Source organism: Notothenia rossii (genome assembly GCF_949606895.1).
Source record: "Notothenia rossii genome assembly, chromosome: 7".
NCBI lineage: Eukaryota > Metazoa > Chordata > Actinopteri > Perciformes > Nototheniidae > Notothenia > Notothenia rossii.
In genome coordinates this window covers 57,360,434-57,432,522 of record NC_136905.1, presented here as the reverse complement: position 1 = coordinate 57,432,522, position 72,089 = coordinate 57,360,434, and the positions used below count along the sequence as shown (strand labels likewise).

The window sequence follows — 72,089 nt, the reverse complement described above, 5'->3', positions numbered from 1 at the left end:
GGAACCGACCGCCAAGCACCGGAAGCTGGACCCGGGGAGGAGGCCCTCCGATGGCGGGTCAAAGTTGATGATACCGCAGCTGGCTGGACACTAACCGTAGAAGAACACCTGGGCGGGACCAGGCATGTCCCTCTTTGCAGACAAGCATATGTGCTCCCAGGAGCAGAGTCAAACCCGCAGTTTGGAAGAACCGACCGCCAGAGCACCGGCACGAAGCCGGGCCGGCGGAGGCCTTCCGATGGCGGGTCACGTTTGCCATTCGATCAATGTCTTTGCAGACAAGCATATATGTGGTTGTTACGCAGGATCAAATAGGTAGTTTGATGAAGTAGGGTCCTGTGCCCGGAGCAAGGCCAATTGCTGAATGCCGCAGCCGACTAAGGCCGCTATGCCACAGTGGAGGATGAGAGAAACAGGTGTTTGTTTTGCATTCCGCGGCAAAGAGGGGAGGTGGAACTTCCACCCCGCTACGGAACCTGTGGTGGGACCCCTGAGTCAGACGGTTCGTCTTGGAAACGCTTCATATCGGTCGGCCTGGGAGGTAAGAGACACGCAGGGTAACGGACACGCAGGGTTACCCCCACGCAGCCCACGCAACACGGAGGAGGCAGGGGAGTCTGGTACCCGGAGGCGCATGGCCGCAACACCGCACTGGAGTCAGGGTTTCGAGTTTTTCGAGCCAGGTCCCAGTGAACGCAAGACTCCAGCAGGAGCCTCCAGCAGACCCCCCCGACGTTTCCCTCGTCCCTCCCGGCCATCAGAGTCGAACCCGCAGTTCGGAGGAACCGACCGCCAGAGCACCGGCACGAGGCCGGGCCGGCGGAGGCCCTCCGATGGCGGGTCGCGTTTGCCATTCGATCAGTGAGAAATCAGAAGAGGAAGGGGGAAGAAAAAAGACTAACTTGTCTTTTTGGAGAACCATCAAAAATGGGTGAAAATGAAAAAATGTATCCGAGAATAGTGCCCCATAAGGCGGGTAAAGTCCCCTGTCAACTCCCCTCACCTTCCTCCACACTCTGAAAAAGTCAGAGTTATTTTTTGGAGAACCATCAAAAAGGGCTAAAAGTGTTGAAATGTATCCGAGAATAGTGCCCCATAAGGCGGGTAAAGTCCCCTGTCAACTCCCCTCACCTTCCTCCACACTCTGAAAAAGTCAGAGTTATTTTTTGGAGAACCATCAAAAAGGGCTAAAAGTGTTGAAATGTATCCGAGAATAGTGCCCCATAAGGCGGGTAAAGTCCCCTGTCAACTCCCCTCACCTTCCTCCACACTCTGAAAAAGTCAGTTATTTTTTGGAGAACCATCAAAAAGGGCTAAAAGTGTTGAAATGTATCCGAGAATAGTGCCCCATAAGGCGGGTAAAGTCCCCTGTCAACTCCCCTCACCTTCCTCCACACTCTGAAAAAGTCAGAGTTATTTTTTGGAGAACCATCAAAAATGGGTGAAAATGAAAAAATGTATCCGAGAATAGTGCCCCATAAGGCGGGTAAAGTCCCCTGTCAACTCCCCTCACCTTCCTCCACACTCTGAAAAAGTCAGAGTTATTTTTTGGAGAACCATCAAAAAGGGCTAAAAGTGTTGAAATGTATCCGAGAATAGTGCCCCATAAGGCGGGTAAAGTCCCCTGTCAACTCCCCTCACCTTCCTCCACACTCTGAAAAAGTCAGTTATTTTTTGGAGAACCATCAAAAAGGGCTAAAAGTGTTGAAATGTATCCGAGAATAGTGCCCCATAAGGCGGGTAAAGTCCCCTGTCAACTCCCCTCACCTTCCTCCACACTCTGAAAAAGTCAGAGTTATTTTTTGGAGAACCATCAAAAAGGGCTAAAAGTGTTGAAATCTATCCGAGAATAGTGCCCCATAAGGCGGATTGAGTCCCCTGTCAACTCCCCTTACCTTCCTCCACACTCTGAAAAAGTCAGAGTTATTTTTTGGAGAACCATCAAAAAGGGCTAAAAGTGTTGAAATGTATCCGAGAATAGTGCCCCATAAGGCGGATAAAGTCCCCTGTCAACTCCCCTCACCTTCCTCCAGAGCCCAGTTCAAAAACTTTAAGTTTGGTAAGAACCATGCTGGGGGGTCTCCAGGCAACAAAATGTATCCGAGCCAAAGTGCACATACAGCGGATGAATTCCTCCATGAAGTTACACAGCCGTTTTTTTTCTGAGTCCTCTCAAAAACCGGGTTTCCGATTTCGTGCAGAAGGTAGCTTGTAAAACATGAACGGTTTTTTACAACGGAGGAGAGGAAGTCTGGATTCCCCTCTCCGTTGTACCTTGCAACGGGGGAGGGGAAAAGTGTTCGGGGCTTCGTCCCGAAGCGCCGAACACTTTTCCCCTTCTCCAATTTTTCAGATCCCCTCTCCCATGTAATTTTAAAAGTTCATTTTTTGATTATTTTAACATATAATTGACCGTTTTCTTTCATTTTTTTTTCATTCCACGGGTGGGGGCCTATGGCAGGCTGCCTATGAGCTCCCAAATTTGGCCCGGATCATCCGGGATTTGTGGGATAAGCTCCATAAACTGACAAAGTCATCCAAACATGTCGCTTTTATAGCCCAAAGATATATCATGCAAATACATTAAAATAGTAAAAGGTACGATTGTGCTCGGCATTAACCGGAATTTGATTTATATAGCCCCAAAAAAATGATTAAAAATCGTTTTCGTGGGGAAAAGTGTTAAAACGCCTGATTAAAGCATTTGCGGGACACCAGCGAGCTCCAGACTAGTTTCATTGTGTCGGGGACCCTGGAGAACGATAAGACCCATCATTTAAATACAAAAAACACCATTAAAAGTCACTTTTAGGGGCAAAAAACAGCCTCTGTCCACTTCGTTAACAAACTGATGGGAAAATGGACAAAAGTGTGATTAAAGCATTTGCGGGACCCCAGCGAGCTCCAGACTAGTTTCATTGTCTTGGGGACCCTCCACAATGATAATACCCATCATTTAAATGCAAAACCCACCATTAAAAGTCACTTTTAGGGGCAAAAAACAGCCTCTGTCCACTTCGTTAACAAAGTGATGGGGAAAAGGACAAAATCGTGATTAAAGCATTTTGCGGGACCCCAGCGAGCTCCAGACTATGTGCATTGCGTCGGGGACCCTGGAGAAAGATAAAACACATCATTTAAATACAAAAACACCATTAAAAGTCACTTTTAGGGGCAAAAAACAGCCTCTGTCCACTTCGTTAACAAAGTGATGGGGAAAAGGACAAAATCGTGATTAAAGCATTTTGCGGGACCCCAGCGAGCTCCAGACTAGTTTCATTGTGTCGGGGACCCTGGATAATGATAAAACACATCATTTAAATGCCAAAAACACCATTAAAAGTCACTTTTAGGGGCAAAAAACAGCCTCTGTCCACTTCGTTAACAAAGTGATGGGGAAAAGGACAAAATCGTGATTAAAGCATTTTGCGGGACCCCAGCGAGCTCCAGACTATGTGCATTGTGTCGGGGACCCTGGAGAAAGATAAAACCCATCATTTAAATGCCAAAAACACCATTAAAAGTCACTTTTAGGGGCAAAAAACAGCCTCTGTCCACTTCGTTAACAAAGTGATGGGGAAAAGGACAAAATCGTGATTAAAGCATTTGGCGGGACCCCAGCGAGCTCCAGACTATGTGCATTGTGTCGGGGACCCTGGAGAAAGATAAAACCCATCATTTAAATGCCAAAAACACCATTAAAAGTCACTTTTAGGGGCAAAAAACAGCCTCTGTCCACTTCGTTAACAAAGTGATGGGGAAAAGGACAAAATCGTGATTAAAGCATTTTGCGGGACCCCAGCGAGCTCCAGACTATGTGCATTGTGTCGGGGACCCTGGAGAATGATAAAACACATCATTTAAATACAAAAAACACCATTAAAAGTCACTTTTAGGGGCAAAAAACAGCCTCTGTCCACTTCGTTAACAAAGTGATGGGGAAAAGGACAAAATCGTGATTAAAGCATTTTGCGGGACCCCAGCGAGCTCCAGACTATGTGCATTGTGTCGGGGACCCTGGAGAAAGATAAAACCCATCATTTAAATGCCAAAAACACCATTAAAAGTCACTTTTAGGGGCAAAAAACAGCCTCTGTCCACTTCGTTAACAAACTGATGGGGAAATGGACAGAAGGGGGAACACGGCCCAGCCGCTGCTCCGCTGCTCCAGACTATGTGCATTGTGTCGGGGAGCCAGGTCAAACCCCTCCATGCACACCGCCAGAACCAGAACCTCACGACCCTGGTGACCTTAAAGGTGTTTGTCTTTGTTTGTTTTTGTACTCCACATAGACAGGCAGGTGTTCAGCACCGCGGGCCCGCTGCTGCTGCTGCTGCTGCTGGAAGGTGGAACACTTTGAGTCTTTTTATTTTCTCTTTTCTCCCTGCTCCTGCACACACCTTTTGTTCCCCTCCTCTGCCTTACACATCCTCCCACGCTCGAGCACTCCTCACTCGGACTAAACCCCTCCATGCACACCGCCAGAACCAGAACCTCACGACCCTGGTGACCTTAAAGGTGTTTGTCTTTGTTTGTTTTTGTACTCCACATAGACAGGCAGGTGTTCAGCACCGCGGGCCCGCTGCTGCTGCTGCTGCTGCTGGAAGGTGGAACACTTTGAGTCTTTTTATTTTCTCTTTTCTCCCTGCTCCTGCACACACCTTTTGTTCCCCTCCTCTGCCTTACACATCCTCCCACGCTCGAGCACTCCTCACTCGGACTAAACCCCTCCATGCACACCGCCAGAACCAGAACCTCACGACCCTGGTGACCTTAAAGGTGTTTGTCTTTGTTTGTTTTTGTACTCCACATAGACAGGCAGGTGTTCAGCACCGCGGGCCCGCTGCTGCTGCTGCTGCTGCTGGAAGGTGGAACACTTTGAGTCTTTTTATTTTCTCTTTTCTCCCTGCTCCTGCACACACCTTTTGTTCCCCTCCTCTGCCTTACACATCCTCCCACGCTCGAGCACTCCTCACTCGGACTAAACCCCTCCATGCACACCGCCAGAACCAGAACCTCACGACCCTGGTGACCTTAAAGGTGTTTGTCTTTGTTTGTTTTTGTATTCCACATAGACAGGCTGGGGTTCAGCACCACGCACAGAGCCTACCCGCTACCTCCAGGGCGCATCACCACATTTTACAAGCCAGGAAAGGTGCATGGATCCTGGGTAAACATTGATTAAGTGTTTTTAAATGTGTGGAACAGTGTTTTGTCACTTTCAAAACTCTCCTGTCATTGACCGGAGAATTTGGGTCGATGTTGTATTCAATCTGGCCATTAATATTCCAGTGAGACGAAGTACGTACATTGACCGGAGTGATCCCATGTTAATGTTGTCCAAATACCGGAACATTCCCTAACCAATCACAGGTTGGCAGGGGCATGACGTGAGCCTCATCTGATTGGTCAATCCCTCCATTTTTTTTCACCAAGGGAAGCAAATTTCGGCTGGCCTCCTCTCGCAACAGAGAGTGCAATCTACTGTTTCACCATAACATCTAGAGGGGCGCTGTTTCACTATTTGTAAAATACTCAATGAGAATGGGGGAGAGACGGGCCGGCAGCAACACACCACAATGCATTTCCGAAACTAAACAAAGTGTTTTTATTTATTTATTAAAATTATAACTATAATCCGAAAAAACAGGGGAAGCCTGGCTTCCCTTGGCCTCCAGGAGAAAACGCCACTGGTCATTTTACCCACTGCTTTTCAGCCTAGAGCTTCTGATGGCATGTGGCAACAGATTGATCAAGCCAAAACTGCGTGCTGGACAGGAACTGGCTGCAAATCTCATACATAAAGTGTATAAATCGAAAGCCCTATACATCAGACCATCAAAGTCAACTTTGGTATGTGATATCACATTTGAATTAACCTGCAGAACATTGTAAAAATAATAACCCATAATCGGCGTATAAACATGCCTGAAGATTAAATGTTGTCAGTTACCTCTGACATTTGAAATGTATGTTCTTCTTGAACTTTAATTTCAGCTTTGTAGTCATGAAAATGTTTACTAGCTATGTGTTTATTTATTTGTGTACTTCTATAGACTAATGCAGAGTTAGAATGCCTGTTTTAAATGTTATATCCAAGCACAGAAATTGACTTAATTGGCAGCTGCCTAGTTGGACTAACAGAGCTAATAATAGAAGGGGATACTGGTACTCGTCGGGAGATGTCACTTTTAAAGCATGGACAGTAAAAGTAATTGTTAGCAATATAATCATTAATCCAAGTGTTTCCAGATACTCTTCAGTGTACAGTTGAAATGTAGTATATCTGAAAATTATTTTTATGTCTTTCCAAGGATGAGGTTAGAAGCTATAGCAGTGAGGACAACATTTGTACGGAAAACACTGGTTCAGCAAGGCAGCTGCGCTCCTCATTTCGACCACGAGATAGACAATCAAATGCATCTTCAGAAAGTTTCAACAGTCCAATGACTGCCTCCCCACCAAACTGTACTTCTGCAGTTCAACCTTTTGCCTCATCACTTGGGTGTGGAACGTCATTCACTCAAACTCCTGCCTTGACCTACCAAAGCAGTATCTCACCCTACCACAGCAGCACATCAGCGAGCAGTTATTCTACTCAACTGCCAGTATGCTCGCTGGAAAGCTACCCTTTCAGCAGTCAGCCTTCTACATCATAATTTGGAGGAACAACTTCTGTTGATCCAGCTCCGGGCAGCACTCCAGCAAGCCATTGTCCTGTGTTACCCTCTACCTCAACACACCACCAATCAGCAATCTATGCTAGCTACCTTACAATAATGTCTGCATTGTCTGACGAGTCTTCTGATGAGGAATTGAACCAGGCTATACTAGCAAGCCTGCAGAGTGAAAGGTTAGTACAAAAAAGATCTCGGAGGGCTTGCAAAAACACTGGTCGGTGTACAAAAAGCACATGTCAACACTGTTTTTTCAAATTACTCACTGTCGGAGGGTAGACACAGTTCCGCACTGTAGGTTTAACCATGTGGTATTAAATAATGATAAATTACATCAAGATTTATGACATAATTTATGACATTATGTGCGGATATTTGAATCCCCTGTGCGTTAGAGCTCTATTGTTGTCCAAAAACTATTAAAAACACAGTAAGTCACACCGCTCCACTGAGTAGCAAATTCCTTCATCCCTGGTGAGAGCGACTACTTTAGTTTGTTTAGAAATGGCTCCTCAAGACTAATAACAGCAATAAGATTGTTACTCTCAAGAGGAGAGGTTACTTGAATGGCAGATGCCACTGAGCATTCTCAGGAACGCAGTTTAGTTTGCAAGCTTATGCTAGATATCACCACCTATTGACTTTCTACTATACTAGTATACTTTGTACGTGACAATTATGAACTCAAGTACATTACACACATAATGCCACTTGCTCAAAACTAGTGTGTGTGCCCTAACTTTTATTTATCTTGCTAGTTCCAGGATGGCTACGGGATGTTTGGTGCCGGTGAGAGATATTTTGCAAAAAAATAAATAAATAAAATAAATCATCAGAAGAAATGCAAGTTCAACATCAACCGATCCACAGTCCTGGATGGAGCCATCAGGGGTTTTAAACGAGGGACATACGATCCATGTCACACTATTTCTGTCAAGTTTTCTGATGATATGGGAGTACCTGAAGAGGCTGTGGACTTGGGTGGACCAAGAAGAGAGTTTCTAAGACTTCTAATGGAAGCTTTGCCCAAATCTCCGATGTTTGAGGGAGAAGAAGGCAAACTGAACTTGGCCTTTGACAGTACTGGTATGTATTGATTGTAATCTCACATGATAAACTCCAGATAACCACTTATTACATGTATGTCACTGTTTTATATGATCTTACAGGCATTTTTCAAGTCTTTATACGCATGCATTGTCAAATATATAATAATTATAATTTCTTCTAGCCATGAGAGAGGACCGGTACTTTATTGCAGGCAGGGCCATTGCAGTAAGCCTTGTACATGGCGGTTCTCCCACAGGCTTTCTGTCCCCAACTCTCTTCTCTTGCCTTGTTGATGGCCCAGAATTGGCTAAGCCAGTGTTGGAAGATGTTGCGGATATTGAGCTGCACGAAAAAATTAATTAATTTTCCTCAGTTTTAGACTATGTTGTGCTGTAAGTGTGTCTGTTTCTACACTAGTAGCTAGTGCAGAGGGGAATATGTTCAAATGTTGGCGCTTTCAAATGTTGTTTTTTTGTATGTATTGGAAGGTCACGGAGGGTAAATCATTGGAAGATCTGCTAGCAACAACAGAACCACTTGAGGAGTATTTGGCCAATGCTGGCTGCCTGAGGCCGCTGCGGAGGTTGGAAGACAAGAATCTGCTTGTAGATGACATCCTGATGTTCCAAGTGATACACAGAGTGCGTGGTCCTTTTGAGAGGTACATTTTTATCCTCAGTTTTTTGCCTCTCCAATAAGGAATTGAAACCCATGAAGATTGCATTGGGTTCAGGGTTTTCTGTCGGCCATTTCTGTTGAAGTGTATGCGGTAATTTCCCGACTAAACCGCACCGTATATAAGCCACATGACAGTATTATGTTACATCATCGTGTCACATAGGCTAAAACTAAATGCCAGGTGGTTGTGGTGCGAGCGCTTCTAGCCATTTAAAAGTTGTTGTACAAAGTAGTTGTGGGCTTGGGTTGTGTGTTAGAACAAAAATAATGTAAACCCTACCCGCACGCGTACATACATACATGTATTTTTCTCCTGTTTGAACAGCATCTAAGCAAGTCATTTTTCCTTGCCATGACGTTTAAAAAGGACTACATGTGAAGATGTAAAAGCTTCTTTAGTTCAAACTTAAGTCGCCAATCAAAACACTTTAAAAAGCAAGTGTGATTTTTACTCAGATTTCGGGATGGACTGAGAACACTTGGTGTGCTGGACAAAATCCAAGCTCACCCGGAGAGTTTTCGCCCCCTTCTATGCTGGTCTCCTACAAACCTCACAGCTGACCTGCTTGACAGCCTCTTCACCATCTGCCTATCTACAGTTGGCAGCAATAGAAGGAGTGCTGAAGAAGTTGTTGTTCCTTTCTGGAGAGACTACCTAACAGATGCAGAAGGTTAATGTATAATTGTTTAAAGCCTTTCTTGTATGAACTGAAATATCTCCTCACTTGTAATTAACAATGCACAGCATCTTGACATTGTATCAGTTAAGTGCAGTGTTTTTTTTGTTTGTTTGTGTTCTTTCTAATTTCCGATGTATTGACTTTTCTCTAGATCAAGAGGGAACACAGAAGCTGAGGACAATTCTTGCCTTTGCCACTGGAGCCAATACTGTTCCACCAATTGGCTTTGATCCACCACCTTCAATTGAATTTCTTCACCAAAATTATGACTCAGGAACCACTTCTAAACTTCCCATTGCAAACACCTGCATCAACTGTTTGAAGTTGCCACTGCACAGCTCTTACATAGACTTCCAGGAAAATATGGACTTTGCACTGGGAAATACCCAGGGTTTCGGCATAGCTTAATTCATGGGCAGGCCTCCATCTCAGTATTCTGTTTAAAGGTCAAGTTCACACTCAAATAAATACATTTTAGTTAAAAAAATCCCAAACAGTTTTTGACACGTTTTTATTGTGGATATCATTCCACAGTGTTTTGCTGGGAACATCTTTTAAAGTACAGTTCAGATTTTGAGAAAGTTCAATAAAGGCACATTCAACTTTATTGAGTAAACTTCAATTGGCTTTGAAACTTGGCTCTGTATTTTTAGCCAGGAATAGGTTGCCAGTCATTTTGCAATCAAAGTTTTAAAAAGAAAAAGGTTTTATAAAGATGTACAATTGTTAGGTTACTGTTTAGGTTCATGGTTGCAGTTTTCTTCCAATTAATGGATCCTTGCTGTGTATAGGATGTTAAGACCTTTATGTGCATTAGTGAGCTCAAACCTCCATGTTTAACATTTCCAGCCATATGTCTTACTTTAAATGTTCAAAGAAATTGTTACCAAAAGTAGTGAAACACGTGTGAATTGAAACCACATTTTATTAAAGCTTTTGGCTCTGGAGAACTTAATAAATTGACTGAAGTATTAATTATTTTAACATTTGATGTCCTTTGTCAAATACAATGATACAGCATCAGTGGAATATGTGAGAAGTCAGTAGGAGCACAAGAAGCAACACAAAATCAGCACACCATAGAACAGAAGAGGACAAAAGCTGAACTTTTTTTCCCATTACTCCACTGAAATAAACACTTTTTCTTTTTAAGCAGTGTATGTTAAAACTCACGATATGTTTAAGTGTCTGTGAAATAGATTGTCGGTGTGTTTTGCTTTGCTTTACACTACTAAAGGCCGTACATATCCTGTGTGGACCTTTTCTATTGATGTGAATGTGCTCTTAAATAGGCCTATCTGTCGAGGGGGGTTTTGTTTCTTTTTGGTACGCCATTTGGTTCTATGATTTTAGGTATGCCTCTCTTCAAGAAAATACACAATGTTGCAAAACAAATATATACCATGATTCCCATCATCTTCAAATGGATCAAAAGTCTGCTGAAGTGTACCCATTGTTGGGTCACTGATGGTAAGGTTAATAGATGGAAGAACATTGTTAGTCTGTAACTCTGGGAGTGGTCTGTTGTCATCAACACCAAAGCCACTGTCTATATCATAAATACCATTCATACTTGGGTTATGCGTTCCTGCATTGTTGACTATGCCTCTTTGCCACAGCTGAAGAGGAGTTTGCCCCCGTTCTGTTGAAAGACCATGGTTATTCCACTGGTTCTGAAACTCAGTGGCAGCCCTTTGAACCCGTGGCAAATAAATATAGTGAAGACAAAATATATGGAGCTCATTAAGTGAATCTAATACACCGTGCTCCTCCATAAAGTTGAAAAGATTAACAAAATGAAATGAGACTACTCGATTTACCTCTGCCCATAATCTCTCAATTCTTTGGTTGTGCACTGACCTGCCAGTAATTACACTATGTCTGTTTAATCCTCTTCTGTAAAGCATGAAACGGGCAACACCTGTGTTTTCCAGTCCATGATCACATCTCACCCTGGACGGTAGTCCAAAGTTCTGTACACCGTCAATGAATAGTGACAACACACTAGAGGCTCTGTTGTTGTCAAGACAACCAAGGTATATGATGGTTCGACTGAAACCATCAACACAGCCGTGGAACACCATTCTCCATCTCACAAGCTTGTGGTTTCCATCTATGTGCCTAAAAGAAATTAAAATCAGAGTAAATCATGAGTGGGAAAACTATAACTAGGCCAAGGTTAGATATGCATAAATAATTTAAAACTAAGAGAAACAATTCTTAATAATGACCTCTTGTGCTTTTGATGCTTAGTCCATTTTGCTGTACACTCAAAGCTGTGAATGCAGGACTTATACTTGTAATCAAGGGTTTACTTTTTACATTTACTTTCACTCAAATAAAGGATATAAGTACTAAGGATTGTAAGAAACTGACAACTGAGTTTTTGCTACTTGATTCAACCAAAGTTGTTCTATTGGGAATTTACTCACCATAATTTATTGGGGGTTGGAACACTGTAAATTTGTCGACGTATTGCATGGCGTCTTCTGAACGACCGTCCAATGGGGTCAACTTCTTGCAGACTCCGTCTAACACGCCACCTTTGAATGCGCAACCCACGTGACCTCAAGCTCCCATGCACATATCGTTCACCTGCATTTGTGGTGCGCTGAAGAATTTCACCAACAACTCTGTTCAAGTTGTCATTGGATAGTGTTGCATATGTCAGTGGCTGAACGCCAAGCTGCTGTCTATGCCTGTAGAGAGTCCGATAGCTTACCCCTAAGCATGTTGCAATGCTTTGCCAGTTCATTCCAAGGGATACCAAATGAGATATTTGCTCTCCTGAAATGCTGTATCGAGGTCTGCCTTGATGTCTTTTCATGACAGGTGGAGGCAACAGTGCTAAACTATTCTCAGACCTGGTTCTTTGTCTGGTTTCATAAGCTGTCAGCAAAAAATGAAGACATCCATGCAAGGACTCTGATGTATTGAATACCTCTCTTGAATCTTCAGCAAATCTTGAGATTGACAGAAATCCAGATAAGGTTTCAATGTGGTCACGAAGTTCTCCATACATCCTCTCATGAACAAAATAATCTGTACCTTCTCTTTGTATTCGTTCAATACATTCCAAGACATTATTAAAATAATGTCTAATTTGATTTTCATTGCTACTTACTCCCAAAATGAAAAACTGTACTTGCAAAGAAAACAGGATGACTTTGAATAGCATCATTGTATTGTATAGCTATTTAAAATCAGGTTAGGATAAGCTGAGCAAGTCACACATGTGTATTTTCTGGTTTGAGAGTGACTTCCTGTGTCAGTAGGTAATGGATACCAAAACGGATGAGACCAAATACATGCGATTGTCAAGAATGTGTGTAAGTGACAATATATGTATTTGAGAATACGATATATGTTTATACATGTGAGAATAGAAATATATATATATATATGTACAAGTTAGAACTTTTTTATGTGAGAGTAATATATGTGTGGAGGACGTGTATGGAGGTTATTCCCTATCTTTATTCAAGAGCGTGGTCTTTACATTTGAGAGCATCATTTATTGATTTCACATTCAGATGTATTTATTTCCCTCAAACCCTGTCCTCAAATAGTCAACAACCCTGTCAAAATCCCTCAACCAATAGGAGGCCAGGTGTCCTTGCGGTTGCGTTCGCTTTACTTATTAGAGCGTTCCGTAAGGGCGGTTACTCTTTGGTTTATAAACTCCCGCCCTCCACGGCTTTATTGCATGTACTTCACTTGTTTCATTTACAACTTTTGGGGTAAAAAAGCACAGTTAAGTTATATATATATATTAGGGCCGGGACTTTAACGCGTTAATTAAGATTAATTAATGACACAAAAATTAACACATTTTAATCTTACTTATTTTTGCACCGCGGAACGTTTCTCACTAGATGAGTTTCAGGGGTACCGATTATACTGGAGCACCAACTAACGTTCATGACTTCAAACAACAACAAACCACAGTGAACAATAGTCAAACATGAACGAACAAGCTGATGAGACCGCCTTGGTTGGCCCCGTGGATGGGACATTTTGTTTTAAAAAACGGACGGATGGAAGCATCGATAAGAGCACGGTTGTTTGCAAATTATGCAAAAATGAATTTGCATATCACCGCAGCACATCAAGCCTCAAGTATCACCTCAATGCAGAACCTATAGCAGCTAGCGTGGAAGCTAGCGTGGACATTAGCCCGACTCGGAGTACAAGGACCCACACCCAATTCGCGTTGATCAAACTGTGGCCTATGCAACAGAGAGATTTTATTTTTCATCAGGATATTGGAAGAATAGGAGGGATTGAGGTCAATCACTGGCACTTTTTTATTTTATTTTAAATGGTACAGTACACTTTATGTTGAACTATTTATTATGTTGTTGGTGCAACTGGCACTTTATGTTGAACTGTTTATTGTTTTGGCCAAGGTCAGGGCCGTGGGAAGTAGGGGTGCTGAGGGTGCTGCAGCACCCCCTGGTGGAGGACAGGGGATCTGCACTTCCACAAGATTAAATACAAATATAATACAAAAAAAAGAATTTTCAGCCTTGATGTAACAACATTCATAATTAAGTAAAGATAACACCCTTTTCACCCCTGTTACATTTTCCATTTGCCCTGTACGATGGGCGCTGTAAGTGATGAAAGTGGGGGATGTTGGCTTATCAGGCGCCCGCAGCTCACAGCCAGCGTGAGAGAGAGAGAGATAGATAGAGAGAGGGGGTGCACCGGTACCGCCGGGGAATGTTGTTAGCATCTGCTGCGCTAACGGATATAAGAAGCCGTTTCTACAATAATGTTGAGGGAGAGCTCTCCTGTCAGACTGAGAGGCTCAGTGAGGTAAAGGACTCTGAGTGTTTAGATAGTTCACTTTAGTCTAAGTTGTCTCAGTGGGTCTCAAATGTTTTGATCACAATTTATGTAAACAAATATTTACAAGGCACTCCTTTATAATTATTAGAATAAATAAAAACAAGTTTGAAATCATTCCAATGTATACTATAGGACAGTAAACCAAAAATATTGTTTAAAACTGGAGAGATTTAAAAATATGCATAAATAAATAAATAAATGTTAACTGATAAAAGAAGATATAAATGAACCACAAAAATAAAACATTTACTTGTTATTGGTGTGGAGGAAACTTCTGTGTAGCAATGCAATGGGAGTCACCGACCCATGAAGGAGACACAGGACGAGCAGGAGTTCTGATGTCAAACACTGATATTGAATACAAGCATCGGCCGGAGAAATTCACATCACAAGTCACATAGTCAAAGGTTCTGACTGCACGGGTGGGTTGCCATGTCAATTCTGATCAGCCTCCCATCTTGGTACACCATTTAACTAGCTTACAGAGAGTCAAATCAACATATTGGGGATGCGCATTGATACCTGGAGACTGTCTCTGACCCCTGTTGTGCTTTGAAGCCAGCGTTCTCAGAGTCGTATAACTCCCTACTTCCTCCAGATCAAGTCATAAAACTTATAGTATCAACATGCGGCTACATTATCACGTTCCTTATGGGAGATAAGGATCAGGGCTGATCGTAAATGTCAACACACAGGAAAGGGTTAAATTCTTGGAGTGAAGACAGAATTATTCCCTCACAATTGGCTATGGTAGGTTATCGGTTATGTTCACATACTTATTTGATTATTAAAATGCAAACCGATCTTTTTCATATGGGTGTTTTAGAGTTGTACCCCCTAGATCAGTATCTAGTAATTGGGCGCTCAAAGTGCACCAGATTGAAGCATTTTAATTTAAAATGTTGAAAAATATCTTCCCGGGGGGGCACCCCTGGACCCCCCTAGAGGATGTGAAGTCCATCCCCCAATTAAAATATGTTCATGCAATACTGAATACATTTGAAGCCTTTTTATATAAGCAGTCCACCATATCAATATCTTTCTCTGTTTGTAGTGTATTGGTCTTTTGTAGAGCTTTTTCATTGCCAGCTAAAATCTTGCCTAGGGCAGCAAATTGGTCAAAACCGGCCATGGTGTCATCCCCACAGCACCCCCCGTTTCAAACATGTTCCCACGGCTATGGCCAAGGTTATTGAGAGAGTTGGACTGAAATGTATTAGATTTTTTAAATCAACTGTTGGTAAATCAACAAAGTCTGTTATGGCCTCTGAAGCAACAGAGAGATGTTTTCTAATAGTCAGGGTTTCCAATGTTCTGAATGTACTTGAAAGTATTGTGTTATACTTAAAAAATAAAGTGTTATAGTTTACAGAAGGTCTACCTACCTATAGGCTACCTGAATCTCTGAAATGTACTATATTCCTAAATATGCTATTGCTACACTTTATGGCAAAAATTGCACTTTTCTGTTGGTCTTGGTTAAGTGCCACCTTGAAAAAAATAAACAATGTTTTGTTGCTTAAGCTTATGTATTCAGTCATTATTCAATGGTATACTAAAATCCATGTGAAAAAAATTGCTTCTCACTGTTCTCAGGTCAAATATTTATATGTGATTAAAAATGCGATTAATTGCGATTAATTAATTACAAAGCCTCTAATTAATTAGATTAATTTTTTTAATCGAGTCCCGGCCCTAATATATATACCAGCACAATCCGTGTATATATCGACTACGGATCATTTGTTTTTCGGAAGTAAAGTAAACGGAAGAGCGTCTGGGAGGCGTTTTTGCTTTTTACCTTACTAAATGGTCTCGTCCAAAGCACTCCATTTATCCATTTATTTTATTGTATATCCTTGAGGCTGGGGAAGATATATCAGCATGTAGTTCAACATACAAATGTTCTAATGTACAACTTTACAAGTAAGTATAAGTATGGACAAGTAAATACAATAAGTTTAATTGGAGGATGTGGATTTATTTTCTCTCACCTTGTAATTACACAATCAAACAATCTATAATTTAGCTCTGGCCTTCACTCACAAAAAAACATTTGGATGAATTGAACACATTTTTCGAAGCTCTATTGACTGACATGCAATGACTGGGACTGATGGAAGAATCTGCGAGGAATGAACTAGGAGCAGAGAAATAATCATATTTTAAATAGCAGCTTCATAAGAGGCCAACAAGAGTGACAGGGTGTGTCAGTGTGCTGAAGGATAGACCAGCTATCCAGGCCAGTCTGTATAGATTTTCCAAGGGGTACAAATGCTGCTGCTGGAGTAGGCCTACTGACTGGAAGTATTGCTGATATCATGTCTACCATCCTCTTAAAATAATCTGTCCTCCAATATCAGTCTCATGAAGAAAGGTGTTTTAACGCTTATTCAAAATAGCAGAGATTAGAAAAACTTGTTCTCAGGAGGGGACATTGACAGAGGATTACTCAAAAAGTACACAGTACTTCATAGTATTTGTGGGAGTAAAAAAATCAGTTTTTCCCTCATCAAACTTAGCAGAAGTGGCTTGATTTTGTTCTCAGGAGCTCGGGGACTTTGACAGAGGATTTCAACAACAACGAAAAACACACTAGAAGTAGGCTACTTCATTGTGGTAGTAGGTGTAAGACTACTGAGTCCAGCAGTATCAATATCATTAAGAACTAATGGTAAAAGTGTCTTTGTATCACTCATCAAAGATAGCAGAAAACATGCATTATGTAGGCTACTAGAGGACTTTGACAGAGTATTTCTCACAAAGTACACAGTAAAAGTACTTCAATGTATTGTTAGTAGCAGTCAAACTAGTACCGAGTCCAACAGTGTCAGTTTTATTAAGAACTTGTGGTAAAAAATATTTGTAAAAAGAAAATGAAGAGCTACTGATTTGAAAAAACGAGAGACGGCTCTCTTTATAGTTTAAATCTCCTAACAATGTTGTCCATTTATTCTTCTCCCCTCGAGTCCAACAGTGTCAGTTTTATTAAGAACTTTCAGTCAAAAATATTTGTAAAATATGAAGAGCAGCTGATTTGAAAAGACAAACGCGAGAGACGGCTGAGTGACCGCAGTGCAGAATCGCTGTATAGTTTAAATCTCCTAACAATGTTGTCCATTTTAGACACAGGCTTATTATACATCCATTCTCTGGGCTCAATATGGGTCTTGGCCGTTTTCGTTGTGATCGCTAAATTCACCTTGTTTCCCCTTGTTTATAATATTATCAACGTTCCAAGCAAACGAGTGATTTTGTTTTGAAATCACTTCAGCGAGTTTCGCGCCCCCCCTCGCTACAATGACCATTAGACCATTTACTAAGGTAAAAAACAAAAAGCAAAAACGCCTCGCAGACACTCTTCCGTTTACTTGTTTAATAAAGATGTGTGTGTGTGTGTGTGTGTGTGTGTGTGTGTGTGTGTGTGTGTGTGTGTGTGTGTGTGTGTGTGTGTGTGTGTGTGTGTGTGTGTGTGTGTGTGTGTGTGTGTGTGTGTGTGTGTGTGTGTGTGTGTGTGTGTGTGTGTGTGTGTGTGTGTGTATGAGAGTGTGTGTGTGTGTGTGTCTCTCTGTGTGTGTGTGTGTGTGTGTGTGTGTGTGTGTGTGTGTGTGTGTGTGTGTGTGTGTGTGTGTGTGTGTGTGTGTGTGTGTGTGTGTGTGTTTGCGTGTGTGTGTGTGTGTGTGTGTGTGTGTGTGTGTGTGTGTGTGTGTGTGTGTGTGTGTGTGTCTCTATGTGTGTATATGTACGTGTGTGTGTCTGTGTGTGTGTGTGTGTGTGTGTGTGTGTGTATACATGTGTGTCTCTCTGTGTGTGTGTGGGTGGGTGGGTGTGTGTGTGTGTGTGTGTGTGTGTGTGTGTATACATGTGTGTCTCTCTGTGTGTGTGTGTGTGTGTGTGTGTGTGTGTGTGTGTGTGTGTGTGTGTGTGTGTGTGTGTGTGTGTGTGTGTGTGTGTGTGTGTGTGTGTGTGTGTGTGTGTGTGTGTGTGTGTGTGTGTGTACATTTTATTTTTTGTCATTTCCATTCAGTCGCAGAGACATGAATTTGGTGATTTGGCTCAACACAACACAAGTGTGTTAACTTAAGTTTGAGTCAATCACTTTCAAGTTACTTCCTGTATGATGAACATTCCCTTTCCGGTTTTATTTTCTAATTTGCCCTTCTCAGCCACCATACTATGGACTCATTTGGGCCTCTTGACTTCAATATGACTGAAATGTTGCAATATTGCAAATGTTTATTTTGAAAATATTTCTAATCACCCAGCGACACACCAAACTAATATTTTTTAAACTTACCTGCATAGCCAGGTGTCTTTCATTACTGGTGTACTTTGACTGCAGACACTCACTGCTGGAGAAAAGAAATGTCTAAAAAAAAGAAAAGAGAGAGGAACAAATACAAAAGATAAGCTTACATAATACAATCACATCTAGTTTCAACAACTCTGATATGAGCTGGCATGCAAGCCTCTAGTTTTAGGAGTTAAACTGGCATTGATGGCCAATAAGCCAAAACCAGTGGGTTGATTTTACATAAGATACGCTAAATTGTAGGGATGGGTATCGTTAGCGGTACTACTACTTTTATCGATACGGTCTTTTAACGGTACTTTTATCGGTTCTTTTGGAGAAAAAATTAAGGTAAACTAACTAAACAAATTGTGAGCAAAACTAACATTGCTTTTTATTTAAATTAAATGTCTAATATTTCACATCAAAGGAAACAACAATGTTTGAACAAATGGTATTAAATAATCTGATGACAGAATTGTAAACAGAATAACAGAAACGTTAACAAATAAATAACTCTCAGTTACCTACTCATTAACCCAGGTTTGTATAATTGAGTTAACTCTGTGTGTTGCTGCTAGCATACATAACACCTGACGTGGAAACGTTACTCGTGGATGGGGCTACAGAGCTACTGGAAAGACAGTCGAACCGGTGCATTTCTCCGTCTGAATGTGGTGCACTTTTGCAAGATGTTTAGACAAATTGCTCGTGTTACCGCCCTGACATGCTAAACTCTTATTGCACTTTTGGTAACGAGCATTGTCCACACTCGGAGCGCGTTCTCTCCGCCATCTCCTCCGTGTGTGTGTGTGTGTGTGTTGCTGCATGTAGCAGCCGCGTGTGTGTAATGACGGGGGAGAGATCTCTCGTCTGGATTTGAAAGATCAAAAATACAAAAAATAATCATAGACACAGTCTTCTTGTGTATTAGAAACGGAGTTGGCAACACTAAAACTGCAATATAATGTTTGTGTAGCAATAATACATACGACATATTTTTACATGTCTTCCTACCGATAAAAAGACCGATAATGTCGGAGCTTAACGGTACCACAGTCTTTAATAATTCAGCCCTATCCCTACTAAATTGTGATATATTATTTGTTATGTGGATAGAACATTACACATTAGCTATGGGGTTTTGGTCATATCACATCAGGTCACTGTTAGTATTAAATACTGGATGCACCAGGCAGCGTGGCACACAATCTAAAGCTATATAGTAGCTGACACAGTATTTTAGTATCATAATGTAGCGCGAACACCGTCTCCCCCCAATAAAAAAACAGTTTTTAAATAAGTGAGTCCGCCAATGCCATAGATTTATCTGAAACGGAGAATTACCCCCTAGTCGACGGGTTTGAATTTCTGAATAACCCACTAAAAACTAACCCACACCTTGACATCCGATTTATCCCACGTGCTGAGTTAGCTAGCATGCTAACGAGCTAACCGGCTAAGTACGTTTTTAATATCTGCATGTTTAGACAAATTGCTCGTGTTACCGCCCTGACATGCTAAACTCTTATTGCACTTTTGGTAACGAGCATTGTCCACATCGTGACGGGTCAAGTGTAACCACACCTCGGAGCGCGTTCTCTCCGCCATCTCCTCCGTGTGTGTGTGTGTGTGTGTGTGTGTGTGTGTGTGTGTGTGTGTGTGTGTGTATGTGTGTGTATGTGTGTGTGTGTGTGTGTGTGTGTGTGTGTGTGTGTGTGTGTGTGTGTGTGTGTGTGTGTGTGTGTGTGTGTGTGTGTGTGTGTGTGTGTGTGTGTGTGTGTGTGTGTGTGTGTGTGTGTGTGTGTGTGTGTGTGTGTGTGTGTGTGTGTGTTTTCTTGTCCCTCAGAGAAGCTCATCTTACTGGTTGTTGCGTATCAGAATGAAATGACCATCCTGCCAAACTATATATATTTGAAGCTTTGGCTTTGCAGCCAGGTGTTTTTATTTGCTTCAAGGAGTGTATGTATCGCTGTGTATGTCTGTTTGCTAAAGAGACATTATCAAAGGACTTTGAAGTTCCAAACAATTCAAAACATCGAGGTCAAGCTGGGTCAAAATCATCTGTTTACCTCTAAGACACATTAAACAGCACAAATGAAAAACAAAACGCCATAAGAGCACACTTACTCCTGTCTCATTCTCACATACAATCACTCACACACATACAAGGTATAAGGAGGTTTAATATGTACGAGTGTGTATGAGTTTGGGAATGAGGGAGTGGGAGAAAAAGAGAGAGACAAAAATAGAGATTTGAGGCGAAAACTGCGACTTGCTGTAAACCAAATCTACTGTATATTGTTGTCTCTGAACACACACACTGTACATCCAGACACACACATTTGAATTTTGTTGCTAATCTTTGACATATCCAAGACTTATACAAAAAAGAGCCAGTCCCCAGATATGTATTTTTTGGAAAATAACTAATTTTCTCTGTTTTCATCATGAAAAGAAACAGCGGTTTTATGTATTCAAAATGGCATTTAAAGAATTAAAATCCTGAAAATGATTACATTTTTGGTATTTTCTATTAGGGCAGAAGTTGCTTTAAAGATTGAACCCAAAAAAGTTTTGAAAAAAACCTTTTAATATAATATTTTTATCAAAGTCTTTTGCAGTGGACATTTTTGTCTCGAATGACTAATTTGCGTAGTCCAATCGAATGATACCGGAGGGTTAAAGGAAATACAACTAATGTGTTGTGTTATATTAGCTGTACAATTTACCACATATGGTGTTCTTAGATTCCATACCTCCTGTGTTTTATGAGCGACTTATCAAGTCTTAGCAAACGGCATAAAACATGATTACAGTTTTTCTCGATTGCTAACACACTAAAATTATACATAAAGCACAATTATTTTAACTGACACTCAAAGAGAAAAACATCGGCTCAAATCTCTAAACACGTTTTCAGCTTTTCACACAATTTGCAAAACAACATGGCACTTTTTACAAAACCACTGCACACGTTTTTCCACGTAAGACACAGGAATCTGACATAAAGTCACGCAGGTTTAAAACACTGATATTCAAAATGCCTCTCACATGGACCAATGATCAAGAAACACGTTCAACCTCACCAAACACCTGATAGCATAATTGTTGGCTCATCAATCAGGATGTTAGCACTATAAAAAGACCACAGGTGAGTACTTTCTTACAGCAACAATGGAAGCCAACATGGAAGCAAGAGCAAGAGGAAGAGGAAGAGCTGGGCTGAGAGTGAGAGGAGGAGGAAGAGGTGGGGTGGGAGTGAGAGGAGGAAGAATTAGAGGTTGAGGTAGAGCTGGAGGGAGAGGATGTGGACAAAGAAGAGTACTCTCTAATTAAATGAAATGTTATCAACCATGGTTTGACGATGAGAGAGGCTGGACAGAGGGTTCAGCCTAATCCAAGCCGATTTACTGTTGCCTCTGTAATCCGGACCCTTAGACTTGAAAACAGGTTACTTACCAGTTTTTAGCTCTGCATAATTCATGATATATCATTGCTTATATCTGTTGTGCATAGCCGTGGGAACATGTTTCAAATGGGGGGTGCTGTGGGGATGACACCAGGGCCAGTTTTGACCAATTTGCTGCCCTAGGCAAGATTTTAGCTGGCAATGAAAAACCTCTACAAAAGACCAATACACTACAAAAAGAGAAACATATTGACATGGTGGACAGCTTATATAAAAGACTTCAAATGTATTTAGTATTGCATGAACATGTTTTAATTGAGGGGTGGACTTCACATCCTCTTGGGGGGTCAGGGGGTGCCCCCCCGGGAAGATTTCTTTTAACATTTTAAAGTAAAATGCTTCAATCTGGTGCACTTTGAGCGCCCAATTACTAGAGACTGATCTAGGGGATACAACTCTAAACACCCATATGAAAAAGATCGGTTTGCATTTTAATAATCAAATAATATATGTGAACATAACCAATAACCTACCATAGCCAATAACAAATAAATGTAGGCTATCTTGTTTTATTTTTGTGGTTCATTTATATCTCATTTTACCAGTTAACATTTATTTATTTATGCATATTTTTAAATCTCTCCAGTTTTAAACAATATTTTGGGTTTACTGTCCTATATTATACATTGCAATGATTTCAAACCTGTTTTTATTTATCCTAATAATTATAAAGGAGTGCCTTCAAAATATTTGTTTAAATAAATTGTGATCAAAACGTTTGAGACCCACTGAGATAACTTAGACTAAAGTGAACTATCTAAACATTCAGAGAGTCCTTCACCTCACTGAGCCTCTCAGTCTGACAGGAGAGAACTCTCCCTCCATATTATTGTAGAAACATCTTCTTATATTCGTTAGCCATTAACAACAATCCCGGCCGGTACCGGTGCACCCCCCCTCTCTCTCTCTCTCTCTCTCTCTCTCTCTCTCTCTCTCTCTCTCTCTCTCTCTCTCTCTCTCTCTCTCTCTCTCTCTCTCTCACGCTGGCTGTGAGCTGCGGGCGCCTGCTAAGCCAAAATCCCCCACTTTCATCACTTACAGCGCCCATCGTACAGAGCAAATGGAAAATGTAACCGGGGTGAAAAGGGTGTTATCTTTACTTAATTATGAATGTTGTCACATTGATTTTTTTTTAATTATATTTGATTTAATCTTGTGGAAGTGCAGATCCCCTGTCCTCCACAAGGGGGTGCTGCAGCACCCTCAGCACCCCTACTTCCCACGGCCCTGCTGTTGTGTGAAACGTATTTACTTCATTACTGTAACTGAATTGTTAGCATGTTGTATACTATAACTGTACAGAAATCCTGCACAATTTACTATGGTAGACTTACTTTTATGCAACACAGACACTGACCAACCACTATATCTTTGTTGTTTATCTGAAGGACTGAGAAAAAAAGAGGTGCAGGTGGAAGGCTAAGGATTTTGTATGAGGCACAGGAAGCAGCAGTTACAAACTTGGTTTTGGCAAACAATGCATCACACTTAGAGAGATCCGAAGCATAGTAACTATGTGCTGAGATGCATGTTGCACAATGTTATTTTTGAATAAAATGTGATTTTTTTCAACAACTCATTTGTATTTCTTCACTTACTGTATTTCTGTATACTCAAGCAATCTTTCTCTGCCGAAACCTCTATGTACAGAGCATAGCAGCCAGGCCTGGAATTTCGTCATTTTAGGGGCAAGGCCACTTGGCCTTTTGAGTTGTCAATTTTTTAAGGGCATAACGGCCAAAAGCCAGGGCACCAAGGCCATAAATTAAAACAATGATTTAACATACAATATGAAGTGACTACGATTGTATATGCATTTACAATACTTTTATATATATTTATTAAGCATTCAATGGACACCAAATTGCAATTAAACAAATTCTTTATTAAAACTACAAAGGATTCTTATAGCACAGACATGTTTGGCTCACTGTGAGACTGTGGTAGTGGGCCTACGTCAAGGTGCGTCCTTATTCTGAGTCACTTGAAGATGGAGATGATGACGAGTCAGGGAGATTTGGACTTTGGGGGTTCCTTTGACCATAGGGATGAATATTGGGTCTCCTTTTGTTGATGCCAGCTGCCCACCATCTTGCCACAGCTTCATCACTTTGATATTCAGCAGGAGCACAACCCTGGGATTTGATGAGGAGTAGATCTTCAATTGTTGAAGTGTGCAGGCTTAAACGCCAATCGCCCTGCATTCTCTTCATTACTGAGAACTGCCGTTCAACTTGAGAGGTAGAGACAGGAAAAACTAGGACTATTTGTATTAGGTGCAGCAGATTGGGGTACATTCTTCCCTTCTCCAACAAGAATCTGGACCATAATGGGAGGAAAGTTTCCCTACTATGTTGACGCACAATGTTGTGTTTGGCTCTGAACCATTCTTTGTCTAGCTCAGGCACATTGCAGCCATTTTTGGTCAGGAGGGGCTCGAAGTTTTTACACAAATGATGGATTTCCTCCCCCCCAAACTCCTCTAAGAAATGTGGTTCTGTTGGGAAATTGATGGGATCTAATATTTCGGCAGCCAGGAGTACAGGGTCGGTGGAGAAAGTAGAGAATCTCTCACCAATGGCCGCAATGATGTTGTCAACTATGTTTTTCCTTGACAGAAGGAAGGCTTCGGCAGAAACATTGGACTTTCTTATGTTAATATCATTGTATGCAAATTCCTCACTGGTGGTTGTGAAGGACTCAAGCACTGGACGGAGATAGGGGCCTGGCTTCTCTGTTTGTTTGCGTAGCGCAGCCTGTGCAGCCAGGATCCTGCTACGCACACACGACAAGGGCAGTTGATCGCCTTGGAAATTCAGTGAGAGTTCAGCCAGGTCAGATAGAAGATCCTGATACAGTGCCATGTGAAGAATAAACTTTGGTGAGGTCAACTGCCTTAACACTGCCCTGATCTTTTCTTTGTCTGGTGATGCCTCATCCTGTCTTTCCTGGAGGTGGGTAACAATGCTTCTGTCGTTTTTTGTCGCAAGACAGGAAACAGCCCTCCTCCTGTGATCTATCCACCTGGTCCCCACGGAGCGAGCTGGTTTAATGACGTGCTCCTCCAGTTCCTCTCCAATGGCCTTCAAATCCCTCCATTTTTTGGGAGAACGACGGTAGAGAGAGTAAATCTTCATGAGCAGGTCATCAATCTTGTTCAAAGAAAAACAGAAAATACAGAATTAAATAGGCATTATTAAGGCATTAATCAGACATTGTATTACAAATTCTATTTTCATATTTTATAGAATAATTACTCCTCCTACCTGTTCAAAGTATGTGCCCTTGAAGGCATCCTTCAGACATAGCTCTAGTCTGTGGGCAATGCAATGTACTTTAAGCATCCACGGCACATGTCCCTGTAGTTTGGTGAGGACACCATTTGTCTTCCCAAAATTGACTGCTGCACCATCAGCTGCTGTTGCTGTCAAGCAGCCACTCAGATCAATGTTGTTGTCTGCACACTTTTCCATAATGGCCTCAAATATTCCATCTGCATTACATGCTGTTGGCTCTGCAATACTTTAAAAAATATGGAACACAAAAAAGAAATTAAGAATTAGGTCTTCTTACTATTAAATAAGTGAAAATGTAATTACAATCACCTGAACCTATGTAAAATCATTACATTCTTTCCCTCAATTGTCCTGCCCTTTTCTAATTAATTGTAAAGCAAAAAAACAAACAAACATATTTTGACATCTATATAGTAGACTATTTGTCTCTCTTATTCTTACCCAAGTAATCTGATTGTCGGGGAGCCGTGTTCAATAAGCTTTATGCTTATGACTTCCTTATCTGATGTTCCTTTGTCTGTGCTGCCATCAAACAGTAAGGAGCAGTAGAAAGGCTCACATTTTTTCAGAGCTTGAAGTTGGTCTCTGATGCGGCCAGCAATGTGCTCAATGAATATGTGGCAGGACTTTGAATTATGGTAGGTGAACCCGAGCTCCACCCCATGCTTGCGCTCCACTGACACAAGAGTCTTGTACAGACTAAACAGCTGCTCAGTATATGCTACAGTGTATGCAATGTCAAATAACTTGCACATCTTTGTTTCTGTTTTGTTGTTGAGCTTCTGGAGCTGTGTAACTGTTTTCGAAGTAGTTGGAGCCTGATTTGATTGCTGCCATGCTGTGATGTGAGCTTTTGACTCATAATTTGTTTTGGCTGTACATTTTTTAACATTTGTGCTGCCAGTTATGTATGTGTCTGTGTTATGGATATATGTGTGTTGTGCAGTGCGGTTTTTATAGTGCTCCCTGCAGATGCAGCACCACAACTTAGTAACATAGCCTTCCTTGTCCTTCTCAAAGTGCAGCCAGTCATACCCCCAAGACTCTACAGTGGTGGCAGTAGTTTTTCTCTTCTTGCTGTTTCCATCTACCTCTTGGTCATGGCCTTGTCCCGGTCCCTCCATGTCTTCTCCTTTTTCTCTCCTTTCCTCTCCCTTGTTCCTGTAATCGGTCTCATCTTCTCCTGCCTTTTCTTGTCCTCTCTCTTCCCTGGTTTCTAGCCCATTGTCTCCTCCAGCCTTCTCTAAATCTGTCTAATTTCTTTCTCCTCCTCTACCATTTCGTTGTCTTGGTACTTCAGAATCTCCTCCTGTTACTTCTGTTTCCCTATCATTATCAAGGCCTTCATCATCTCCTCCTCTCTCATCAATGTTCACTGGACTTTGTCTCTCCACTCTTGTCTGCTCTTCTTCATGTCCAACTCTCTGTTGTTTTTTTTCTGGCTCTCTGTCCACTGACTGATCTGCCTTACTGCAACTAAAAAACAATTAGTATTTTAATTTAATATGTCCATTTGATCACATACTTTTAACATAAATTAATAAACGTAATGTGATGTATAATTGAAAGGGTAATGTGACTTATCTTATAGAACTAATTAACTAATAAACACTAATAATGAGTGTTCAATATGCGATACAACCTCTGTACGTTATTTTAACTGGTTACCCTAACTTATATACTTAGCTTATTTCTCTCCCGTTCAAATTGGGGACAGTTTTAATCGGGGGCAGAGTGTCATAATCTGTCACCTTAATTTTAGGTGTGCTGCTGTTACTTATACTAACAAACTACAATATCTTGTTCCCTCTTGAATCATTATTGACCACTTACCTCCTGAAAAATGAGTCCATTGTTTTGCAGTTTTTAGCTGCATCTTCAAAGTTTCTTTTAATACACTTCTCCCTTCGCTGTTTGCTCGGCATAGTTTTATCTGGGGATGATAAAAGAAAACAAACTAATGTTGCTGCAAGTAACAACACAAAAAACAATGAGACAAAATCTCTTATTGATTGGCAGTCGTTCACGTTAACCTCTTTGCGCAAATGGGATGATGGCTTAATTTGGAGATGGAAAGGCATGCAATACCCCTTACAAACAATAGGTGGCATAACACCAGGAATCTCGGGTCTGTTTGACTGACCCCGTATCAAAGTGTATTGACTTTTATTCCACCTTTTGAGTACGAGGTCAGATACGGAAGTCACGCTTTTCTGTAATGGAAACTCGGTTCGGTGCACACATGAAATATAGCGCCGTCTTTGAGAAACAGTTGGTTGACAACAAATGAAGACCTTTTGGTTTGATAGGGGACTTCTTCACAAGTTTGTCGATGTATGGCATTATGCATACATTTGTTTCGGCTGACCAGAAAGAGTTGGCCGACATCATGGTGGAATTACATGAAAAAATACTGACTGTTTATCCTTGTAAATGGATTAAGCATATAAACGGTTTCCCTGGACATTTCCACAAAACCAAGGCCATTTTCCAGACGCCCGAAAGGTAAATAATGAGTTCATTACTTTATTTAAGCTTACATAATAACTTTAACACAATATGTTTTGAAAGGACGTCAATTACAATGGAATTGAATGGCAGTTGCTATGCTAAGCTAACTAAGCTAGTTCTGGCCAGTGGGGGTAACGTAATTTTTTTGTGGACAGTTCGGGCATGCCACAAGACATGTGAATGGGTATTTTGATGGCGTTTTGAAAATTGGGCGATATAAACGAGCAGCAAACTTTGAACTTCCGTCTGCGATCGCCGGTGGTCAAATAAGTCTGCACAGAGGTCTTTGACAGCTAACAACACAGCGCTAACTGCCTAGCACTAGATAATAATAAAAAAAGAACACAACTGCAACATAACTTATCCAAGTAGTAACAAAAACACTTTAAAATATTATAATTATGCATTACCATACGAGCAAGAAATAGTAATGTTATCCATAAAATTACACTTAAAGCTGGACAAATGAAAAACTTAACGGCAAACAGGATCATCACAAAACCTTACCTCACCTCAGCCTTTTCTTGAGCGGAGAATCAGCTAGCTAGGTCCTAGACCGTCCTACGCACACGGACGCGTGAGGGGGTGGGCGGAGATAGGTCCTAGACTGATGTCAACTGTCATCATAGACCGTCCGAGCGGTGCATTCTAGGCTCAAATCAAGCGCACCGCTGATTTTTTTTTCCTCCTTCAAAATATGCTGGTGTTGAAGCCGTGTCAGAAAAGAGGCAGACTGCTAAACCACAAAACTTAGTCAGAGAGGGCATCAAGGCCACTGTGGCCTTATGGCAGATATCATTTTTAAGGGCACAAGGCCAAAGTGGGAGGGCCATGGCCCTCGTGGCCCTCGTGAAATTCCTGCCCTGATAGCAGCCCATAAAAGATGAAAGTGCTTTAGATTATGCTCAGCAGTGTGTAGTTGGGTGGTCAAACAATATAGTATTATGAATGAAGTGTGTTATATTTGGTGCAAAAGTTTGCATTTGGTAAGTGTTTATGTAGTTTTGAGTGCAGTTCTTCATTTAGCAGGAGAAATTAGGTGTTTTGCACTTTGGGTGGGTGGTTTTGTGAATTGTGTTTAGTGTTCTGAGAAACTGAGCAATTAAAAAAAAAAAGTGTTAGCAATCGAGAAAAACTGTAAATATGATAGTATATAAAACCATGCTCGTACAACCTATAGAAATGCAAAACGGCGTCAGTTTAGACGTAATTCTGTCCTCCTGCTCCTTGCATTTATGAGAAAACATTTCATAACATTAACACAACATATTCGAGGTGGTTTTAAATAACATCCGTATTTATTTATTTCTCCAAGTTATGTTTTTGTTTGCACTGAGGAGTCGCAAACAGGCGTTTGTTTAATCATTGTAAGATTGGCTTTGATCAATGTTTGAAAAATGAATTCTTCATATATGATAAATGAGAGGTAACATTTAATTTATGGTATTATTTTCACATATTTCTCTCCATTCTTCCTTCTGCCAACGGTGTCGCATTTTCTCGTCTCTCCCGTTTTTGTGCTTAGTGCGTACGCATGGGTTAGAGTTTGCGTGGAGGACCGCACGTTTTCCCAGTCAAGTTAGTATTTTATAAATCGCAAACATTGCGTAGAAACTGGCGTACGCCATTTTTTGAGCGTATATCCCTTTATAAATGAGGCCCCAGATCACCGGTCGGTTTGTCCATAGTCTTAACAGGGGGTGTTTCTGGTACAGACTAAAACAGGGATCCAGTGTATTAAGAGATTCCCCTAATCTGTAAATCCCCATCACTTACATATCCTGATAACTTAAACCCCATCTCATCATTTGATTCAAGAACTGCATATAAGGGGGGGAATCATCTTGTTTATAACCGCCTCACCTTTGGGAACAAGTATTTCTAACTCCTCCTCTTGTTGCTCAGCTGATCTTTTGGCTCTGGGGATAAGTGAAAGTCTCTGAAACAGCTGGAGTTTTGTTATTGATGTGGGCATTCTCTATGAGTGAACTAATGGTTCCATGTCTTACATGATATTGTACTCCCCATCCAACCAGAAAAGTGCCAAGTGTAATGAGCACAATCAACAATGCTATTCTGACTCTTATCCCTCGGGGACCCCACAATTGGTTTGGCTTTGTTCTTGACATAATCTCTATTTTATCCCTGGTTGTGTCAGTTACAGAATTGAAATGAGTACTGTAGGAGCCATTTCCTTAGATTATAGTATTTTATCTTTTTAGATTACATAACCTGAGATTATGTGGTGTATATTATTTATTATTTAATTTGAGTGCGTAACTCTGCAGGTCGAGATGCTGCACAATAAAAGGAGAGGTGCTGCAGCCTACTGGTGTGGCTGACTGAAGCAAACAGTTTTTAGACCTTGCTGGTTGGGAGCGTCACAGCTTGGTTCTTCTGCCTTTAACATTGAAATATCAGTTTATATGACAAATAGTTGGTGTAAAAACGTTTATTTCTTTTTGCCTTTTTTGGAATAAACTATCTTACTTTTCAATCGCATCTGGAAATTTATATTTTTTCTCTCAAACTACAAGTGTCTATTCGTCGGTCAGCCCCACGAGTGAATCACAAACAAAGGACAAAAAACAAATGGATATCGTGGTCACTACAAGTACAAAGATAACGTATACAAAAATTGGACTCTTCTTCAGGTGTAAAACAAAAAATAGGTTTTCACTTTAGTGTACAATCTATAAAAATCTACAGACAATTTGTCTTTTGAGCTGTTTCTATCTTTATCTTATTACTATTAATTGTTTTGTTCCAGCTCTGCCAAATCAGACCTAACTCCCAATAATGTTCTGGAAGTTGCCACTGAAGGGTGACAATGTGTGAGGTGGTGTCAATTTGCTCCTTTTTATTTACCTTTAAACCGTAGCGCGTGTGAAGTTTGTTAGAACTACTCACGGTTCCCACCGGGGATCAGCTCACTGTCTTTTGTGAACTTTCACCCTCACCCATTCACCTGGCCGAACAGGAGTCTCTTCTGGTGTCTCGTCTGGTATCTCTGTAGTTTTCCTAGCCTGTGTAGACAAAACTTGGATAATATACTACTCGGAATTCTGAAATATTCATCCACTTCTATTCGTCTAATATCTAAAACTGGACCACTCCATCCTTGGAGAAGGCCCAAGCTTCGGCATACCTTTTGTCGTTATGAGACCTATTGTTGACTACATGTTATTATTTATTAACTACTACGTCACTGAAATCAACATATCTGTATAATCATGACACTCCCACCTTTGAGCATAACATGCTCAATTAATATTGCAATGATTACCCTATTATGAAGAGGACATGTAAAACCCATAACGTTGTATTAAATAAATATAACTCCTCCGTGTACCCATAAGGCATTCAAAAATATCGTATGATGTATGGTTTTCTGATGGTATAATTGCATATTCACTAAAGATCTGCCATTAGCAAAAAAATGGTTTACTTGTTTCAATAATGGCTTTTGTCATGCTATTATGCATCATTGTTACTGCAAACAATAACCCTGGTTTCGCTAATGCGTCTCAATAATTCTAGGATTAGAGGATTGGTTGATACTGCTGAACTAACATATGATAAAATAATATTTCTCTAAACTAGAGGGAAAATACGAACTATTCTCACAGAGGGTGACATGCAGGAGAACATGAAGGGCTGGTGCCCCTCCTAAGCCTCCTCACTCAAAATGAGATATTGCCTTACGCACTACATTATAAATCAGTAAAGTTACTCAAGAATAAATAAATAAAAACTGATTCTTGAAACTGTAGTAAAAACCCTACAACTTCTTCATCCAAGCTCTCAATCAGTGTTATGTTATTTAATCTGCAGCTCATGCCTCAAAACAGATACTTCACACCGATTATAAAATGGTGTTTATGAGAAAAATGTAACAACAATAAATGAAGTTCCCCTTTAAACACAGCCCCGGGATTCTTCTTCTTCTTCTTTCGTTTAATGTCAGAGGTCCAACTCGGTGTCGTGTAGCCATGCCCGCATCTCTGGTCTTCTGACGGGGTCTATCTATGTGCTGGCTGGAAAATGTTGGGCCAGTCTCTGTCGCTCCGTCACTGTTCTCCCGCTAACAGTCACTCTCTAGTTCTGCTGGGTTCTTGTTGACTTCTTCACTGGTTTGAGAAAAGCGACCCTATTGCTTGGTAAGGATCCTCCATCTTGGGTGAGTACTAGGTTTCCGTCTTCATATTTTGGGTGGAAACCCATCTTCTTGACCTCACTAGCTGTGTGGACACAATCTTTTTCTATGTGGGGGAACAACATCACTCGTAACGTCTTTCCTTCTCATAATTACAACAAATAGTCTGCTAAATGTTCTACTATGTTTTAATCTTTACTAATCTATGGATGTTTTATATTTAAAAGCAATATGCTACTCTCGATTTTTTAAATAACATTCAACCTCTCCCTCCTGTGGTGACAGACATGGCTCAATGTAGCTGGATTTCAAAATACCCTTGGGCTGAAGATGCATCACCTGGTGGTATGGCCCTCTGAGCTTCCTCATTGTTGTGGTTGATACCAGGCTGTCAGTGGCATTTGGTTCATGTTCGTCTTTGACATCCCTGGGACCCCCTGCCTCTGTCGTAATCATGGAAACCTCCCCTGGGGTAACTGCATGGAGGGCCGTTGCTTGGTGCACTTTTCTGCGGACACTCTCTGGACCAATGAGTCAGCTGACCACATTTGTAGGAGCCTTCATCTGTTCTTCGTCTTGATCGTTGCTCTCCTCCATTGTCCCTTTTGTTGATGCTGTATGGGAGTGTATACCTGTTCTTGCGGCTGTACTTGGGTAGGAGGATATGCAGGTGTTAGCTGTTGCCGAAATTGTGTGGGAAGATATTCTGGTACTTGCAGCATCCTGTGTTGCGGACAATATCTGGCCCAATGTGAGAACTGACCACATATGGAACATCCTTCACCTTGGAAACCTTGTCCTGTTGATCGATTACCCCCTGGGAAATGTCCTCTTCCTCTTCCTCTGCCACTTTGTCCTCCTTGGAAACCTCCTCCCCCTCTTTGTTGATTCTGCACCTGACTCTCTGGCACTACCTGAGTTTGAACTGTTGGAGGTGTCTGCCCTGCATTCTCTGGTTCTTCCTGAGCTTGAATTGTTGGAGGTGTCTGCCCTGCCTTCTCTGGAAGTTTACCCTCCCTTCTCCTTGTCTTGTTCCTACAAGCTACGGTGTCTTTTGGTGACTCGAATGGAATTATTAAGTTATCAAAGATGAAGCACTAATCCTCTGACTAGCACCTTCGTTCCTGATAAATAATATGCTATGTCATCCGAACTTAACTTTAAATCATTTTTGTTTTTAATTTAATTTTTTCTGTAAGAAATTAATCAAGTAAATTTGAAATTAAAAGTTATGATTTAAGTTTTTTGTAAAAAATTAATAAAGCAAATTAAGAATTATGCTAATTTCCAAGTCAGAAATTTTTCAAATAAAAATTGTACAGTATATGGTTTTGACTTTGAAATATGAAAATAGAAATCTGGTGAAAATCTAAATCTGGTGTTTACTGTGTACACTGAAGTGTATGGAATTATGCAAATGTCATAACTTGTGTTAACTTCAATAAATTGTAGCCAGACAAGGCCAGTTCATAACACTTATAACACACAGACTAACATACTTTTTTCAAAGACTTTCTTAAACCAGGCAACGCCGGTTTATCACATCAAACACATAGACTAACATGAATGGACCCAGTCCAGTGTAAACCAGATCAAGTCTGGTACCTACCCAGAGGTATTAACACAAGATGGACCCAGTCCGGTGTAACCCAGATAAAATCTAGTGCCTCCCAGAAGGTCTTAACACAAGATGGACCCAGTCCAGTGTATACCAGATAAAATCTAGTACCTTCCCAGAAGGCCTTAATACTATATCATATTCACATTAATCGGGCGGCGCCGAAGATACAACAGAGACAATATAAACACTATCCACACAATAGAAACACCACTCGCAATCACCACGTTGTAACCACAGATCAATCTACAGATCACTACCAACGCTTGAACCTAATGTAACTATAAAGTTTTTGAATTATACAGGTAACTGTCTCCCCTCTCATTTAGGCCCTATGCAAACGCCAGCAGTGAGTCTGTAGCCTGTCCTCCCCTACAAATACCAAACTTCCAGCGGTATAGATAACCTGATTTAACTAAATATACTTTTTTCTAGTTCCAACTGTGCCAAGAAATATGATTTGTCCTTCACAAGATGGAGTGCCTAGGCTCATGTAAGTGGTACTAGGTGTATTAGAACAAACGGAGTACTTTCAATTAGCATTTCACCAAATGGCGACTGCCGTGTGTTTGATTGTCAACATGAGGGCTAAACAAGATGGCAAATGATTTTCCAACCCCTAATCTGAAGAACAAAGGGATTTGAAAATACACCACGTGGCTCTTACAGGGGAGTTTAAACAAAAGGAACCACTGGTGTGGTATGTTACAGTCTAGACAATACAACATAAAACAACACTGTAGTTTAAAATAATAACATCTCTATGTAGTTTACAATGAAAATGGGCCTTGAATCCCTTACGTTATAGGCCTCAAACCGAAATACGTAATACTTGAATTTATAGTTGCTATGATTATCTGTTGCTGTTTAAACACGCTATAATGGGACAAAGTGGGACGCTATCACAATCAGAAGAATATCGTCTATCTAACGCACGAATGTTGCATTTCCCGTCGTAATCCACACGCAATGTCTGGTTGAAAACAGAACAGAATAACCACTGATAAAGCCTCAAACTTTAATCAGGCCTCATCACACAAAGGACTTTTTTAAAACAGCCTCAAACTGTTGTTACACAAACACTCACTTCAATTTCCTCAGCCTTAAACTGTGGCTGTGTCCTTGCCTCTAACAGCCTTAAACTGTTTAATGGCCTTAAACCATTTACATTATAGGCCTCAAACTTAAAAACGTAACAAGAGACACCTACTTGAAGTAAAATCAGCCTCAAACTGAGTACACACGCATTAATATTTCCGGCATAAAAACACACAAATTAATAGCATGCAGGGTTAAATGTAAGAAGAAAGAAGACATTTGAACTCACCCTGCTTGCGACAAAGCAACGCCACGAGTTATAGGATGCTTATGTTTATAAATGTAAGTTGTTTTAACATTAAATGTGACCTGCTCTATCGAAATCAGTCGCATTGAGACACATTTTGAGTTGTATACACTGCTGGAAAGAGGATATTCCAAGCTTTCTAATGATATCAGGATTGTTTTTGTACTCCAAATATTAAGCGAAATATGTCACATTATATAATGACTATCACCGAGTCATCATTTTGAGAAAAAGGCCTTCAAAGTTTCCTCTTCTCTGGAATCCATCGATCTGATTGATTATTAGTGGAGCAAATGATCAAAATACTACGGAGGGAAGATATTTTCGTTTGGATTACTGGTCTGGGAGAAGCTCGCGAGTGTGTGTGTGTATATGTGTGTGTGTGTGTTTGTGTAATTTTGCGTTTGTGTATTGCGTTTGTTTCCCGGAGAAAACCCTCACGAGAAACACTGGCTGTTGTTATGCCTGCTGTGGCGTTAAATATCTCCGTTCTCCGCTTGTAATTATGCCGTTACAAGCTTCAAAGTTGTATTTATCATCTGAATTTGCCGAAACAAGTTTAATATTCTGAAAGCCAACACTTTGTTTAATTGAAATCAGATGAAAACAAACTGTCACGGACCCTGCCGTGTTATTTATGATTACTCTACGCTTACATTCACAATATCAACCGGAGAGAGGGGGGGCGGCGCTGCGGAAGAGCAGATTGCCTGTCATCTTCCATTTACAAGATTAAAGAATATATTTATCGTGTGAGTTTGGAAATAAAAGTTTCATATTCTGAAAGCCAAGACTTTGTTTGTTTAAAATCAAACAAAACACCCGAACCCCGAAAAAATGTTTTTTTACGGAAATCCACTTTTATTTTTTAAATGAGCTGTTGCGACTTCCGACTGATTTCGATAGAGCGGGTCACAAATGCACAACTATTTTCAGGATCTGCTGGCCGCCATCAAACACAGAAATCCAATATTTCCTACATAATCTATTGAAGAATTTGATATAACAGGCTTCTCCTCACCCCTTGTTTTTGAGCTATTTTGTGTGTTTGAACGGATGGCCGCGTCCCTGGCAAACAGCTGGCTGGTAGTCTCTCCCGGTGCAGCGAAATCACGTCAGGGTCACCAATTATTAACTTATTCTCGCGTCCAGGAGAGAAGCTTTAAAAGCAAGAAACAATGGAGTCTCTGAGAAAGGTTCAAATGGGTACTTTAATTAAAATGGCGTGGTAATGTTACAAGCAGAGAAATGGTTCAGTGAGAGGGAGAGGGAAGCTGCAGCCCCCTCTCGCAGTCGCGGCCGTCCAGGAAGAGACTCCACAAGGCTCCGTCACCTGACTATATATCTCATTTGGCTCCTCCTCTTCAATGGCGGCTGTGGCATAATCTTTCTTCCTCCTTTCACCAATGTCCGATATCGCACATAACAGGATTTTGACATTGTACATTCAACTAAACACTTATCTCTTTCATGACTTTTCATTTAATACATTTTAACGGCTGCAATCGTTACTTTTCCCTAAAACCTGAAGTCAAGCTAATGTTGGTATTTCGGAGATCCTTTCCGGAATACCTTTTCAAAATAAACTTTAACTACAGGCGTAAGCTAACCGGAAGTATTTTCACAATAAAACAGTTATAAAAGTACTGGTGTTTAATCTATCTTATATCATCAAATATTGATTTTAATTTCTAACACCATCGAAAATAATAGGATACATTACAGTACTTCTTTGTGTGTCATTCAAGCTCGGCTCTGTGTGTGGCACGAGCGCATTTTGTTTGAGCGAGCGAGATAGAGAGCTGGCTATGCTATATAACCTCAGCTCAGGGAGGTAAAGGCACATCTTGATATGATCATTATAGTTTAAAAAAAATAAGAGAATAAATGAAAAACAGATATAAAATACTATATGACAGTAAAAAAAGTTGTTATTAATAAACAAGAATACAGTTTAAAAGGGGAGTGATTTGTAAAATATCCATAAAGAAAAAGAAAATCTGCTTACAGTTCTGTTTCATATGGATGCTGAGAGATGTATCCATAGATCTCTTAATTTTGCAATCAAAGTGCTCCAGATTGATGCTTTTAACTTCAACATTTAAAAATAAATGTTCCCGGGGGAGGATGCCCCCAGACCCCCCTAGAGGATGTTAGGCCGCCCCCCCCCCACCTTAAATAATCTTCACATGGATAGGAAAATAAATACTTTTGCACACATCTTGTGTCCATATCTTTCTGTTTTGGTGGTCATGCCACAACCGTGCATGTGAATTCATGCGCGAGTCATGGTAAGATATCTGGATTAAGAGGTTGCTTTTTCTTTGCACAGCATGAAAGAAAGGCGAAATTAATGGGCTGTAATTCTAGTTTTTTTAAGCAGAGGTTGAGTTCAATAATTTGTATGGCCATCGGAGGATGTTGTAAAAATTGAAATGGCCCTTGAGAGGAAAAAGGTTCCCCACCCCTGGTTTACATGCTTCCATGACATGGGTTGTGATTGTGCATAATGTATGTGGCATGTAAGGTGTGTTTGTGTGTTCGCCAACGTGTGTTAATTAACAATCATTAAAAGCCTGTGGGAGTGGAGCTACTCATAATCCCTATAACAAGCTCTGATAATATGATCAGGAAAAGTGGATATGCACTTACACACACACTCAATTTTAATGTCATGATGATCCATCTGCCTCTCCTCATCCCTGGTTCCCCCCTTTCATCACACCATCCATCACACATCCTTCTGCTTCACTACGTCTCTTTGGCTCAATCTCTCGGTAGCTTCGCTTTCTTCCAATCTCTCTCGCGCCGTCCTTCTCTTTCCCTCCATCCATCTGTCACTCATGTCTCTCCCAATACATTAACCTTATATTTTCTCGGGTACATGCCCTCCACTTGCTCCTCTCTAAGACAGCTCTATGTTAGCAGCTCCTTCAGGCTGAGCGAGGCCAGTTTCAACGCACGTTTCACATGTTTCACACCTTTTAACCCAGAAAGATCTGCCTCCACCATACATGACCATAGTCAGCTCCGCAGTATATGAAGGAGGTTGGACCAAAATAAAGTTGTGCAGTGATGACATATTTCTGTTGGCCGACTTTGGGCAAAGTCTGAAAATAAGCTTTTTGGCCAACACACGTTTAAGATACTTAAACATTTTTGTTCTGCAGGATAATATCTACATATTTACACCACTTTGTGATTTTTGAAGAATAAAGGTATAAACTACTTCATAGTCGCTGTGCATCACCACGTTTATTAGTCACTTGCACAGTTTTTATGACACATAGAAGCTTTAGACATTCACGAGTGGGGTGTTTAATTACTTTTTATGTTGGAGATCAAACTCGAAAATCTCTTTAGCTTGTGTTAACCACAGATCTTATTTCAGGTTTCTATCCAAAAACATGTAAAAAAAACCTTGACTTTGAGATGAGGGAACCGGAATCGGTAAAATGCTAACTCATTACAGGGTTCCACTCTAGGCAAAAGAACGGAACGTACAACAAAAAAATGCCCTTTCATATATTGTTTTTATAAGGCAACTTGTGTTAAACCTCTTTGTTGTAAATAAAGTTTTAGAAAAAAAGGTGTTGCTTAGTCTATATTTGAGTTTTCCTCTGACATCTCACTTTGTGTTTACACATTTGGATCAAAATGTGAAACACAAATGATCAAATTTTTTGAAGGGGACCTATCATGCAAAATGCACCTTTGTACGTGGTTTATACATGAATATGTGTCCCCGGTGTTCCAGGGAACTCACCAAGTGTCAGAAAACACAACCCTTTCTATTTTCCTCCTTAGCCAAATCTCTAAAAAAGGGGCTGCAACAGATGTGAAAAAAACGGATCCAGATTTCAACACTTTTTTACGTCACAAAAAGGTGGTCCGCTTATTAGTCAACTCTCCACCTATCAGGGGAATGAGCCACGGTCACGTGCATTTCCAAACCTCTCATTCGCATATACTGTAGGACGGATTTCCATCCATTTGGCTATTCAAATATTAACGAAACGGACAGACTTCCGTGCAAATCAGCGGCTGTCGGATTAAAACAGTTTAATGCACTTTTAACACTCACGTACCCAGGATTCCTGCTCCTTTCCTGGGTTACAAAGTGAGGTGACGCAGCCTGTCCTCTGGGTGGGCTCTGTGGGGGGGGTATCGCAGCCTGCTCCTCTGCCTGCCTCCCGCTGCGTTCTGCCTCTATCCACACAACTTTTCCCCGCCTTTCAGAGATGTATTGCTGGGTCAAACTCTAAGTTACAAACTGTACACATTGCATTCTTGCTAATTAGCCAAAATATGAACGGAATAAGTAGCAAGCATCGTAACAAACCAAGTAAAATAAATAGGGACAAAAGTTTTCAACCATACTTGCCAACCTTTAGACCTCAGAAATCGGGAGCATTTCAAAATGCAACATTTCGGGGGGGGGGGGGGGTGTTAGTGGATCGCCGGAGCTGTTAGATTAACATTAACATGCTTATTGTAGTTGTAAGTGCACTGCCTTGCGGCCTGTAGCACCGTCCTTGATGGAGCATATGTGTGGGTTGGACCTGTATTTTACAGGAAAGGAGTGAGCAGAGAGTAGAGTAGTTGTCGATTCTTGTTCTGTTTTCTGTGAATATCTGCCTCACCCTCTCAGACTTTGAGTTGCGCGCGCGACTAAAGAGACGTGTTACCATGGAAACCAAACAATGGTGTAGCTGTATTAAAGTCAGAGTGGAAACAGTCGTGTGTAAATCTGATTTTGTCAGAAATCGGGAGAAATGCGGGAGAAATATGACCCTGGGAGGAAACCGGGAGAGGACAATGAAATCGGGAGTCTCCCGCAAAAATCGGGAGGGTTGACAAGTTGTCAACTAACCATTCAGAAACGTCCTGCTGCAACCAAGATGTTTACACCTCCACCAAAACCTCCGCTGCTTCAGGGTCAGTTTCTGGATCAAATTGATAATATGCCTGAACACATGCATTGCTCTGAGATGACATTTTTATTCCACACTCGTAATCACAGCAAACATGGTAACGTGACTCTCGCCGGCTCATGCCCCCTTCTTCTGCAGGGGGGCGTGGTCAGCTGCTGCTCAGAATTTTCAAAGACAGGCTTGGAATAGAGCGAAAATGAGCGAAACGAGGCATGGCTAAAAAATGATCTGTTTGGTATTTTGAAAAATAAAATGTATAGATATACCTTATATAGTTATGGTCATACACTATATCATTTACATATAGCATGATAGGTCTCCTTTAAAGAATTGACTAATACAATTGCAAATGGATAGCTGTTTACATTGATCAACTACCGTTACTGCTTACCTTGTTTATCTTGGAGGGCTGCTCAACAGCTTACTCACATACAGTATACCCCTCTGTGCAGCTGCTGCCAGTCAACAGTATCTACTTCACAACCAAAGATGTCTGAACCCAGAGGAGCAGCAGGCAGAGAATGGAGGCGGATGTTTTTAAGGAAATTAAGGACACTTATTCTATTGAAAACTGTCAAGGAGCTGAATCATCTCCTACCTCAAAGATGAATGTTTTTTTTATTTGAACATTTTCAAACACATATCTTTTCATAAATTTAATTTAAATAACCCAAGTTTCAGAAGAACAGATTCACAGTCAATAAGTGAATGACGTAAGGCTCCTGTCTCAAGTCTTTTTATATATATTATACAGAAATTATACAATTATACAAAATATGAGACAGACAAAAAGGAAAAAATAGAACCAATGACAAAGATGAATAAGACCAAATATAACAATACAATGAGATACAATTGTAAATTGCCTTGACCACATTGTGACTAGAGTCAAAGGTAGCAAGGCAGGGTATTATTTACGGCGATATTGAATCACAGCTCCTCAGCTTTCGCAAGGCATAAAAAAAAGGCAAACATGACATTTCATTGCAATCACAACACTGAGAACTTTGCAATGTTTATTTTTCCTAACTTCTTTTGAGCAGCTGCAGAAAATACTAGGTCATTTTTAAAACAGGTGAGAAGGAAAATATTAGCTGAGTCAAAGAAAATGCAGAAAAACCCAATGCCACACTGTGCATGTGAGCCGGTTTCTGTATGCCTGTGCAATTATACAGCTTTACCCAAACTGGGTTCTAATTATAATCACCCCTGCGGTGCTACATTCACACTTGCTACCTCCATTTTCTCATCTCTCTGCCTCTCCCTCTCACACACAGTTTTGAAATTGCCAGAGGATATGAAGTGTTAACGTATTCCAGCACACATTATTAATTTGCTGATCCATTCTAACAAGTTAACTGCGAGGAGGAAGGAAGGCGAAAGGGAGTAAAACAAGTATAAAGAGAGCGAGAACACAACAAAGGTTATACAATATTGGAAAGAGAAGGCATTGACAGACTGATTTTTGGCCTTTTTATTATATGCAATTGCACCTGAAATACTATTGTTATGCTTTTCTTTTGAAAACTTTGCTTGAACATGTTACATGGTAACACTTTCTGCAGAAGCTTGAATTGTTGAGCAATTGCTTTCATTCTGCAATAAAGCCTTAAAAAAAACACCCACTGTACCTTGGAGCTGACTGAGGCAATTCGCTCTGTGCACAAGATGGCGTATATCAACTTCCGGCGGGTGGGGGTGAGGGCGAGTACTTCCGGTTTGAGTACAGAGTTTTGACAGTTTGTTTTGACATAGACACCAAGAGCAAAAATGAGCGGATTTGGGGTTAAAGAAAGGCAATTGGCCTTCCAGCCAACACAGTCTCACGGCATTTCGTGTTATAGTCACAAAATTAATCTATTGATTCGCCATTTTTTTTCGTGTCACACAGAAAGATTTTAAAAGCAATATAAATAATAACAAATTAGAAGGAAAAAAAGATTTAAAAAATACAGATTTCAGTATTCTGACACAGAAGAATTGTAGTGGTTTCGTGGTTCGTGCCTGCACCAAATAATAACAAATTAGAAGGAAAAAAAGATGCCAAAAATATCAGATTTCAGTATTCTGAGGCTCTGAGCCCCATTTATTTTCCTCGCGGACGGCAACAAAACTCATACATTATACAATTTAAAATAAAAGGGATAGGGTTAGGCTTAGGGTAAGATATTGAGTAAGAACATGTTTTTATGAACCACACAGCTTCTGGTATTCCAAGACCCGACCGGACAAAAAGACGTGGTGCAGGCACGAAACACACTACCAATAGAAATACATTGATTTTAAAATTGTTTCTGTGTGACACGAAAAAAATTCAAAAATCATGACTTCTGTCTAACTACAGCGGCGGCAGTGAAGGCAAATCAGGTGGCCGACGAGAACGAAGCCTTGAAAATTCAGATTAGGGAGCTCCAACTCCATCTGGAAAATACGCTGTATTAAACATTCTTCTATAACAGAGCCAAATGTAGTGACTGACAGGCATATATTTGTGTCCTTACGAAACAGAGTTACAAAGGAAATCAGGGCAGCTAAATCCAACTTCTTTATTAATCTCATTCATGAATCGAAGGGAAATCATAAACAAATCTGTGACTGTCTGCAGAACCTAACAGGCATAAAATAACAAAGCAGCTGGAGATCAATAACAATGGAACCTTATGTAAGGGACCAGCAGAAATAGCGACTATTTTTAATAACCATTAACCTGTTAAGCCCTGAGCCTGTTTTTCAGGTCTCAGGCTCGAAAATGACATTTCCAGAACAAATGACCATTATCTTCCCTTCTAAAAGGGTTAAATTAATCATCTTTTTTCTCAAAGTAATGATAAACCTGTGAGTTGGATGTAGACAAGTCGGAATAAATATAGATGTTTTTTATTTTAAAGAAAATGCAGATTGAACATCTTAAAACACTTTAAATTATAGTGTCCGTCCAAAGATTATTTTGTACTTACAGTGAAAACTACCCTTGGATGATGGTAAGGTAGACTAAAAGCTTTGGGAATCCAAAGTACAACATATAATAAGTACCCTGTATCAAGATTGATGCAAAACAAGTGACATTTGACCTTTTTAGAGAGGTTTAGCAAAACAAACTCCACCTCTGAGGTGATTTGGGTGGAAATGGGGGTTTTACCGTTTCTCTGAAACCCATTGGTCGATTTTGGTGATTGACATCTCTTTCTGACCGTTAGAGCCAATAGAATCGAAGGGGAATCTCCCCACATACACATGGTAAAACAAAAAGGTGGGGGCTTCGCGCACGCAGTTTTGCTCCAGAGTGAAGCTGTCTCTAGGTCTGACATCTCAAAACCGAAAAGCAGATTTATTGCTCATGGATTATCAGAAATAATTCAAAGTGACACAGACACATTGGATTAACCTATGGATTAACTTCAGAATGGTTTTTATCTTTTTAATGCCATTGAAAACCACTTTTGACAAGACTACCACACAGGTGAGCCATTTTGCCGTTTTTAGCTAACTAGCTCCATATGTTTTGATGTTTGTTCTTGTTATTATCTCCGATAATTCGTATAATTGAGTGATAATGAGGGTACCCCTCGATTCTGTGTCCCCTCACGATGTGAAACGATGGGTTGAGATGTGCAGCAAAGATAAATAATAAGGTTTTGTGAGTAAATTTCGGTGCAGTCGTCTGTTAGCATGTTTCGCTCGTTGCTAATTCAGAGGCTCAGCGTTAGCATTGTGGAGTTTTTTTTGAAAGAAAAATAAAAATGATCAGTTAGATGAGTTTCTTTCCGTTACATGGATATAAAACATTCATAGTTTATTAAATGAACACACCCTCAGACACTGTTTCCTGCAAGATTTTGCAGGAGGCCCCCATTACCGGGGTCTCTCGGGCTTAACAGGTTAATTATGTGAGGCTGACTGAACAGTCCCCAAATTGGTCAAATACACTCATCACCTATTGATAGTACTTACACAGCTTCTTCTCCCTGACAGAGACTTCTTAATCCAAAGTTAATTCTATAATTTCTTCTTAAAAACATTCCAAATCAAAAGACACTTTTGGACTGGATTCTCTGTTTCTAAAGAAACATGCTACCACTCTCACAGGGGCAATTACTAACATAATTAACACCTCTTTTAGGGAGGGAAAATTCCCAAAAGACTGGAAGTTAGCCATTGTTGTGCCAGTCCACAAATCCGGGGACACAACTGATGCAAACAACTATAGGTCCCTAGTATTTTACCTGTCATGTCTAAGATCTCTGAGATATGTGTAGCTGAGCAACTGACTGGACATCTTAACAGTAGTCCTTTCACATTACACCCCATGCAATTCGGCTTCCGAGCCAATCATTCCTCTGAGACCTCAAATTGTTTCCATAAAATATGGACAAAGGAGGCATTGTTGGAGCAATCTTCTTAGATCTTAAGAAAGCTTTTGATACAGTCAATCATCAAGTACTCATTCACAAAATGTCTTATTTCTCACCCAGTGCAATAGACTGGATGAGCACCTATCTGTCAGATAGAGTTCATTGTGTAAGGGTAAGCCAGTTCAAACACTGACTTATGGGGACTGTTGAGGCAGAATCTCTGCTTCGCGCGTTCCTCTATGAGTTTGTTTTAAAAGAAGGATAAGTCAAAGCAGCCAGGATAAGGGTTAAACAATAATCTGCTTTACTGGTAAAAACATACAATACATCACCCAATCTCCTATTCACCTAATCACGAAGCACTCTGCAGAGTACTCCGGGCTCAGGTTCTACCACCGTGTGATATACGTACCACGACAGCCAGTCTGAAACAAGAGCCCCGATCTTCAAAATGATCACAACATTTATACACAGGTGGGGAGGAGTTTTATCGCTTGCTCTTCCCTAGCTATTTGTTATTGGCGAGTTCACTTCTGAGCGAGCTAGCCAGGTAGTTGGTAGTGTTCCATTGGTCGGTTTCCCTTCTGGGCGAGACCCCAGGTAGTGAGTCCGCAGTTGTTAAGTCCATCTGTTTGTTCTGTGCGCGTGTGTGTTTGTGTGTGTGTGTTTCTGTCCCTCTGCCCTTAGGCAGATCCCCCAATCAATGATTTGGAGTCATGACAGAGGACTCTTTGACAGGACACATACTCATTCCCCCTAAACATCTTCAACACACACACACACATCCTATCATGTATCTTATCACACAACAGTCACATGTTTTTCTTTATGAAAGCCATATTTGTAAATATCCAAACGGCATCGTCTCATGACATCTTTAGGATTAGGTAAATAACAAAGCTTAACTGTTCCCATGGCCTAATAGGCCTGTGACAAACAGCCAAAAAGGGCTTTAGTTTTCGAGATACCGCTCCCGGAGTTAGGACAAAACACAACTGACTTTTTCCTCATCTCTAAGGCCTCCCATACATGAAATGGATTGTTGTATAAAAATATTTTAATGCAAAAGTGGTGAAATTGATATATAAAGTTAGACACCCCAAACTAAAAATAAAGCCTGGCCGTCTGGGGGTTGAGGCATATGAACTCATGTACATTCACAATGGAAGGTCTGATAGGTTTAAAACTTGGCATACCTGAGGTCAGGACATCCTTCTGCATTATAGAAAAGACTGAATGTCAATATCTTAATGTAAATTGGATATACAGTCATTTGAACACATACCTACAATAGGCGGAAATGTAAATCTATGTAGAATGTTCTCTTTACTTTGAAGTGACTCTGACATAGATTGCCATAGCAACACATATGAGGGCTTGTTGGAAAGGTGTGGTTCTACTGAATCCAGCAATAATAATTGTGTAAAGGTAGCTTACATACTCATGGAGTTATGTCACTAAACGTATAAGGTGTCCCAAATGGGGAAAATATGAAATAGTCCTAATTAAATCTATAGTATCACCAATTAGTTTTATTTTGAATTCACTTATCAGGGGTGGAAAATATTAACAAATTATCTTGAGTAGAAGTCCCTAAAAGGTATGACAACTTGAGAATTGTTATTTTTTAAAGTAAAATATTGCAACTTCAACATTAGTGCAGAGAAAATGCAGGCCTAAAATGCAATAGAACTACTAACGAAGTAGTAGTTGGAAATCAGCTCATCGCGGGCGATGTTGGTGGTCACAAACTGATCCACTAACAACTGCAACACCTTGATTTTACTCTCAAGAGGACCATAAGGATACTCATCCACTTCCTGATAGAGCAGAACGTGATGGTACTCCCGGTCGCTCTCGCAGTACGCGCGCAAAACCTCCGGCCACGTCATGCCGTCGATAAAATACAGAGTGGAGTTGACGCTGTCTTTGAGGTCGGCGGGGGCAAACGTGGTGTTGGAGGTGTCTTCTTCACGTAGGATGACCTTCAAGAGGGCAATATGTGTTTCTGCTCACATTGTTTATTGACGGCCCAGCAACTCAAGCTTATGCTCCTCATAACAGCAAGTCATTCAGCTCTGTAGAGAATCAAGAAGTTATACTACAGTATTTGACTCCACCTGCTTTATCTGCATCTCATTGCCTACGTGGGTTTCTTCACAAACTGACAGGTAAATCATTGCAAATATTTTTGGACTGTGAAAAGATTGGACCTTGTCAAATAAAATGGCTAATTAGCTAACTGGAAAGTGACCTAGCTTAATGTTTCATAAATGTAACAGCCTGTCCAGTAGCCCATATTCACAATAGACTCTGTGTCTCCTGGCTTAATTAGTATCACTGGTAACAATACTGTAAATAGAGCCTAACAAAAACAGTTTAAGTACAACATAGATACTGTACAAATTCTGAAGTGTATCTTTTTTCTTTTTTTTCTTTTTTTTCAATTTTACCAGAATGGAGAGTGATGTACAAACAGTGGATCCAAATCGTTGTATCATCTGTGGTAAACATTTTGAAAAAGGGAAGAAACAAGATCCATATGTCAAAAATCCTACAGCAGAAGGCCTCCAACGTATACTAAATGTTGCTCAACAGAGAGATGATGATGTTCATAAAACTCTCTCTCCATATACAGATGATATACTTTCGTTTAAAATAAAGGTATCATATCATCGATCATGTAGAGCAAACTACTCCAGAAAGACCAATATCAGTGAGCAACAAGTTGCAAATGTTGAAAGTGAGAGCATACCTGCATCAGTCTCTTCAAGAAGACTGAGTAGGGTTGATACATTATCGTTTGACATACGAAGAGATTGTTTCATTTGTCGGAGGGCCAGATAAAGACCAGAACCTCTGACAGCCATTATGACTAGTACAGGTAAGAGTACCCGAGACAAGGTCCTTCATGCAGCATCAGAAACTCTTGATGAAGTTGTACATCTTCGGCTGCTCTCATATCCGGATCTCTTTGCATATGATGCCAAATATCATAGAAGCTGCCTTAAACACTATATCTCTAAACTAAATATAGCAGCTGCCAGACGAAAAAAAGAATCAGAACAGCAGACCAGTATCTATGACAAAGCTTTTATTAAGCTCACTGAACTCATTGACAAAACTGTTTTCTCAAAATAAATGAAAGTGACGACCCTCAACTCCTTGGCTGGGAGGTTTGATGGCATACTGAAGACACTGAGGTCTGGGGAAGAAGATGAGACGGTCCAACACACTAAATACAGCTCCTGGAAACTGAAGGAAAAGCTCTTACTGCATTACAAGCACAGGCTGGTATTTGTAGAACGAGCTGGAAAGCCTGATTTGGTATGCTCTGAAAGTGTGCCCATGGGATTGACAATGAGAGCTGTACAACTCGAAGACAAGCTAGAAGAGACAACAGCTTCTACAGCAGACTGTGAGACACAACAGCAAAGTCAAGGTCTCTCTGACAGGCAAATACTACATAGAGCTGCAGACATATTGAGAAAGAGCATGGAGCAGGTTGACCATGACCATAAATCATATGTCAGCAGTGATCGACTATCACGTCTACATTGCAGCAACTATGTACCAAACAATGTTTATGACTTTGTGAACTGGTGTGTTGATTCAAATGCTCACAGAAATTGCGAGACCTGTGATGAGGAACCAGCTTTGAAGGACAATCTGCGTGTCATTGCAATCTGCCATGATCTCATTGCACAGTGCCGTCACATCCATACGCCAATCACACTGGGACTTGCCATTTGATTCATCATCAATTTGGCAGTAATTTACTCATCAATGAGCTCAGTGCAATGGGGCACTGTGTTTCCTATACAGAGGTTCGACAGTTCCTCACATCTGTGGCAGCAGACCAGATATCAAGGACAGAGAGTGGTGTCTACATCCCAACTGGCCTCACTGGAGTCACTGAACATGGAATTGTTGATGCAGCAATCGATACATTTGATCAGAATGAGGATACTCTGGACGGGAAGCAAACAACTCATGCTATGGCATCTGTTGTGTACCGAAGAGGCCATGTCTCCACTGCATATGAATGTCTAGCACGAGTCCCAGAGAGGTCTCTCTCAACCTTGAACACAGCTGACTTGAATGGAGAGAAACTTCACAGGTATGTTTGGATTATTTGAATTTGTATTCATTCCGTTTTCATGTGTATAGTCACAGTACAAATTAATTGGTGGGGGTGTTCAATATGAATACTTGGTGAGGTTTAGTGTTCTGAGTTGATATTTAATGCATATGATAACAAGCTTATCTTATTATTTCTGGTTACAGATATATCAAACCTCCAAAGCGACCAGAACCGCCCGAACTTCCCAAACCTGAGATACTACACATAAACACAGCAGTCTCCAAAGCAGCAGAAGGCAGAGACCTGGTATGGAAGCTGGCCCGAAACCAGAGCGAGAATCAACAGCATATTCCTGCGTGGTCTGCATTCAATGCCTTTACATCAGACACACGTTGTCCAGTAGCCAGTGTACTATACATGCCCTTCATAAGAAAATTGCCCTCAGATTTGTCCACCATCTATACAGCTATGATACAGCTTGTGCAGCTAGCTAAAGAACTGGGACAACACCATGTGCTTGTGACTGCAGACCTTGCAATTTATAGCAAAGCGCAACAGATATTGTGGAACAAACCAGAGCTCTTAAAAGGGAAGATCAGAATGAGACTAGGAGGTATACATATAACAATGGCTTACCTTGCAAGCATTGGAAAGCTCTATGGTGATGGCGGACTGTTTGACATACTCACTGAGTCAGACGTGTATGCAGAGGGCACAGCCCGACGGTTGCTTCAGGGGAAGCAGCTGGCAAGAGGAATAAGGAGCATAAAACTAGCCTCTGAGGCTCTGTTCAGGCTCTTCTGGAAAGCCATGCAATCATGGCTTGAAAAGAAAGGCAAATGTGCAATAACTGGAGCACAAGAGCAACTCCTACAAGATGTACAGCATGCATTTCATGGTAATGACAAGGCCACTGCTCAACAGCTTATCGGTGAGGTGGAGACGGAACTTACTGGGATCCAGAACATTATCCAGACTTTCATAGTTGAAGGGGCTAAGCAATCAGCAACTTTTGGATATTGGTTAATGTTCCTCAAGGGTGCTGATCTGTTGCTAAGGATCCTTCATTCAGAACGTGAAGCAGACTTTCAACTTCACCTGAATAGCAGGAATGTTCGGATCCTCAACGGTGTTCATGCACTCTGGACATGGCCCAAGGGAGAGGTTTGTCCCAGTCTGTGCCATCGCAAAGAAGCTTGGTGCAGCATTTTGTGCATGTCTACCCGCATGCCACGCCCTCACAGGTTGTGATACCACAAGCAGTTTTTACAGAATTGGGAAGGCTACTGTGTTTACAAGACTTAAGACCCATCTGAGTGACTTAAATGAGATGGCCAGTTTTGGACTTTCTGGAAGTCTGGAGGAGGCTATTCCTGTGGCAAGAAAGTATGCCCTCCTTCTGTATGGCCAAAAGAAAAGGGAGGATGGCCGTCCTTGCACCACCTTGGATGAGCTGAGGTACACACTAGCATCTACAACAGATTCATCAGCTGCAAATCTACCCCCAACAGAAGATGCCTTCCAGCAACATGTATTAAGAGCCATGTACCAGACCGCAGTGTGGTGTCACAGCCATGTGGCCAAGCCTCATCTCTGGAACCCAGTTGGTAGAGGGTGGAGGCTCAGAGAAGATGGGTCTATTGAACCAGTGATGTTCGTCAAAGAACCTGCACCTAAAGAAGTCAGAGACATCACCCACCTATACTGTAAGGACGGAAAGTGCAATGATAGCAGCAAATGCCAATGTCTTTCAGTAGGCTTGACCTGCACAGAGTTTTGCTCTTGCTCTGACTGCCCAAATGTGAGCCATGTTGTTTTTGATGACAATGTGGATGAGTGATAGAGATGTGTTTATATGCATGTATCCCCCGGCTCCCACTAGCTTAGGATTACTTAAGTTTAGATAAGAACATTTAATTTGAATACTAAAGTTTGTTAATCCAAAAACCTGTTTCCTTGTCTCTGTGTCTCACCTCCTAGTCCCTGGCACATTTTGGCTGCAGCTGGGCATAACATTGTATAAAGACACCATAAACGTTTAGTGACATAACTCGATGAGTATGTAAGCTACCTTTACACAATTGGTATTGCTGGATTCAGTAGAACCACACCTTTTCAACAAGCCCTTGTGTGTGTTGCTATGGCAATCCATGTCAGGGTCACTACAAAGTAAAGAGATCATTCTACATAGATTTACATTTCCGCCTATTGTAGGTATGTGTTCAAATGACTGTATCTCCAATTTACATTAAGATATTGACATTCAGTCTTTTCTATAATGCAGAAGGATGTCCTGACCTCAGGTATGCCAAGTTTTACACCTATCAGACCTTCCATTGTGAATCTACATGAGTTGTTATGCCTCAACCCCCAGGCGGCCAGGCTTTATTTTTAGTTTGGGGTGTCTAACTTTATATATCAATTTCACCACTTTTGCAGTAAAATATTTTTATACAACAATCCATTTCATGTATGGGAGGCCTTAGAGATGAGGAAAAAGTAAGTTGTGTTTTGTCCTAACTCCGGGAGGGGTAGCTCAAAATTTTTGGGGCCATTGTCACTGGCCTATAAGGCCTTCCCTGAACTTCCCTTCACCCCAAATTCAGCTTACTTTAGAATCAGAAGGACCATTGTCTCTCTAACTTGTGTTTGACCCAATCATCTCCTGATCTGATAAGAGTCTTGCAGGAAACGCACATTTCAACACCCCAACATCCTTATCGTTTCTTAACTAATTGTTGCTGGACACGAATCACTAATTAACAGGACTTTAACTGCATTATATTTGAAAATGTATCTGGGAATTCCCCTGTTAATTGCAAAAACCGTGGATGATTAACAGAGAGACCCTAACACTCTCCTGATATTCTGGGAACTGCAAAGCAGATGTCCAAGGTCATTTGTATTATGCCTAACCACAGATAGCCAAAAAACCACCCTTTTGATTAAACATACAAGTGGAAGAAAAGACTATTGCACTATATTTAAAAGAGGAAAAATGTACTTTGTCCCTTCAAATTTAACACACACGAATATATATAAGGTGACATTAAAATAAATATATCACAAATCCCCCTTTTGGTCTCGCCCCACGAGACCAACTCACATAAGACATTTGAAACACAACTAATGTCATTCTTTGCTACTGCGTATGTCCCCCCACATTAAACCTTTGGGAACAGAACACAACTTTTCATGTCAGTGAAGGAACTATCAGAGTGCGAACCTGAGTGCCAGACAGCAGTGTCCTTGTGTGTTGAACCATCCGGGCCCCCCTCCCCCTCAAAGGAATACGCCAACAAGGGTAGCTGATAGGGAGGGGAGATGCGGCCTTTCCTTCAAAGGTGGAACTGATGAATCTGATCAGAGAGAAGTAGACTCCTCTGCTGCCTCGAGAAGTCCCCCAGCCTGCTGACAGCCGCTTCCGAGTTATCTGCTGTAAGGATGTCCGCGAGGTCCTTCTCCTCTAGTCCGCTGATGACAGCTTCCGAGTCGTCTGCTGTAGGGATGTCCTCGTTGACGATAGCCAGGTCCGTCCTGATGTCCTCCAAGGACCTAGCCGGAGTGTTCCCCGCCGCACACTGGCTCAAGTAGTACCAGATGTCCCCCTTTGCTCCTCGGCGGACGGCATTAGATGTCGTCTGGGTCACTCTGTAGAGGCCGGAGAACCTGGGGTTGAGCCACGTAGGCCTGACGACCTTCAGCCAGAGGAACTCCGCTGTGTCGGCCTCCTGCTCCTTGTCCCCCTTTGGCGTCAAGAACCTGTGTGGAGAAATCTGATACCCACCCCTCCAGTCTACGCTCAGGGCTTCTGGGCCCTCAGGTGTTTGACCCACCACTGGTAGGCTGCTTGGAGCCTGTTGGTGGGGTGTCTTAAAACAACAGCTGTCTGTGAACAGGTTTTCTAAATTAGTTGCAGACCTCCTATCTGCCAGTGCAGCTTCAGAATCCTAACACTTCGCCTGTGTCAACAAAATAAACCCCAACATCTTTAGGTGAACTAAATAACATATTTCAATAGCTCTGAATTTCTGACAAGCATCTGTGTTATTTTTAAATGAAATCCTTGAGATCCTATTTAAAATGTAAATATAATATGAACTGCTAATGTTTCTGGTAATGGAACACACTAATGTTATGGATTAAAAAACAACTAAAATCATGATACTGACAAAGTGAATAATTTCCTGGTGATACTGCTTCTACCCGTCAGTGCTTAGATATTATCAAGCTGAAAAAATGAATACAGAAATCCAACATACTGTCATCAAATGTCTTTCTATTATGAATTTAAATTAAATGTACATCCCAATAATGATCTAAACCAAAAAGTCTATGGCTTTTACTTCTTTACCAGGCTAGTTACAAGATGTTGTCTAAATTAAATTCTATCTCATTACATTACTATGTTTTAACTTAACTGTAATATGTTCTTTCTACATTTCAAACCTCAGTTACTTTAATACCTGTTGAAATATTACAAAATTGTTTCATTATCACAGTTCACCTTCTCTGGTATTCTCATTCTGGAATTACCTCTCTCAGTAGCCCCTTGGCCACTGATTCTGCATCTGTGTTACCTGTTACAATTTAGTCAATATTAGAAACATGTCAACATTTTTTAGGAAACCTCTCGTTTCCCTTGGAACTCCAGAATAATGTGTTCGTATAAAAACATGCTTGGTTAGTCATTGTTTTAGAATCATGCAGTTGCACTGATCACATGCAGACATTCATTCACACTCACTCTGTCAGTCAGGGTCAAAGGTCATTTGGTCTCAGTCTTTTGGCCATGTCGTGCTCTGCAGAGACTTTAATATTCTACTAGCTGGAGTTGTACTAGTGACATCATTGTGTTGATGTCAACCAATGCAACAAAGTTTTTCTCGTGTTCGCAGCACCATTTTCTTCAGATGTTTAACAAACAAATTTCAACACCCCAACATCCATATCGTTTCTTAACTAATGTATGCTGGACACGAATCACTAATTAACAGGACTTTAACTGCATTATATTTGAAAATGTATCTGGGAATTCCCCTGTTAATTGCAAAGACCGTGGATGATTAACAGAGAGACCCTAACACTCTCCTGATATTCTGGGAACTGCAAAGCAGATGTCAAAGGTCATTTTTATTATGCCTAACCACAGATAGCCAAAAAACCACCCTTTTGATTACACATAAAAGTGGAAGAAAAGACTATTGCGCTATATTTAAAAGAGGAAAAATGTACTTTGTCCCTTCAAATTTAACACACACGAATATATATAAGGTGACATTAAAATAAATATATCACAGGACCCACCTTTCCCTTTGCCGTAGAGAGACAGCAGAGTGCTTGAACTGATCATAAAAAATTCAGCTACATTTCTGGCTATTTAGAATTCAGTTTTTGTAAAAGAGTGTAGAGATCTGTAGACCTGAAATTCTACAGGACTGTGAGGACGGGGGCGGGACTGGGCGGGAGTGGTTGTTTCCTGACACAATTATGACTTATGAGAACCCCTCTTGATTAGCTGGACCTTACCCATACACACCCATACACACAGCAAGTCCCTGAGTTATGAGGACCACAATGGTATATCTGGACAATATACACACACACAGAATTGTAGAAAACCTGTACTCATGAGGACAATAATGGTTTCACTGGACATTATCCTCAAACATGTGTTGCGCAATATTTTGTTACTGAAAAAGTAGCCCAATACTTCCGTTTATTTTAAATGTTGAACAGAAAAATGTATTTAACTTAGGAGAGCAATGGTACAAAGAGCAGACCACTTTCTAATGTTCACAGACCTCAGTGTTCAGAGACCTGAACATCAAGATATGCAGCTTTTTTCTTGTTGCTTTGATGACAAACACCTGTTTTTAATAACCATATGCTGGGATTTTGCGATGGACAATACGAATATTTCTGACGATCTCTTTACTAGTCGGCTGTCATTGAAAAGTGACAGAGGATTTAATTCTGACAGAGACCTTGACATATGATAGAACCTGCACAGCCTAAAATGATCATGGAAGGAAGTGAAATATTGAGAAATGTTGTCTTTTTAGTGGACAAGTGAATATTAAGTTGATTGAGTTGCAGAAGCAAAATGCTAACGTTATGCTATAAACTAACTACAGCAGGTCTTCCACGTCTCGCCAACTTAAGATCCATATTCAATAGGGGTGCACCGAATGGGAAATTCTTGGCCGAAACCGATACCGAAAATAGGAAACAGTTGGCCGAAAACCGAATGCCGAAAGGCCGAAAATGATTAATAGAAATATATATATAATGTATACATTTTTTACCAATGTTGTTCAGCTGCCTGATTATGGAAAAATAAATGATTATGGCAAAACTTAACTTAAATAATAATCACTATTATGGGTCCATAATACCCTCCCTAAAATACCCTACCCTCCCTCATATTGTAAAGCGTCTTTGAGTCGTGAAAAGCGCTATATAAATAAAATGCATTATTATTATTATTATTATTATTATAAAACATTTATTCAGCACTTTTGAATGCATACAGTACATTCATTCCAAGTCAAGTGAATTTTCTTTTCTCTGTAGGATAATTACAAGAAAGTGCATTCAGAACAAAGCCAAGGTGCTTTAAAACTGCATAAACATCTAGGCCAGTAGGCCTACAACAAAATAGTGTAAATAAAGACTGTAACAGCCAGGACTTCAACAACAACAAATGCACCTATAAGTGCATGCATACAAATGTGCAAACTGGATAAATCCACATGAATGTAACTATTTACAAATGAAATTACAATTGAATTTCAAAAATCTGTAAATAAGGCTGTCTGTCCTCATAAGCAAAGTAGCAAACATTGTATAAAGATACATAAAGTGAAAACTGGATATAAAATCCACAATCAATTACAAATTAAATTACAATTTCAAGAATCTGCAAATAAGGTGGTCTGTCCTCATGAGCAATGTAAACAACATTGTATCATTTAGATACCGAAAGTACAATATATTGAACACTGTGCTGCTGTCATTTCCCCCTAATGATAGCCTGAGATGGTGAATTATAACTCACAATGAAAATTGTTCAGGAAAGTGGGTATAGAGTAGACATGTAGAACTAGATAAGCTTATGATAAGCCAGCCTTGTCTACTTATTAAGGAAAAGTGGGGGGTTCTTTTTAATGAACATTAGCTTCTCTGCTTTATCAGCCATAAGTCTGTTCCTCTTCTCATCAAGCACATGAGAGGCAGCGCTGAACAGTCTCTCGCTGTCAGTGCTTGTGATTTGATCTTACTCCGCATATTTGTCCGGGTGTTTTGATTTCAAGTGGTGGAGTAATCCCAAAGTGGTGAACGTCTTTGCAGTTACACCCCCTCGAGAAATGTCAGCTGAACACGTTTTACAAATCGCAATCCGCGCCTCTTTCTCTGATATTTTTAAATATCTCCAAGCGGCAGACATGTTGGCTGTGAGCCAGCCGCGAGCATGGTCGCGCGCCGTGCTTGTCGCCGCGTTTTGATTACGTCATCACAACAACACGTTAGCTTACCAATGTAACCCTGTTCTCTGACATTCGGTGATATTTTTTCGGTGCTAGAACCCATTCGGCCGAAAGCCGAAAGGGCCTTTTTAACCATTTTCGGCGGATAATTTTCGGCGGCCGAATATTCGGTGCATCCCTAATATTCAAACATACAGATTCTAAATGGAACGAGTTGAAGCGTTTGTTTGAACAGTTTGCAGAAAGCAGGTACTTGCTTTCAAGCAGAACAGGGCAAACTAACTTAGAGGAGTGTTTATGTGTTCGTTGTTATGACGTACAACGTCCTCCACAACTTCTGTAGTCCTATTCAGCCACTTGGTAACAACCATCGTTTTTCAGACACTTCAACTCTTCAGAAATTACCAGTGGGGTCACTGCTGATGGATTTAATGTCCTAGAACAAAACGTGATCCGTCTCTTAAATGTGTCTCACCCACAGAATTATTTCAGATATTTTCCTAATTCCTATAGAGAAATCCCAATGGCTCTGAGACGAGGGAACAGGAAGTGGTGAAATGCTGACGCACTTCCTGGTTTTAGGACTCATTCCTGCACCACTATTCGGAGTTCACCTATGCACACACACAAACACAGAGGCCACTGTTATGATGAGTTCAAAACGGATAATGGTTATAATTCTTAAACAAACCTAAATTATGAGGAAATCTAGTATAACTGGGCATTTTATACACACACACACAAACTAGCTTAACAATACCTTAGTTATAAGGACATCTGGTATAACTGGACATTTTATACACACACACACAATAGCCTAACAATACCTTAGTTATAAGGACATCTGGTATAACTGGACATGTTATACACACACACACACACACACACACACACACACACACAAGCCTAACAATACCTTAGTTATAAGGACATCTGGTATAACTGGCCATTTTATACACACACACACTAGCCTAACAATACCTTAGTTATAAGGACATATGGTATAACTGGACATTGTATACACACACCCACCCACCCACCCACCCACACACCCACACCCACACCCACACACACACACACACACACACACACACACACACACAAACACACACACACACACACACACACACACACACACACACACACTAGCCTAACAATACCTTAGTTATAAAGGACATCAGGTATAACTGGACATTTTATACACACACACTAGCCTAATAATACCTTAGTTATAAGGACATCAGGTATAACTGGGCATTTTACACACACACTACATGAACAATACCTTATTTGTGAACCACCCAGATTTAACAGGTCTCTAACCATACACAAAAGCATTCTTGATGTTAGACTGGTTGTAATAAAGGAAGCAGGACCCAGTTTTTCAGCTCTCTGTTGGTTAACAGTCTATCACGTGCACAGTTTTAGCTGAGGTGAAAGAGCCCCTATATCTCTCACCAATGACAAAGGAATGAGCTCCCTAAGATGCTGCTATTGTGTGGCCTGCAAATGCATATTTTGTTTTACAGGATTTCTGTACCAGTTGAGTGTACAAAATTGACAAGGACTTTTAATTTGCAGATATTTCAAATTCTTTTTTTAAAGATGTTTTTGACCAGAGTGCCATTATTGCAGAGAGAGTGTGAAGATGGAAGACAGAGGATAAGACATTGCCTGTAAGCTACGGAGGGATTGGGATTCGAACCCACCTAATAGGCAACGGAGACAACTTTCATGGGCCGCGCACACTAACCACTGTGTCACCTCTAAAGAATTGAATATACTGACATAATTTATACGTTTTGCCTCAAAAGGGAATATTAGACACAGACTCAAACTGTAGAGTCAATGGGATTTCTTCAAATAAAAAGGACAACAGACTCAACAGCTTGGATTGAAGCATTTACCTCCTTTTTAATGAACCTTTTTTTATCACCAACATTTCTTCACTTAAAACTAAAACATCTTTTACGAAATATATTTGTTATTAATACAATTTAAAATGAAATGCTTTGAAAAAATAAAGTAAAATAAAAGTGTATCTATGTACAAATACATACAGCTCTACAAAAAAATGCTACCACTGCTAAATCATCAGTTTCTCTGGTTGTACTAGTTATAGGTATGTGTTTAAGTCAAATTTACATTTTTGATTTGTTCTATTTACTACCGACATCCCTCCCAAATTTCAAATACAAATATTATTATTTAGAGCATTTATTTGCAGAAAATTACAACTGGTCAAAATAACAAAAAAAAGACCAGTCTGTCACATGGCTGCTGGGTGACTTTATTGTCAGACTTATTGTCAGAGCAGAAGGAAGCACGATTTGTTCCAGGAGAACCTTGTACGTCGTTCAATTCATGCGTCCTTCACAAAGACATTCAGCCGTGCTGAAGCCCCCCCAGATCATCACCCATCCTCAACCAAATGTCCAACACCTGGTCATCTTATGGTTAGACAGAGACCTGGAGAGGCCCTACAAGCCTCAGTGTCCCGCACCCACTGTGACATTTGGTGAATGACGCATGAATCGAACCACGTACAAGGTTCTCCTGGAACAAGTCGTGCTTCCTTCTGCTCTGACAAAAAGGATTGTTTTTTCCAGCAGAACGATACTCCATGCCATACAGCCAAGTCAATCAAGGTGTGTTTGGAGGATCACCAGATCCAGACCCTGTCATGGCCACCCCAATCTCCAGACCTGAACCCCATGGGAAACCTCTGGAATGTGATCCAGAGGAAGATGGTTGGTAACATGCCATCCATCAAAGCTGAGTTGCTTGAATTGTTGAACCAGGAATGAAATAAAGTCACCCAGCAGCCATGTGACAGACTGGTGGAGAGCAGCCAAGACGCATGAAAGCTGTGATTCAAAATCAGGGTTATTCCACCATCTGGTGATCCTCCAACCACAACTTTCAATGTTATAATTTTTGAGGGCGCAAGAAGATTCTTTGGGGTTTGCAACACACTTAATTATTGCCCTCTCAGAGAATGAGACTGTTACAGCTGTCGTGTTAAACCTTGGAAGATTCTGAGTATTGTATGTGGTAGGTTCATTATCAGAACAGGAAGCCCCATCAGGGATGAAATCTTCATCAAGTTGGAATTGTGTCAGAGGTAGTAGCAGCCGTGTCTTGTTGTACAACACAGTTCTTTGTAGAGACGGTCGGTACAGTCTTACCATGGGGTGGCTTTGAATCCCTGATGGTGGCAATGAGAGGATCCCAATCGTTATTTGCTTCAGAGTCAGGTGGGCAGTCTTCATCAGCGCTGGATCCATCGCTGCTAGATGCAGTTTTGGGAATGTAGTCTTTATCACAGAAGGTCACCTTCATTGCTGGAAAGGCAGATGTCCTTCACCTTTGAACAAAAAAGGAACACCAAGTTTGTATTTTCTTCATTATCCAGAAAAATGTACTGGTAACATGTGTTGAGCATTATTTTAACATTGAACCACTGTGCATTTCACTATATAACAAAGAAGAAAGCAAGTCAAATTGAATTTTAGTTAAGTTTTTGAAACCAGACCCAGACCCTACGTAGCATTCTCATCTGTTTGTCATTACTGGTGTCACTTTCTGGTTGCTAACAAACGCAATTGTAACACATAAACACGCATCAGCGCACACTGGGAGGGGGGGGGCAGGAGCTCCAACAAGGCGTGTAGGACAGAGAGTGAATACACATACTATACAGAGATGCTGTATGAGAAACCAATGTGAGTTTGGAACATTGAACAATGTAAATCTATTCTAGTAGACGTCAACAATGGATAAGTGGATCAGTCGAAATCGATCAGTGGAAATGGCCATGTCATGGGACCGTTAACAGTTATGGAGGTATGCACATGCTGGATGAAGGCAATGATCTAATGTCTAGTCATGTCAACAGGTTGTAAAATCATCTGTCCTTACAAGGACTGCTGTCCCTACAAGACACCCTGTGACCAGATGGCCTTTATCTTTCTATGTAGTATGACATTATACAGAAACATTTCAATGTTGTCATTTTTAACTCCTGTTGACATCATCTGTCCTTACAAGGACTGCTGTCCCTACAAGACACCCTGTGACCAGACGGCCTTTATCTTTGTGTAGTATGACATTTAACCCGTTTCAATTTGACCCAAAGTATGGGGAAACGGAGCCCCCTTACCAAGACGATAGTCCTGGTAAAACAGCTTCAATCTATACCAGTCAGCGACACGCAACAATGTATGGAAAAACAATACATTGAAACTTACCATCTTGTCCCCTGATGTGTTTGGAGTTGTACGAAGTTAGGTCCCAGCCTCTCGTGTCCCACCACATACTTCCTGTAAATAAGTGAAAGACAGGCACGACTTTAAAACATTATTGACTCATTTCCATCAATGTGACACAAATCTGAACATTAACACGACTTTATTCAATTCATTAGCCAGCAATGAAAATAAAAATACATTATTAGCCCCTATATAACATGTTAGGGCCCAAAAGCAATTTATCACAGAGCAATAATTGATAAAGATCTACTAACACATTGACTGTTGGCATGCTATGTGTGCAGCAGCCATCAGCATATCTCATCCAAGGAAGAAAGCTGATGAGCACAGTAGGACTGTAATGTTAACCATATTACAAGTTGGCATCCTCATTTTGTTTCATGAATGCCATTGTAGCGCGTCTCCTCTGTTCCAAATACGACTTCGACTAACTCTTACTCTGCGCATTTATCTTTTCATGGTGCAGCAAATAACAGTCTACAAACTATGGCTTAAATAATATAGAGACACATATGTTTCAGTTTCTGGAATTTGACTAATCTTTCACAGCATTAAGAAAAATACAATACTGTCACAGGCCCGTATTGTTTCCCTCTACAGCCCGACACAGAAAGTGATTGTGATATGAAGTACAACTTGCCATTTTGGTTGGTGGGGAGGACGGAGGATCTCTGTCGGGCTCAGGGTTAGAAGCTTATTCACAGTGAGCCTGAAATTGTAACACAAAAAAAAGACACTGTTGTCACCTTGGTAGTGGTTTGATCTGACTTGTGTGCTGCAAAGGTTTAACAGTTATGGAGGTGTGCACATGCTGGATGAAGGCAATGATCTCATGTCTATTCATGTCAACAGGTTGTAAAATCATCTGTCCTTACAAGGACTGCTGTCCCTACAAGGCAACCTGTGACCAGACGGCCTTTATCTTTCTGTGTAGTATGACATTTAACCCGTTTCAATTTGACCCAAAGTATGGGGAAACGGAGCCCCTTACCAAGACGATAGTCCTGGTAAAACAGCTGGATCAGGATCCCCATACTTGCATGTTATCTCCTCGTCTGGGAATATTTCCTTTACAGCAAATAGGTACAACTGTGGGGAATTTATTTTAATTGTGTAGCGGTCAGTTTATATTTTTGGCAGCACTGTTGAGCATTTTAAAAATGTATTTTCATGCCCCTGTGAAAGGCTTAGTCTTTCTATCTTTATAGCCACTGGTGTAAAGTAACTAAGTTCATAAACTCAAGTTGGGTAAGTACTATACTTGGGTAAAATGTTGAGCTACTTGTATTTTACTTAATTATTTCAATGTTTTGCTACTGTGTACTTCTATTCCTCTACAGTTCAGAGGTACATGGTGTACTTTTACTCCACTACATGTATGTAATAACCTTTAGTTACTTTACAGATGTGGATGAATGATGTGAAATATAATCAAGTGTTAAATCAGACTTTAGTTCCACCTGGAGTAAATCCACAAGCTACCCTGCAGTATACAAAGTCATTCAAACTAGCTGCACCTTTACCAGCTTTGAGAACACTTTCATGATCAATCATTATAAAACATATCATATCTATTATTCTGAAATGGACCAATCTGCACAATGACTACTTTTACTGTCGCTACTTTCACTATATTTTGATGATAATACTTTTCTACTTTTACTTGAGGAACATTTTGAATGCAGTATTTTTAATGTAACAGAGTATTCCTACACTCTAGTACTTCTACTTTTACTCAAGTAAAAGATCTGATTACTTCTACTTTTATTCAAGTACAAGAGCTGAGTACTTCTACTTTTACTCAAGTACATTATCTGAGTACTTCTACTTTTACTCAAGTACAAGATCTGAGTACTTATACTTTTACTCAAGTACAAGATCTGAGTACTTATACTTTTACTCAAGTACAAGATCTGAGTACTTATACTTCTACTTGAGGAACATTTTGAATGCAGGACTTTTACTGTAACAGAGTATTCCTTAATTGTTGTATTGGTGCATACATGAGGATATGGTAAACTTTCTTCAGCAAAGCTAAGAAATCTGTTTGAGCAGCCACTTTAGTATGATGATTAATGATCTATCGATCATAAATCTATTGATTAGATGAGAGGGGCACACATTTACATATTACATATCCTTAAAACGTACATTGTTGAAAATACGTGAGGCTGATGACCTAAGAGCAATGGCTAAAAGCTCAGGGTCATATTGATGAAACAATGCTATACGGTCTTTGATACTACATACTGTATGAGATGAATGGCTTACCTTTAAATGTGTTAATGAACCTGGCCTCTAGGAAGGGTTTGTCTCTGCCCAGAATGATATGCTCTATTGCATCCTGTTCAGCAGTCTTTCTCCAGCTCCTTTGCATCATCCTTGCTAAAAAATAAAACAGAGAACAGGCTAAGTTTAATGTACATGGTTAACAATAACATCTCTTGGGAAAAAAAGATGCATTAGAAAAAAGAGGGGTTCAATATGAGGCATGATACACTGTTCTATTAAAGATGGTAGTTCATTAGTAAGAATGCACAACATATTTAAAGTCCCGGAACGTCGTCCTGGTGTGCTCTGACGGCAGTGCACCTACAGTCACCAGCTACGTCTGCATGTAGGTGCTTGAAACCTACAGGTGCATGAACAGGGTATATGCAGGAATCCTGAAGTCAAATGTAATACCTTTTAAGACCTTTTTTAAGACCCTTTCCATACATTTTAAGACCTCATCGCAACTTTGAGTTCTAACCGGTTACATTGGCAACACACTTTACCTCACATTTACTATATTGATTGTAAGATAGCAAAACTAAACAGAGTGCAGACAGACTACTGAAGCCTTCTTTCCACATGAACTTCAACCTCTCTGTGAAGGTCAGGTTTAATGCAGTATGCTGCTTTGTTGCTTCTGTACTCTGTGCTCTTTCATTCCAGTAAAACTCCTCAGAAAACATTAGAAACCAGTATTTGACCAATAAACAAAACAATTGACAAAACTTTGAACTATGAAATTTGTTAAACTTTGGTGCGCTTCAGCGGGGTAATGCCATATAGGAGCTTCCTCACAAATACCCAGGGGTTAAATTGGGCTGGGGCTGTCCGGGGCTAAGCCCTGGTACATAAGACGATGCTCTGACGTCATCACCCTCACACATTTGTCATATGTTTACAAAAAAGGATATATATGTTAAGACTTTTCTCGTTCTTAATATAGACTATATTTAGGGTCTATATGTGTTGACTTTACTTTAAAATAGCAGATCTCTGTGACCGTATATAGTTTGGCTTAGACCCCGGCCCCACACGGTAAAACGCATACGCAAGCGCAAAAAAGGCTTCCTTTCACACGCATTCGATTCATTAACGTGTCCGTTCACACTAGACCGCTGCAAATGCTGGAAACGATGTAGTACATATGTCATGCCTGTAAGTGGCGCTGCTGCCGCCCGAAATACACCAAAAGCAGCGAAGAAGAACCCGGAGCATGGTTGCCCTTCTGTTTATTCTCCTCGGTGGACGGCGTGTTCTCCTGCTGTATCTCTCAGGTAGTCCACCAGCAGATGAAAAACACCCACCTCTCCGCTTTTTCCAAGGAACGAGGGGACCGTGCGGCAGTTTCCGTAAAAAAAATGTTCCGCCGGTCAACATGTCCGTTAAAGTTTAAATCTTCCGTACAAAATTAGGAAAGTGCCGGTCAGAGGTCTTCTTTGTTATTTATTGAGCTTTAAAACAAATTGATAACGACTCTGTTCTCTGTATAATAATATAAGAATATTTACTAAACGGTGACTGCCTCTCTTTTCCTCCCCCTCTTCTGACAGCCCAGCAGCAGCAGGAGACGTGGGGAGAGGGAGGCGGGCTCTTTCATCGTTATCAGAAAATGATCATATAGGGCACACACGGAGCCGTTGGACCCCCAGAGCGTTGCGTATGCCGGTCTTCCCACCTTGGGACCCGTTACCGTAGTCGTTTATTCCCCCCCCCCCCCCACACACACACAGAGCGGAGCAAGGCAACGAAACTTAAAATAATAAGCAGCATTTTACGGCGCGCTATGCATGGGGCCGCCTTGTGGGGTTTCCCGACATGTCGTTTCAGTAAATTAAAGGGTGTTTCATGTTGTCGTTGCTGTGGGACTTCTTAATACCTTGGAAAATGCCATTTAATACTTTTTAATACTTTTTAAAAGCCTTAATTTTCGCTAAATTGATTTATCAACTTTTAATACTTTTTAAGACCCCGCGGACACCCTGATGAAACGCTGCACGTTTCATTTGCAAAACACGGTAGTCTGCTCCTCCATGCATGCACAGATCATGCACTGAGGAGCCGCTCCGTTGTAACTGCATGACGGCTGCCCGCTGCACGGATGTGAGAGCTACACAGTAACACACAGCACACATCTGTCTTAACAGCATTTTAAAGACGATTATTTATTCAAAAAGTAACAGGCCAGTAGTATAACTAGTAATCAACACACATGAGTGGGCATACATAGTCAGCCTTTTAATATCACATTGCATTTAATTCAGTTGTAAAGCGGAAGTCATTACCATGTGGTTGATGCTAAGCTAAACTGTGCTAACTGACAGCAGAGCTAAAGGTTAATGTAACGTTTCCAGTCAAATGCAGTGTCTTGGTAGTATTAACTTACTAAGTAACTAACTAACTAACTTCATCCTATTACTTTTTAAAACACACGAAAAGCGATGAGGAGCATGCCCCGTGGCGTTCACTGAGCCGGACAAACAAAGTAATAAACAAACAGCTGCAGTTCTGATGCTAGGTTGTAGCTGGCCACCAAACAAACATTTAAATCCTTATGTTTTGTTTCAAATACATGATAACAAATATTACTTACCAGTTTTGGTTACAAGTCCGAATTGCCGTCAACGATCTCCTCAGCCATCTCCTCAGCCATGTACCACTGTCTGCTACTGTTTCTTGGTGAGACATTGACCGAAAACTGAAAGACCAATCCCTGATGAGAACCTGCTCGCCTGATGACTGCTGGCCAATCCCGGATGAGAACCTGCCTGATTGACTCTTTAGCCGCCCAATCAGTGAGCAGGTGTATCCAGCCAATGAAAAGCGCGTATTTTGTGTAAAATGAGAGGGAAATGTGTATGAAACTGCAATACCATGAATCGGCTGTACGAGCGTTTTATACACAATGAAAGCACACAAATATACACTAGAAATCAGGGATAGGCGGTTTATTAGGACATACCGAGAAAAAGCGGGAGGGTTTTATTTACATGTTGATAAGTGCTTCTACACTGCGCGACTTGTGAGGACACCAGTTTTGTCTTCACAAGTCGAAATGTCCTTATAATGCTGGTGTGTATCCATGCGAATTGTCCTCATAATCCGGCCGCACCAACGCACACACACACACACACACACACACACACACACACACACACACACACACACACACACACACACACACACACACACACACACACACACACACACACACACACACACACACACACACACACACACACTGACAGAACAACAAACCCCAGGAAAATGTGTTACAACTGTACCCGGTCTCCCCTCTAACAGTATCTACAGTATGCGTAACGCTTGTTTGTTTTCACAGAAACTTCCACCCATAGATGAGCTGCTGCTGTTCCTCATGTGTGACAGACAAGAATAGTCAATTCTGAGAGGTAGATGTATCCAGCTGTATGGGTTGATTGTGCGTTGATCTGTTGGTAATGCCTTGGGGTTCCAGTGGAAGGGATCACTGCGCTCTTCCTCGCTCGATTCAGACGAGTGAAGGCCGGAGCTGCGTGATTTTATGTCTTCACTTCTCTCACTCACTATTTCCCTTTTTAAGGTAATTATGTGTTTACATGTTATATATATAATCTGTATTACATCACAGTGTTTTGTTGTGAGAGGAAAGTGTGTATTTTGCACTTTGTTGAATTGTTTGAAGGTTCTTGCTAATTCTGGCTAACTTCGCTGTATACCCAGGGCCGTCCCTCCCTACAGGCCGATCATGCAGGCTGCATGGGGCCTCACATTGCGCAGGGGGCCTCGGCTTATTAGCTTGGCTTGCGCGCAGTTCTCCGCGCAGCAAAGTTCTCAGCGCAGCAAACACTTGTCTTGACTATATTACAACTATATTATAATTAAGCAATAGCTCACGACAGGCCGTGGTATATGCTCATTATATCACAGCTAAGGGGCGTGGTTCGGCCCGAAGTGTGGAGGGGGTTGTCATATTACCAAGTGTGGCAATATGAAAGAAAAATAATATATGAAAGAAAAATACACACTCTAATTTAAATAGTTTTTATTAGTAAATAATGATGTTCAAAATAAAATAGTCCCTCCGTTGCCTTCTGCACAAAAGGTGGTTGCTATGCAACAACACTAACAGCAAGCGAACATATTAGACAGAGAGCGTTGATCCATTATTTGGCTGTTTATTTACATGAATGTGTATGTTGCTGTTTATTGTGCATCCACTGAAAAACTGTCCAGCATCAGTAGCATGGCTTATGTGGTCACTTGTATAGGTTGAGGTTGTTCGAGGCTGTTGCTTGGCATGGCGAGAATATTGCTCCACTTTCTCCGGTCCCCGAGATTGGGCTTCCAGTAGCTCTGGAGAGAGCTTTCGCACCTGTGGCCACTAACGGTCATAATTTCTCTGCTTTGTTTCAAGACCCGCATCAGAAAGCTTTTGAATGGTGGTACTTTTCCAGTTGGTCTACCTGCTCTTCACGTAGCTCTGCATGTCGTAGTTTAGCTGCTTTTTTTCTGGAGATAGGCACTGCTCAATCCACTCCTCCATAGTAAGACCCCCCCGGAGTTCGAAGTTAATCTTAAATGTTTCCATTTTATGCTTTGTACGTTTGTTTCGTAACGGAAGAAATTTAAATATATTTATAAAACTGACAAGTCAAATCAAGCAATCTGATTGGTCGATAGCGTTTTTGCAGACCTCTTTGATTACAGATTTGAAAACGTCGTTGCTTGCTTTAAAAGTAGCACAATTCATTATGTTAAACCTTCAAAAGTATCTAGATATCCCTGCCCTAATGCCAAAGGAACTGCACACTGAATATGTTTTGCCGTTTGATGTCTATGTCTGGACCGCTGCGTCAAAAAGGAGGGCTTCTGCCCCGTTACTTCTCCGCTGCTTTCTTGTTGCAGTATGAAAAGAAAACTGCAGGCAGTTTGCTTTTCAGCCCAACGGTATACTGTTTTTCTCAGACGCGGAGGGATACTGACTTGTTGTGAAAAGTAACTTACAATTCTACCCGTGGTATACGCTCAGTATATCACGGCTAAGAACCAATCAGATTGCTTGATTTGACTTGTCCGTTTTATAATAAAATAATATAGTATTTATATTATTGAATTGATAATGATGATGATTATTATTATTAGAAGTAGTTTATTTGCAGTAATTATATTTTAATCTTTTTTAGGCTAGTATTTTCACTATATTCATTCTGTAGTGCACTATTAAGATCAAAACATATCTTAAGTCTGCTTGAATGATGAATTTCTTGTCTAAATTTCCAGGGTCATTGCTGAAATGTGTGAAAAGGGGAGGCACAGAGGAAGCACCCAGTACCCCACCATCAACCAGCATCACCTCAGACACAGCAAGACCGAACACCGTCAACCAGCGGCTCTGGTACAGGCCCAGCAGCACCCACCAACACTCTGCCAGGCCCCAGCGGGCATGGGCGCGGGAAGGGGGGTGCTGAGGGCGCTGCAGCACCCCCTAGCGGCAGGCAGGGGGTGCGGAGCTCCCCTGTCTGAATTATTATTTGACGGTTATTGCTGCTCCCGCTGTGCATAATCTGTGTAATATGGAGCCAATAAATTCCACATTGTTGGTAAAATAATATTTTGGCCTGCCCCGAATGTTTTTTCTGTAGCCCCGGACAATTCTACCTCAATAATATAATACATTAACCGTGCTTTACGTGAATCTCATCAAGACACTAGAAAGGACGGCAGGACTGTAATTTCCCGTGTTCAGTGAATGCAACAGAGGCAAGACACCAGACCAATCAGAGAGTTGCATGGAAATAAAAGTGTGCTTGTGTCATTCAAGCTCGCAGCTCAGTGTGTGTGCGGAAATAGCGCATTTAGTGTGTGTGAGAGAGGGGGAGAGAGAAAGGGACCGGTGCCAGTAGCAGGGACCGTGTTGTTAGCATCTGGTTAGCTAGCTGCACTAACGGACATACGGAGCTGTTTGTTCCACAACAAGCTGGAGGAGAGCTCTCCTCTCAGACTGAGAGGCTCAGGTGAGCTAAAGGACTCTCTGAGTGTTTAGATAGTTAACTTTAGTCTAAGTTATCTCAGTGGGTCTCAAACGGTTTGGTCAAAAATTATTCAAAAGATTATTTCCGCGGCACACCTTCATATGATCATTATAGTTATAGAATAAAGGAAAAACAGTTATGAAATACTATATGGCAGTAAAACAAGAATACAGTTTGAAAGGGGAGTGATTTGTAAAATATCCATAAAGAAAAAGAACATCTGCTTACAGTTGTGTTTCATCTGGGTGTTGAGAGATGTATCCATAGATCTCTTAATGTTGCTCTCAAAGTGCACCAGATTGATGCTTTTAACTTCAATATTTACAAAAAATCTTCCCGGGGGAGCATCCCCCCGGACCCCCCTAGAGGAGGTGAGGTCCGCTCCCCACTCGTAAAAAATAGCACTTTACCCCTGCCTATATGCCGTGAGCTGATTATCGAGCCTTCATTGTAACAGTCACAGGTTTACTGTGTGTTTGCGTGTGGGGAGTTTCTTTGTGAGTGCTCTATAGTGCCCGTAATAGTGTTCACTGGAGTCCAGCACCTCAGCACCCCCACTCAAAATACCTTCCCGCGCCTCTGCCAGTGGGTCAACAGTTGCAGACGCAGCAGCACCCAGCACATTACAAGATCCATCAAGCACCATCACTAGTGCAGCACAACCAGTTGATCCTGCTCTTTGGCAAGCACACTTCTCAGACACTGAACGGGTAGAATTTGTGCGCCGTGGGCCTTTTAAAGTTGGGTCAAATTTAATTTACCCTAAAAACGATGGAAGAGGCTTTCACCATGGTCTGTCCAATCATTCACTTGCAAATGGAGACAAGGTGAAAAGAAGTTGGCTTTTATATTCAAAGCAGAACAACTCTGTATTTTGTTTTGCTTGCAAGCTTTTTAGTACCAAAGATGTAAAGCTGACTACAGAGTGCTTTAGTGATTGGCAAAATATTAGCGCTGCTCTCAAGAGTCATGACAACAATCCACAACACACAAAGTCAATGCTAAAATGGAGGGAACTTGAGACACGTCTCAGAAAGAGCAAGACAATTGACCAGCAGGAGCTGACTCTGCTCGAGAGAGAGAGAGAGAGAGAGAGAGAGAGAGAGAGAGAGAGAGAGAGAGAGAGAGAGAGAGGAGAAGATGGCTAGACATCATCACACGTCTCATTGGCATCACACTGTCACTTGCCTCTAGAAATCTGGCTTTCAGGGGCTCTTCACTACAGCTTTATGAGCTAGATAATGGCCTTTTTAAAAGAGGTTGAGCTGCTGGCTAAATTTGATCCTGTGATAGAAAAGATGAGAACACCCGCACTCACTATCTTGGACCAATCCAAATCCAAAGCGAACTGATCAAGATAATTGGTGACAGAGTCCAGGGGTCCTTCTCAAGTTGATTAAATGGAATCCTTGCGTCCCTCACTTGCGTCGTTTCCCCGCGTTTATTCCCTCCCACCAGGGAAGCATGGAGAGAGGCAAGGAAACCATGAGAAGCAGGGAAATTAGTTTTAAGAGCAATGGGACATCCTTTCCTCCGGAGCGCCACGTGAAGCGACGTCCATTTGTGATGACACAGCACAGCTGATGTCTGACAGCAGCTCTGTCCCCGTTTTTTCACACACACCCCCGCCTCTGTTAGTACACATTTACTGACATATACATTTGTATCATCTGTTGTAGACCCAAATAAATAAAATAAAATAAGAACTCATTCTCAAAAAAGATAAATCCCATTCTTAAAATGTATAAACGAAAAAAAGCGATCATGAAAATGTTTCCAATAAATGAATAAAAAGATTTTTGACCACTTTGTTGTTCAGATATATCACATATTTGTAACTAAATGATACATGAATTGAAACAAAACACAGTATAGACTGAGGAGTGACTCTCGTGAGTTACATGTATTTTCTTCACTCCGCTGGGAAACGGCTATCATGTCAAGAAGCATCAGATCAGTGCATGCGCTGCATCGTCCAATCAGTGAGCGATACACAGTAAAGGGGCGGGGCGAATATCTGTGGATTTCATCGTTTATCGCTCCTCCATTATCGCTCCTCGATCCTCGTTCCTCGGTCCTCTGGCAGAAATAAGCGCAATGGGACGGTGCTAAAGATGGCGCAGACAAATCAACTTCCGGTGATACCGAGGACCGAGGAGCGAGGAAATGAAAATAATCGACCTGAGAAGGAACCCAGGAAACTATTGTCTCCTGTGTGCAAGAGGCCAAATATTATTCCATTATCCTCGACTGCTCCCCAGATGTGAGTCATAAGGAACAGATGTCCATCGTACTGCGCATTGTGGCACTCGAACCCAAGCCGGAGGTTAAGGAGTACTTCCTTGGATTTGTGTTTGTGGAGGAAACTACTGGTCTGAACCTTTCAAATGTGATACTGGACAAACTTGTAGAGCTGCAGATTCCATTTGACAATTGCAGAGGACAGGCCTACGACAATGGGGCAAACATGAAAGGGAAGAACTAAGGTGTTCAAGCCAGACTGCAAAACAAAAACCCAAGAGCCCTGTTTGTACCTTGTGGAGCCCATACAATGAATCTCGTCATAGTACATTCAGCCATCTCAGAGTAGGGAGGAAAATAAAAAGTGTTCATCGGTTCAAAGCCTCAATCAGGTTCATGTTCTGGGGTTTTGATGTGGCTAGAGTAGGTAACCTGTGATTTGGGATTCAAATAAGCCCAGCTAACTGACATTTTGCAACAGATTACATAGTAAAAATAAATTAGCCCACATCAACTGGTAGCTAGCTATGTGTGTAGCATGAAGGGGCTACAGATTTATTTTCGTTTTGTAACCCTGTCATGTAAACTGATAAATAAATTCATCTCACAATCTCGCTTGGGGCCCCAAGTTGGCCAGGGACAGCCCTGTGTATACCTTGTGGTGCCGCTGAATCTGACCGTTTGTCATGTTGTTAGCAGCTAAGCCGTTACATTCACATGCCCATACAGATGTTGTGTTATCACTGTTAAAGAGATAAAGATAAATGGAGAATTTAGTAATAATTATTGTTCGTGAAATTTGAGTGTATTCATTGTAAATGTACAAGCTTCATTATAAAGATGGCTCGATTCAGACGAGTGAAGGCGGGAGCTGCGTAATTTTATGTCTTTTCTCACTCATTATTTCCCTTTTTAAGGGTACAACACTGAGGGATCTAGCAGAACGGTTTGGCATTCACCGCACCACAGTCAGCAGAATTATTTCCACCAGAACAGACTTCCTTTACCAACTGCTTGGAAGCAAACGTCAGTGGATCCCACGTGAAGTAGTCAGAGATTTCCCTGACACACAAGTGTTGCTTGACTGCACTGAAGTATTCTGCCAGACTCATCATCTCATCATCTCTCCTGCGGGAGAGTGAGGTACATTACATTACATTACATTGCATTTAGCTGACGCTTTTATCCAAAGCGACTTACAATAAGTGCATTCGACCAGGAAGATACAACCTTTAAGAAAACAGAATCATATAAGTACATCAGGTTTCATAGAGCCAAACATTTCAAGTGCTACTCAACTGGCATTTAGAAAGCCAGCCCTTTATTAGTATATAAGTGCTTTGTTAGTAATTCTATCGCTCGAAGTGGAGTCTAAAGAGATGAGTTTTCAGTTTGCGTCGGAAGATGTGTAAGCTATCTGCTGTCCTGATTTCAATGGGGAGCTCATTCCACCATTTTGGAGCCAGGATAGCAAACCCACGTGTTATTGCTGACGGGAACTTGGGTCCCCCTCGCAGTGCGGGTGCAGCGAGCTGTTTGGCTGATGCAGAGCGGAGTGCACGTGCTGGGGTGTACGGTTTAACCATGTCCTAGATGTAGGAAGGGCCAGATCCATTCACAGCATGGTACGCAAGTACCAGTGTCTTGAAGTGGATTCTAGCAGTTACTGGAAGCCAGTGAAGGGAGCGGAGGAGCGGTGTGGTGTGGGAGAATTTGGGAAGGTTGAAGACCAGACGAGCCGCTGCATTCTGGATGAGCTGCAGAGGTCGGATGGCACATGCAGGT

At 41.1% G+C, this 72,089-nt stretch overlaps 1 protein-coding gene and 2 long non-coding RNA genes across 6 annotated transcripts in view; 1 reads left to right on the top strand and 2 right to left on the bottom strand.

Annotated features, from left to right (window-relative positions):
- LOC307013358 (uncharacterized protein) overlaps window positions 1-10,322 on the top strand; it is a 23,051-nt gene extending 12,729 nt beyond the window's left edge. Inside the window, exons 3-9 of one of the 4 annotated variants that reach the window (XM_079640721.1) lie at window positions 5,719-5,854; window positions 6,316-6,854; window positions 7,437-7,467; window positions 7,549-7,764; window positions 8,217-8,389; window positions 8,863-9,077; window positions 9,238-10,322. In XM_079640721.1, the coding sequence (XP_079496847.1) occupies window positions 5,719-5,854; window positions 6,316-6,660 (481 nt within the window). In that variant the 3' untranslated portion in view covers window positions 6,661-6,854; window positions 7,437-7,467; window positions 7,549-7,764; ... (1 more) ...; window positions 8,863-9,077; window positions 9,238-10,322. Of the gene's footprint in view, window positions 1-5,718; window positions 5,855-6,315; window positions 6,855-7,436; window positions 7,765-8,216; window positions 8,390-8,862; window positions 9,078-9,237 lie in introns of all 4 variants that reach the window. The other 3 variants (XM_079640720.1, XR_013800961.1, XM_079640722.1) reach the window with 3 other exon arrangements.
- Window positions 10,323-24,794: 14,472 nt separating this feature from the next.
- Window positions 24,795-27,045, bottom strand: LOC307013051. Its single transcript, XR_013800840.1, has 3 exons — window positions 26,833-27,045; window positions 24,970-25,225; window positions 24,795-24,855 (listed from the first exon to the last, which is right to left on the bottom strand). It is a non-coding gene; the product is annotated as an uncharacterized lncRNA (long non-coding RNA).
- A 30,749-nt stretch (window positions 27,046-57,794) lies between these two features.
- Window positions 57,795-64,709, bottom strand: LOC307047433. Its single transcript, XR_013810426.1, has 5 exons — window positions 64,625-64,709; window positions 62,032-62,145; window positions 60,397-60,469; window positions 59,740-59,807; window positions 57,795-58,856 (listed from the first exon to the last, which is right to left on the bottom strand). It is a non-coding gene; the product is annotated as an uncharacterized lncRNA (long non-coding RNA).
- Between the last annotated feature and the right edge of the window lie 7,380 nt (window positions 64,710-72,089).